Source organism: Cryptomeria japonica, chromosome 7, assembly GCF_030272615.1.
Source record: "Cryptomeria japonica chromosome 7, Sugi_1.0, whole genome shotgun sequence".
In the NCBI taxonomy this organism is placed as follows: Eukaryota; Viridiplantae; Streptophyta; class Pinopsida; order Cupressales; family Cupressaceae; genus Cryptomeria; species Cryptomeria japonica.
In genome coordinates, this window is record NC_081411.1 from 151,493,280 (window position 1) to 151,565,368 (window position 72,089).

Here is a 72,089-nt window from a genome sequence, read left to right on the forward strand (position 1 = left end):
CCTTGGGAGATTTTGCATATGTAAGGATGATATAAATAAAGGATAACTTGTTGAGGAAAAAAAGAAAGGAAGTGTGGGTCATGGAATATGTGTATCAACATATGCAATGAAAGTGTGTGAAAGAGGATTTATCTCCCTGATTGTTTGAGTTGGCCAAAAGTGTTGTTTGAGTTGATAAAAAGTGTTGAGCAGTGTGGAGTTTCATGTGTCAGCTATTGGAAACAGTGAACCAAAGGTATCTATAGATCTTACGTTTGCAGAGGTATATCAATGGTGGATTCTTTCTCTTTTATTCTTCTTCATCTAGGCAGTGAACCCTCCAATAGTGAGCCTTTCTTTCTTTCTTTCAAGTAGTGAGTCTTGTGGTAGTGAACCTATGGAAGTGAGCCTTTCTTTGTAAAAATTACCTTAACTAGTGTCACCCTAACAGGTATTCATATATTGAGAAAAATATTCACTGTGGTTTTTCCCTTAATAAGGTTTTTCACATCAAATCTGGTGTTTCATTGTTTATGATGTGTTTTTCTTTTCCATGTTCTTTCATGCTCATATCTTTCTATGGATTAAGTGATAAAGTTAAGTTTTGTGGATCTGATTTAAATAAAATATTTATAAGTTGTGTGGACAACTCATTCACCCCCCTCTCATTTGTCTTATGCATAAGAACATTCCACAATTGGTATCAAAGATTTATTCCTTGGAGAAGAGCTTAATTGCTTGAGGAGATTTTGATGGCACACAAAGTGACAATCCCTATGTTTGATGGATCTTACTATGCTTTTTGGAAAGTAAAGATGCAAGGTTACTTGATTTATCTTGGTTATGAAGTTTGGAGGTGTGTTACACAAAATTACATCAAATCGTCGATTGGGTTGAACACTTCGGATGAGATCAAGGAATTTGAAGATAATGAAAAGGCAAGGTTTACTATTTTTAGTTCTCTTTCTAAGACTAGATCAACAATTTGTATCTTTGGAATCTACTCATGATGTTTGGAATAAATTAGAAAATACTTATGAAGGAGATATAATAGTCAAAGAAGATAAGTTGCAGAATGCTAAGACTAAGTATGAATGCTTGCGGGTGGTAGAAGAAGACAATATAACTATCTACATACAAAAGATAGAAGATGTTGTAAATGAGATTAGAGGTCTTGGTGGTAACTTTCTAAAAGATAAAGTTGTGAAAAAAGTACTCAAAACTCTTGCTAAACCCTATAGCTCTGCTAATGAACAGATTTTGTCTTTCTTTAAATTGAATTGATTCTAAGCTCTGTTACCCCTTTTAAAGAGAAAAGTTAAACTAAACAATTGGGCAAGTGTGACATACATCACTTCCCTCTGAATTTTAGATAGGTACAACTCCCTCCATTAGTTATTCAGGGAATAATCTAACTAAATAAATTGATATGCTTTTAACCTGAAAGCACGTAAGGCTGCCTACTTCATTCTTAGATGAGAGGCCGGGTAATATGTAAAATAATTCAAAATAACTTTCTACAAGATGCTTTAGTGCGAATATCAGAAGAAATCAAAGCAAAGTTTAATAACACTGATTTCAGCACTTCTTAAAAATAGACAAGAGAAGCAAAGTCTCTCTTCAACTAAAAATCTTTCTAAACAACATGCAAAGAAGCTCCATATTAATATCAACATCCACCATCAGAAAGGTAATCATAGACATTTTGATTAGACTAATATTTTCAAAGAAATACCACTCAATGGATTCAAACCCAAAGATTTTCCACCTCAAAATGCATATGATCTTATATATATGTTTCATGCAACAAAGACATAACAATACACACATAAGTTCATTCCAAGTTCAGATTCTGAAAGACTTGATTACTTCTTTCCAACAAAACCAAAACTTCTAAAATCTAAGTCTACTATTCTAAACCCCTTCTCTATCACTCTTCATCTAATTTATAGTAGCTTTTTAAAGAATAGAGGAGGTCTCCCTGAAAACTCGACCTCCTCTGAGACAGTTATAGAAACCAACACAATATTTAGGGAACAAATGTCCCGAAGTCATTGCAAGATTATGAAAAACATATAAAATGAAAACAAAGCATTAGCATCATGCTATGCCTCTTCTCCATCATCATCCTATCCTCAACTTTTCTGGGCATCGTGGGTGGTTGTAACCTCCTGAATTATAGAGTGACTTGAATTTTTCATGGCATTGATCTTTGCTTTTGCGGCTTCTTTCTCCTGTCTATGTTTCACCATTTTCTCGACATGCTTAGGTAACTAATCATTACCAATGAATGTCATGGACTCAATTCGGGTGATTCATGTTATATCTTCAGGAGTGAAGTTGCCTTTGGCCTTAACTTTCTCCATGTGCAGCCTAAATGCCTTTATTGTGTCCTGCGTGTTCAACACACAAAGTCCTAGTTGCCAATCATGGTCTGGGTTAACCCCTTTATTGTCATTGACCAAACTAAACTAAAGTTCCTAAAGCTCATAAATAGAAGCCCTAGCATTAGAAATCACAAAATTGAATGTAATTACCCGCCATGCTATAGTTTTCTTCAGTACGAAGACCTGGCACTCATCAGTTACCAATTTAATTGAATTTTCTGCTAAAAACCTTGTGGCTCCGTATTCTTCTATCTTGGTGAGCATGGGTAATACATTTTCCCATTTATGCTCTTCTTTTTCCCATGACACAATCTGATTTTGAATCTCCACAGTGAGGTTTTGCATTTCATCGCATAACTTCCTGGAGTTGATGATATATTTTTCACCATCTGTGATCACTCCTTCAATCCATCCCTCTATGGCCCCTGCGATGCTCTTAGCTCGCTAAACTTGATTCATCATTTTCTTGTTCTCTGGTGAAGTGGGGTCAAAATTTTCTGAAGCATGCAATATGGGAAGTGCTCCAAAACAGCCTATGCTATCAATGAACTGAGCTAGAATCTTGATAAGTTGTTTCAATTCTCTTTTCTCCCGTCCATATTTTACTAACCTAGTGAGCATCTTCTTAGCCGATACTTGGAAAAGGTGATTATCAGAATCCCTGCTCATGTTCCCGAGATCCACTTTGGTGACCTCAAAATCCTCTACATTTACTTCCTTATTCTCATCTTTGGGCTTATAGGAAGCAATTTCGGCAACCCACCTCCCAGTCTTTTCATCAGCATCCAATCTAGTAGTTGTTTTGAACTTATTCTATTTGGAACCCTTCTCTGTGTATTTGACCACCATGTCTTGAATTGGGATAGTCATTGGGATGAAGCTCTGTTTCTTTCTTACTGAAGTGGTTAGCCATTTAGGAGTTGCACTTGAACTAGTTGTTCCTCTGGTTGCTTTCGATGGGGGTGTCATGGATACAGTGATTGCATGAGAATCAATGGTGTTGACAATGTCACTATCAAGGTCCTCAACCTCAAAAATCTAAGTATCAAGGATTTTATCTTTTACCTCTATGTCTTTGACCTAGTCCATTTTCCTCTGTGCAACACTCTATGATCTTGTATATCGAGGGGCAAGAAAGTTCAAGACAGGATTAGGCTCACGCTTGGTGTGAGATAACTTCTTATTTTTACCTACATGAACAGGCATAGAAGTGGGGTTAGAAAAACATTTTGGGGAATGTAGAGAAACCACATTATCTCTTGCAAGATCAATCTTGATGCCTAATTTCATTGCTCTTTTCCTATTAACCCAATCTGCCATTCTTTCCATGACTCTCTTTATTCTAAGTTGTATATCATCCTCTTCTTCCACATCCCAATTAATGCAGGACATTTCGGGTTCATCTTGGTCTAGATATCTAGGTTCAAAAATCTCTAGATAATCCTCTTCAATCCCACTTATATCAAGTCTCACCTACAGTGAAACTACCTATTCCAGAACCATTCTCATATTTGCTCTTTTGAACACTTCAAGCTTATCACCGCAATCTTCCCAAAAGTCCTTCAAGTTTGGGATTGGAAGATGCAGCATCAAACCAAGTCTCCATGAGAAACCTTTATTATCAAAACCCTTCCTTTCATGACACTGTGGAAAATTGAAATTCTTCAAGTCACCTCCTATGCTCAACTCATCTGACATTGAACTATAAGATAAAATGCCCAATTGAATAGGAAAATGATCCTCCCATTTATCTCTGGGTTTAGCTTTCTTAATTATGGTAGACAACTTCCTACAGATCTCAGCAAGGACAAAACAATCTGAACAAAAATAAGGAAGTCTGAAAGGCTCTTCTTCAAAACCACCTACCCTTACATAACAAAAATGAGAAAACTAAACAGAGAAACTACCATATCTTTTCACTAATGTCTGGGCATCTTCAAACATCCTCTTATTTTTCATGTTATTTAACTCATAACACAAATCTCCTAGGAAAGCATTATGTACTCTCCTAAAATCTTGCAATGCATTATCTTTTTGCAACATGTCGTAAACAAGCTGCCTAGGAAAGCATTATGTACTCTCCTAAAAGTCATACACAAAAACATCTCCCTCAGCAAGCTACCTAGGTATTCCCACTATTTCTTTAACACGTGCCATGCAATATATCAAATACGAGGACATAAAGAAATTTTTCTTGAAATTCTTCGCCATGCTCAGTTGTCCCCTCATGGAGTCAACAATAAGCTCTGTCCAGTCAAGATACTGCTTTCCTTCCAGCACTAGTTGCACATAACAGTAAATTCAATCATCGAAGTTGTAGGCCTCAGCTGAACCTCTAACTCAGTGTAACAATAACATGACATCATGGATGTGGCAAACCATGAGATTCTTGTTGGGATACTTAGGTAACCTAGAGCCACCCCTTTGAGGAACTTTCAACCAATGCTTCGCTATATTATTCCAGTGTCCAGTTTTATCTACATTAAACTCAGTGATTGATTGGGTAGGAGAAAAATTTGAGATCTTATAATCAGGCAATTTGAAAACAGAGGAAATGACTTCCTTGTTAATCGCGAGGAGGGTTTCACCATTATCTCTCTTGATAGTTTCTGAAATAGGATCATACCTCGCAATGCACTCCCTAACTAATTCTTGGCAAGGGATAGCAGGAGGAAAGGCTGTCGCTTCTATGAGACCACTACTTAGAATTTCTAAACCAAATGAACCATCAATTCCTTTAAACACCCTTTCCTTCAAAACTTCCAAATTTTCTCCTTTCAGGTCTATATCACTGACAATGGGTTATGTGCAAGCAAGACTGAAAATATTTCCGAAAAGGCGCAGAGTGGACTTCATAATTCATAAATAACAACCCTTATTTCCCCCTGCAAATTTAATTACAAGAGAGAAAAACAACTAAAAATCACTTGGAGAAGATAGGAATCAAACTCACCTTCACAGTTGAAACCAATCGAACAATTACTAGCAGACAAAGCTTTTATCAAACACTCCGCAACAATGAAGAACAAGTTTAAGAAATTAATCACTTCATACCTTATAGCAAATAAAGTGATAATAGCCCATTTAGTGCATTAATTTCGGCCATCAACTCAAATGTGTTGAGCATTGGGATTTGACATCACACGCGTGCATTGAATGCACTGCGTCATTTTTTGGAGTAACCGCCAATTTCCAAAAAAGATTACTTGCCTTAAAAAATCGGCCAATTGACGTCACCCGAGGTATGGTTCAATCTCCATCCTACTTAGCAATAAATGCACCATCACATTGTTTAGTCCATGGGACCCACCCAATTTGAACTGACTTCATAAGGGTTCAAGTAGTTCAAAATGTATGTTGTGCCCAGGAAGTTTTATTTTGAAAAGATCAACTTTGTTAACTGTTGCCGGCCTTTTGAACTTTACTGAACTGTTTGAACTAGGTTCAAATGGTTCATGGTCTGGAGAAAGAGGATATAACACATCATACACAACCATGAAATAGAACTGCTGCAAAAACACTTGAGTGAATGTTAGTATGAAATTTTTTTAGACAACTTAGAACCTGCGGTACCTAAATGAACATTATGAACTCTTTTTAAAATGGTTCAAGGGGTTCATGAGGTTCAAACCGGCCATTGAAACTTGTTGCTATGGATTAAGAGACAATTTACCAGGGAATTAAGGATTGAACCAAGGAATTTCTAAAAAGATAAAGACTCAAATAAAATTTTGGTAAGCCGGCTTACTCTTGCTATGAGGGATGAATGACAAGATAACATTGGCTCTCACTTGGGATTGTATTTTGTGAAAAATGCAAAGAACTCTAAATCTCTGGTTTCGCACAACAAAAATAGAAAGGGGACAAAAGAACACATACCCAAAAGAAACGAAACAAACAACTAACCTACTATGTACAAGAACTCTTAATCATATATTTCAAAGTTTATATAGCTTGAGGTCCTGCCCATTATAGGTATAGGGCATAACAGTTCCATCAGAATAATTCAATCTGAATACATTTGGTCCCACTACTTCATGGATCTTGAATGGACCTTTCCATAATGAATCAAATTTTCCATGGGCACCCTTTGGTTCTCTTCTCTTGTCCCACAATAGTACTTCATCTCCTTTAAGGAAACCTCTTGGTCGAGCTCTCATATCAAAGATTTTATTCACCCTATTTTGATGCTGAGTAATTCTATCCACTAACATCTCTCTTTCCTCTTCCAACTTCATCAAATACATGAATCTCTTCTCCAAAGCATTTTGGAAAAAGGAGTCCTCAATTATGGTTTGAAGTCTCGCTACTGCCAATTCTAGAGGTAAAGAAACCTTCATGCCAATCCCATACACCAGTTCATAAGGTGCCATTCCAATTTCTCTTTTAGGAGTAATTCTATCCGCCCATAAGGCTTCATTTACCTTTTTTATGCCAATTTCAGGCATTATCATCAACCAACTTCTTCATGATGGCTACCAAGTTCTTGTTTCTTGATTCTACTAACCCATTACCTTGTGGTAAGTAATCAAAGGAATGTGAAAGAGAAATTTGATGTTCATAACAAAACATAGTCAATTCTTCAGAAGAGAAATATGATGCATTATCCACGACAATCTTCCGAGGGACCCAAAAACGGACTAAAATGCAATCTTTGAGAAAATTACATACTACCTCTGAGTTCGCCTTCTTAGTGGGGACAACCTCCACCCACTTAGTAAAATAGTCCGTTGCTATCAAAATATACATATGACCAGTACTAGAATGAGGATTTATTGGACCAATGAAATCAATACCCCATTGTTTGAAGGGTTCATCCACTATCACGGGCCTTAAAGGTAGAGCAACTAAATGTGGTTTTCTAGAAAAGAGTTGACATTTTTCACATCCCTTAACATAAGTATATGCATCATGAAACATATCAGGCCAATAAGATAAATTTCTTAAAATCTTAAAAGCAGTTACTGAGGATGAGAAATGTCCACCACAGGCTTCATCATGATAAACTTCCAGAAGCTTTTTCTATTGAGGCTTATCTACACACCTCAAATAGGTACCATCTAAGCCTTTTTTGTACAAAATGTCTTGCCAAATAACATACTTAGCTGCTTTCAATTTGAGATTCCTTTGTTCTTTAGTTGACAAATGACTCCGACAACTGCCATAGGTCAACTAATAAGCTACATTAGAAAACCATGCATCTTGCAACCCAATGAACAGAGTTAAAGGTGGCTCTTTTTGTGTCTCCATCTTATTTTCTTCTATTAATTTGCATAAGCCTTGTCCTTTAACGGTCTTTGTAGGATGAATATCCAAATCATATTCCTAAATTTTGGTTACCCATGTCGCTCTTTTATTGAGTCCAACTTCCTACTGAGTCAAAATACTTTTTACTGCAGAATCTGGAACAAACACCACAGAATGGGAATGCAAAATATAATACCTGAATTGTTTAACTGCTTTAACCACGGAAAATGCTTGTTTCTCTAAGAGTGAATACTTAAGTTCATGTTTCTTAAGAGGGACACTCATGAATGCTATAGGTGCTTCAGTCTCAAATTCATCTACCTGTAACAATATTCCTGACATTGTATGTTCTGAGGCATAATAGTATATGACAAAACTATTTTTAAAATTTGGGTTGATGAGGGTTGGCACATTGGCAATTGAGTTCTTGATCTTTTCAAAGGCTTCTTTGGCCTCAATAGTCCATTTAAAAAGATACTTCTCACTCAGCAAACTAATTCGGGTACAAACCTTCTCAAGAAGTCTACCTGACCGAAAAAATGACCTTACTCCAGTCCGGTTTGAAGGCAAGCTGAGGTGTTGGATTGCATTGACTCTTTCTAGATCAATCTTGACACCTTCTTTTGAAATGACGTGCCCCAATAATTTGCCCTCAGTTACACAGAAAACTAACTTTTTTGGATTCAAGGAGATATCATGTTCTCAACAACGTTGTAGAACTACCCTCAAATCTTTGAGATGATTTTTCCTATCTTTAGAAAACACAGTCAATTCATCTAGGTAAACAACAATAATTCTGTCATGGAAATCCCTAAAAGAAGAATCCACAGCCCTTTGAAAAGTCACTTCGGCATTAATCAAACCAAAAGGCATACGATTATATGCAAACATTCCCCATGGATGTTCATTCTCTGCAACACTAATTTGGTTGTAACCAGAAAAACTCTCTAACATTGACATCATTTTTGACCAAGCTACTGTCTGCAAAATATGGTCCATATTGGGTAAAGCATAGTTATCCTTAAGACTTTCCTGGTTCAAATTGGGAAAGTCTACACAAATCTGAATTTCTCCATTTTTCTTCCTCACAGGTACTATGTTGGCCACCCAAGTAGATTGATGAATTGGATATATAATTCTGGCTTTAAGCATTTTATCTACTTCCTTAAAAATTGTGTCTACCATCATGGGATTGAAATTTCTTAGTTTTTGTCTATAAGGAGAAACACCAGGCTTCAATGAAATTTGATGTTGAAACTGTACATTCCTAAATTCCTTCAAATCATCATAAGACCAAGCGAAAACATCAATGTATTGCTGCAGTAACTCATTGAGCATTCGTTTCTCCTTAGGAGAACAACATTTGCCGATTGTTACCATTTTGGGGTTAGATTCATTACCCAAACTGATCTTTTCACAACCCACCTTACTATCATTATCAAGAAATTTCTAGCCAGTGAACACATCATTACAGGTGAAAAACCTCTCTAGAGTCACCAAACCTTTCAGGATTTTGTTTCCCTTAAGCTAATTGAAACTCTTATCAGAATCAATACTAGGGTCTGGGCAAAATTCTTTACATATATCTTCAGAACCCTCAAAATATGATTGGGCAAAGGAACGGGTACACTCCATGAAATCTTTAATCTGAGAATCTGTATCAAATACTTACCAATGATTCACATTGTATGGGACACTAGGCCTATAAACCATTTCAACCCTATAAGAATCATTCTTAAAGTCTGGATGTGGTAACAAGAGAGAAGCAGAAATGGCCAGAATCCACCCTAGTGTTTTCCTCTCTTGGTCTAGCTTCAATTGAGAAAGCATCAAAAAACTCTATCTCATCCCAAACTCTGTTTCTATAATGTTTTAGTCCATCATTTTTAACAGAATAAACATTTCTTACCTATTTAACAATCAACTCCACATCACCTTTAACCCTAAGCAATTTTATGCCCTTATATTTAGCTTCATTCAACCCTAAGAGTAATGCCTCATATTCCACAGTGTTATTTGTATTCTTGAAATCTAATTTAAAGGAAAAAGGGAAAACATTACTGTTAGGGGAAAGCAGAACTACACCTGCTCTTGAACCAGAGTTGGCATAGCTTCCATCAAATTCCATTTGCCACAATTCATCTTGTTTATCAATTGCTTCTTCTAATTCTTCTTTATCAGGTGCAAGAATGAGATAATTCCCAAATTCACAATCTTGGAATAGAATCTGAGCTTTGGGATTATCAGAAGGAAAGCCTGTATATTTTTTTTTTTGGCTCAGGTTCAAGTTTGATCTTCTGCTTTCCTAGAGGAATGATAGCTTCTGACCAATCCATCTTGATTTCACCTCTAAGATCTTTGCAAAAATTCCTACTTGAAAGCATCCCATAACTTGCAGGAATGTCAGCAACCAAGATAGTTAGTTTCACCCTTTTATCAGGACATGTTGTGAGCACTGCTTGAACATCATTTACCTTCTCGATGAGAGGGACCTGCTTTCCATCCATCGAGTAACATCTCCCAAATGTTTTAGTAAGTGATAAACCTAAAGCTCTAGCAACAGATGATGGTGTTATGTTATCTGACGCCCCTGAATCTATAATACAATTTCTAAGCTTCTGACCATTTAGGAGAAGGGAGATATAAAAAGGTTCAGGCTTCAGAACTTCAGTGTCAAGCTTATCTTCAATATTGTGAAAGGCGCAGGGGTTAATCGAATCAGTGGGAGGGCAAGAAGCAGATGTAGATTTTTCAATAGCAAACAAATCATTATCAACCCCACACTTATGCATTGAGGACTCTGAGGTAAGATCTCCTTTTACATATTTGACCAACTTGTCTAATTCCCTTGGGTTCAGTTTCAAATATTCGGCAGTGGAAAGTTGAACAATTGAAGCTTTGCAAAATTCAATTATGTCAAAGGAGGGAGAAAGAGGAGACTTATTTTTATTTTCAATATTCCTTTGTAAAATCTTAACTTTAGGAGTCTTTGCATGAAAGGAAGAATCATTACTTGCGGGATCCTTACCCCTGAAATTGGTTCCAGTAGAGTTTGCAAAAGGAGCAGGCTGGGGGGTTCATTGATCCCTTGTAAGGATTGCACATGCAGGGTCTTCAAGAGTTACCAACATATTTCCACCTCTTTCTGAATCTGATTCATATTCAAGGTAAAAGGATCCAAAGTCGCTAGGTACTTCTTGAATCTTCTCTGCTCTAATGAATTCTCTAAGTCCATCCTTGGTGTTTCCCATTTGGACATGCCTTATCATATCAGGACAAGAATTCCCATCATGATCTGAGGTGAGGTGAAAAGAGCACATAGCACCTTTATCAGGAGGAGCCTCTATTTGAAATCTTTGCGGGGCAGCGGGAAGTTGCAAAGTTCACCCATAATTATACTGGTTTGATTGTTTTCTACTTATATCTTGATATGGTTGTGGGTAAGAACCTCCAGTTTTTGGGATTTGCCTTTTCAAGGCAATCATATCATTGACTAGTCTTTGAACAACTAGATTAGTCGAAGACGTGGAAGCTTGAGATTGACCTTGAGGGATTTGCACATATTTTCTCCACTTCCCAGTTGTTATTAGATCATCTTCAACCTCTATAGCCTAGTTTTGTGTAGTATCAAGATCAGCTAGTCTATTCCTTCTGAGATGGAAACCAACATCAAGAGGCATAGAGTTGATAAAGAAACATTGTTGGTTATCAGCAGTTAGTCTTTTAGCCTGGGGAATTTTATGAATAATCTTATTATACCTAGCCACATAATCTCTCATTGGCTCATGAATCTCCTTCTTCATTTGTGTGAGCTGAGCTAAAAGTGAGTGTTCATCATCAACACTCTTAAACCGTTTCTCAAAAGTAGTTTTCATTGTTAGCCAATTAGTTACTGATCCTGTCTATAGATGACTGAACCAATCTGCTGCTCCCTCAGTAAGAGTTTGAGCGAAAAGCCTAACAACCACATCCTCATGCTACACTTCTAGTATCCCAATAGCTACATTAAAGGAATTCAAATGTTCTTCAACCGAGATTTTCCCATCTCCATTGAGCTTAGGTAAAACATCCCTAGCCCCTTTTGGAAGAGAATTATGAGCACCGAGAGAAAGAGGCTCGACTGCAGCACGCCATGGTTGGGCCATGATGAAAATAGGGTAAATAGTTACAAGAGGAGGAGCTTGAATTCCAGAAAGCATTAATTCTTGCCAGTAGCTAGAGGAGAGAGGTACTTTGGGAGTAGTTTTAGTAGGGGAAGAAGGTCTGCTTTTAGTGCTCCTCTTGGGAGTGAAATTTGTGGAAAAAGATAACCCCTGCAATTATTCAAAACAATTATCAACAACTCCCTCTCTCCTTTTTGATTTGGTATAAGGACGAGAATCCAGTGCTATTCCTGGTAGGGTCTCTAAACGACTCTTTCAACCACAGCAATGTTCTTGGGTTATGTGAATTTCTCTCAACCGTTCACCTTTTTTTACAAAGAACTCTTGTTGATACCGTTGGTTATGAGTTTCAGTTCTAACACACATGTAACATACTGATCTATTGAATGTTGATGTTTCCACAGTAGAGTCACCAAAAATCTATTAGTGAACAAATTTTATCTTTCTTTAAATTGAATTGATTCTAAGCTCTGTTACTCCTTTGAAAGACAAAAGTTCAACTAAACAATTGGGCAAGTGTGACATACATCACTTCCCTCTGAATTTTAGATAGGTACAACTCCCTCCATTAGTTATTTAGGGAATAATCTAACTAAATAAACTGATATGCTTTTAACCTGAAAGCACGTAAGGCTGCCTACTTCATTCTTAGATGAGAGGTTAGGTAATATGTAAAATAATTCAGAATAACTTTCTACAAGATGCTTTACCCTGAATATCAAAAGAAATCAAAGCAAAGTTTAATAACACTGATTTTAACACTTCTTAAAAATAGACAAGAGAAGCAAAGTCTCTCTTCAATTAAAAATCTTTCTAAACAACACGGAAAGAAGCTCCATATTAATATCAACATCCACCATCAAAAAGGTAATCACAAACATTTTGATTAGACTAATATTTGCAAAGAAATACTACTCCATAGATTCAAACCCAAAGATTTTCCACCTCAAAATGCATATGATCTTATATATATATTTCATGCAACAAAGACATATTAATACACACATAAGTTCTTTCTAAGTTCAGATTCTAAAAGACTTGATCACTTCTTTCCAACAAAACCAAAAGTTATAAAATCTATGTCTACTGTTCTAAACCCCTTCTATATCACTCTTCATCTAATTTATAGTAGCTTTTTAAAGAATAGAGGAGGTCTCCCTGAAAACTCGACCTCCTCTGAGACAGTTATAAAAACCAATAGAGTATTTAGGGAACAAATGTTTCGAAGTTATTGCAAGATTATGAAAAACATATAAAATAAAAACAAAGCATTAGCATCATGCTATGCCTCTTCTCCATCGTCATCCTCTCCTCCACTTTTTTGGTCATCGTGGGCGGTTGTAAGCTCCTGAATTATAGAGTGACTCGGATTTTTCATGGCATTAATCTTTGCTTTTGCGGCTTCTTTCTCCCATCTATGTTTCACCATTGTATCAGCATGCTTAGGTAACCGATCGTTACCAATGAACGTCATGGACTCAATCCGGGTGATTCACGTTATATCTTCGGGAGTGAAGTTGCCTTTGGCCTTAACTTTCTCCATGTGTAGCCTAAATGCCTTTATCACATCCTGCATGTTCAGCCCACAAAGTCCCAGTTGCCAATCATGGTCTGGGTTAACCACTTTATTGTCATTGACCAAACTACACTGAAGTTCCTGAAGCTCGTAAACAAAAGCCCTAGCATCAAAAATCATAGACTTGAATGTAATTACCTATCATGCTATAGTTTTCTTCAGTACAAAGAGTTGTAACTCATCAGTTACCAATTTAATTGAATTTTTTGCTAAAAACCTTGTGGCTCCATATTTTTCTATCTTGGTGAACATGGGTAATACATTTTCCCATTTATGCTCTTCTTTTTCCCATGGCACAATTTGATTTTGAATCTCCGCAGTGAGTTTTTGCATTTCATCACATAACTTCCTAGAATTGATGATATATTTTTGTGCCATATGTGATCACTCCTTCAATCCATCTCTCTATGGCCCCTGCGAAGCTCTTAGCTCGTTGAACTTTATTCATCAGTTTCTTGTTCTTTGGTGAAGTGGGGTCAAAATTTTCTTAAGCATGCGATATGGGAAGTGCTCAAAAATAGCCTACACTATCAATGAACTGAGCTAGAATCCTGATATGTCATTTCAGTTCTCTTTTCTCCTATCCATCTTTTTCTGACCTGGTGAGCATCTTCTTAGCCGATACTTGGAAAAGGTGATTATTAGAATCCCTACTCATGTTCACGAGATCCACTTTGGTGAACTCAAAATCCTTTGCATTTACATCCTTATTCTCATCTTTGGGCTTATAAGAAGCAATTTTGGCAACCCACCTCCCAGTCTTTTCATCAGCATCCAATCTGGCAGTTGTTTTGGACTTCTTCTATTTGGGACCCTTCTTTGTGTATTTGACCACCATGTCTTGAATTGGGATAGTCACTGGGATGAAGCTCTGTTTCTTTCTTGCTGAAGTGGTTAGCCATTTAGGAGTTGCACTTGAACTAGCTATTCCTCTTATTGCCTTCGAAGGGGGTGTCATGGTTGCAGTGATTGCATGAGAAATGATGGTGTTGATAATGTCCATATCAAGGTCCTCAACCTTAAAAATCTAAGTATCAAGGATTTTATCTTTTACCTCTGTGTCTTTGACCTAGTCCATTTTCCTCTGTGCAACACTCTGTGATCTTGTATATCGAGGGGAAAGAAAGTTCAAGGTAGGATTAGGCTCATGCTTGGTGTGAGATGACTTCTTATTATTACCTGCATAACTAGGCATAGAAGTGGGGTTAGAAAAACGTTTTGGGGAACGTAGAGAAACCACATTATCTCTTGTAGGATTAATCTTGACGCTTAAATTCCTTTCTCTTTTCCTATTAACCCAATCTGCGGTTCTTTCCATGACTCTCTTTGTTCTAAGTTGTATATCATCCTCTTCTTCCACATCCCAATTAATGCAAGACGTTTCAGGTTCAGCTTGGTCTAGATATCCAAGTTCAAAAAGATCTAGATAATCCTCTTTGATCCCACTTATATCAAGTCTCACCTGCAGTGAAACTACCTATTCCAGAACCATTCTCATATTTGCTCTTTTGAAGACTTCAATCTCATCACCGCAATCTTCCCAAAATTCCTCCAAGTATGGGATTGGAAGATGTGGTATCAAACCAAGACTCTGTGAGAAACCTTTATTATCAAAACCCTTCGTTTCATGATAGAGTGGAAAATTGAAATTTTTCAAGTCAGCTCCTATGCTCAATGCATCAGACATTGAACTCAAAGATAAAATGCCCAATTGAATAGGAAAATGATCCTCCCATTTATCTCTGGGTTGAGCTTTCTTAATTACGATAGACAACTTCCTACAGATCTCAGTAAGGACAAAACAATCTTAACAAAAATGAGGAAGTCTGAAAGGCTCTTCTTCAAAACCACCTACCCTTATATAACAAAAATGAGAAAACTGAACAAAGAAACTACCATATCTTTTCACTAATGCTTGGGCATCTTCAGACATCCTCTTAGTTTTCATGTTCTTTAACTCATAACACAAATCTCCCAGGAAAGCATTATGTACTCTTCTAAAATCTTGCAATGCATTATCTTTATGCAACATGGGGTAAAAGGCATACACAAAAACATCTCCCTCAGCAAGCTACCTAGGTATTCCCACTATTTCTTTAACACATGCCAAGCAATATATCAAATATGAGGACATAAAGAAATTTTTCTTGAACTTCTTCGCCATGCTCAGCTGTTCCCTCACGGAGTCGGCAATAAGCTCTACCCAATCAAGATACTGCTTTCCTTCCAACACTAGTTGCACATAATAGTAAATCCAATCATCGAAGTTGTAGGCCTCAGCTAAACCTCTAACTCAGTGTAACAGTAACATAACATCATGGATGTGGGGAAGCATGTGATTCTTGTTGGGATACTTAGGTAATCTGGAGCCCCCCCCTTTGAGGAACTTTCAACCAATGCTTCGCTATATTATTCCAGTGTCCAGTTTTATCTACATTGAACTTAGTGATTGATTAGGCGGGAAAAAAATTTGAGAACTTATAATCAGGCAATTTGAAAATAGAGGAAATGACTTCCCTGTTAATCATGAGGAGGGTTTCACCATTATCTCTCTTGATAGTTTCCGAAATAGGATCATACCTCGCAATGCACTCCCTAACTAATTTTGGGCAAGGGATAGTAAGAGGAAAGCATGTTGCTTCTACGAGACCACTACTTAGAATTTCTAAACCAAATGAACCATCAATTCCTTTAAACACCCTTTCCTTCAAAAATTCCAAATTTTCTCCTTTCAGGTCTGTATCATCGACAATGGGTTCTGTGCAAGCAAGACTGAAAATATTTTCGAAAAGGTGCAGAGTGGACTTCATAATTCATAAATAACAACCCTTATTTCCCCCAACAAATTTAATTACGAGAGAGAAAAATAGCTAAAAATCACTTGGAGAAGATAGGAATCAAACTCACCTTCACAGTTGAAACCAATCGAACAATTACTAGCAGACAAACCTTCTATCAAACACTCCGTAGCAATGAAGAACAAGTTTCAGAAATTAATCACTTCATACCTTATAGCAAATAAAGTGATAAAAGCCCATTTAGTGCATTAATTTCGGCCGTCAACTCAAATGTGCCTAGCATTGGGATTTGAAATCAAATGTGTGCATTGATTGCATGGCGGCATTTTTTGGAGTAACCGCCAATTCCCAAAAATGATTACTTGCCTTAAAAAATCGGCTAGTTGACGTCACCCAAGATATGGTTCAATCTTCATCCTACTTAGCAATAAATGCACCATCATGTCATTTAGTCTATGGGACCCACCCGATTTGAACATACATAAACAATTTGAACTAACTTCATCACGGTTGAAGTAGTTCAAAATGTATGCTATGCCCAGGAAGTTTTATTTTGAAAAGATCAACTTTGTTAACTGCTATCGGCCTTTTGGACTTTATTGAACTGTTTGAACTAGGTTCAAATGTTTCACGGTCTGGAGAAAAAGGATATAACACATCATACGTGACCATGAAATAGAATTGTTGCAAAAACACTTGACTGAATGTTAGCATGAAAACTTTTTAGACAACTTAGAACCTGCAGTACCTAAATGAACATTATGAACTCTTTTCAAAATGGTTCAAGGGGTTCATGAGGTTCAAACCGACCATTGAAACTTGACACTACGGATTAAGAGACAATTTACCAATGAATTAAGGATTGAACCAAGGAATTTTCAAAGAGATAAAGACTTAAATAAAATTTTGGTGAGGCGGCTTACTCTTGCTATGAGGGATGAATGACAGGATAACAAGCTCTAAGTTTCAGCAAATAGAAGAATCACATAATCAGAATAAGTATACTAGAGAATACTTATATGGCTCACTACTTGCTTTTAGGATGAGAGAATTTGGTGCTACCAGTGCAAGAACAAAAAGTGCATTTAAGGTTACTAAATCAGAAAAAAAGATGAGGAATCTGATGAAGAAAATGTAAGTTTCCCTTTAAATATTTCAGTTGTTAAAAATAGGCCATTATTCTTCTAGATGTCCTAATTGAATTCCAAATCAAAAGAATAAGGAAATGAAAGGAAAATTCAATAGGAAGGCTTATTATGTTAAAGAAGATGCTAGTATTTCTGATGATGAATCTGATTATGAAGAAGACAATAAATTTGTGTTCTTGGCGGTAAAGGAAGAATCTTGTTCTACTAACCTTGGCAAAATCGTGAAGGAAAAATCTCTGGAAGATGCTACTAAAACAAAAGGTATTGTTGTATCTACTTTTCATGTTAGAAGAGATAAATATGAATGGATTGTTGACAGTGGATGTTCAAATCATATGAATCAAGACAAAAGTAAGTTTGTAAAGATTGAATAATATGATGGAGGTGTTGTAATATTTGGAGATGATTAGACGACTAGGATAGTTGGAATTCATTCTATAAGTTTTGATGGCAAACATAATACTAACAATGTTTTCTATGTTAAAGTCTTACATCATAATCTTTTAAGTGTTGGTCAAATGTGTAAAAATAGATATAATCTTGTTTTTCAAGATGATGGGTGTGAGATCAGAAAAAGGTCCAAAACTGTGATTGTGGCAAGAAAGAGGACAAATGAAAATTTTAATCAATTGAGAACAGCTGGTGGATATTGCCTGGTAGCATAGATTAGTGAGAGTTATTTATGGCACTAGAGGGTGTGTCACATTAATTTTAACAATTTGGTGAGGATTAGTTCAATTCAAGCCATGAGAGATTTGTCAGAGATTACAAAGCCTGCTAATGCTATCTGCAAAGAATGTCAAGTTCGAAAACAAATAGGGAGAACTTTTAAAGTTAAGAAAAAATCTTCTACTGGACTATTGGAATTAGTACACACTAATCTTTGTGATCTGACCAAAATAGGAAGTCAACAAGGTGATAGGTATTTCATGCTCTTAATTGAGATTACTCTATAATGACTTGAGTTACTTTTTTAAAAGAAAAATTTGAAGCTATAGAAAAGTTCAAGAAATTCAAGGATATGGTTGAAAACGAGATAGATGGAAGAATCAAATGTTTGAGTTCCAACAGAGGTGGAGAGTTTACTTCTGATGAGTTAAATACTTTTTGTGAGAATCATGGGATAAGAAAGCATTTGTCTACTCCTAGGACGCCACAATAGAATGGTGTGGTTAAGAGGATCAATAGTACAATTCAAGAGGCTATTAGAATAATGATGAATGAGGCAAGTCTACTAGAAATCTACTAGAAAGAAGCAATACATATTATGGTATACACACTTAATAGAGTACAGATTAGAAGAAACTATGGAAAGACATCTTATAAAATTTGGTATGGAAGGACTCTGTCTATGAAATATTTCAAAGTATTTGGAAGTAAATGTTATATCAAAAGAGATGAAGAGAATTTGGGAAAGTTTGACATAAGATCTGATAAAGGTATATTCCTTGGCTATTCTACTAAAAGAAAAGCTTACAGATGTTATAACAAAAGATTGAGAAGAATTTCTGAAAGAACAAATGTGAAAGTTGATGAAGACGTTTCGAAGAATACAGATGTAGAAATTGGATATGAATTAGATGAGTCTACCGATAAACAACAAGAAGAAATGACTAAAGAAACAAAAGTACAAAATGATAAGGAAGATGCTCCAAAAATTGCTCCTAAGACTTTGAGGTATGTGCAGAAGAACCATTTAGAGAAACAGATTATTGGGGGAAAAAACATAGGTGTTATCACAAAAAGTAAAGTTGTTGAAGAACAAGTGAACTTATGCTTAATTTCAGAAACAGAGCCAAAGACAGTAAAAGAAGCTTGCAATGATCAACATTAAATGAAAGCTATGAAAGAAGAATTGGAACAAATTAAGAAAAATAAGACTTGGGAACTTGTCACAAGACTAGTTGACAAGAATGTGATAGGAACTAAATGGGTATTCCATAAAAAATTGGATGAAGTTGGACACATAGTAAGAATAAGGAAAGACTTGTATGTAAAGGCTACTAATAGTTAGAAGGAATATATTTTGAGGAAATTCATGCTCTTGTGGCAAGAATGGAATCTATCAGAATGTTTTTGGCTTTTGTGGCACATTAGGACTTCAACTTGTTTTATCAGATGGATGTGATTTCTACATTCTTGAATGGAGAACTGAAAGAAGAAGTGTATATAGAACAACTAAAAGGATTCAAGATATCAAACACTCCAAATATGATCTACAAATTAAAAAGGCGTTGTATGGATTGAACCAAGCTCCTAGAGCTTGGTATGCAAGGCATGATAGGTATTTGTTGAAACAAGGATTTCAAAAAGATATTGTTGACAGTAATCTCTATTTTAAGGTTGAAGAAAATAAAATCTTGATTGTAGTTGTTTATGTGGATGATATAATCTTTGGAGAAAATGATGGTATGTGCAAAAAGTTTGTAGATGATATGTAGGAAGAGTTTGAAATGTCTATGATTGGGGAAATGAATTTATTTCTTGGTTCACAAGTTAGTCAAGAGGATGATGGCATCTTTATTTCACAATCAAAGTATGTTAAAAAAATGTTGAAGAAGTTTGGAATGGAAAATGCTAAACCAATATGTACTCCTATTGCTACAGGTTCTAAGTTGAGAAAAGATGTCGAATCTTAGAAGATTGATGAGAGAAAATATAGATCATTTGGGGATTATTGTACTTGAATTCTATTAGACTAGATATCATGCATGTTGTTTATCTTGTAGCTAGATTCCAACAATATCTTAGAGAGACACATGTTGTTGCTATGAAAAGAATTTTTAGATACTTAAAAGGAATAGAAGGCTATGGACTATGGTATACCATAAGTTCTAACTTCACTCTTACTGCTTATACTAATGTAGATTGGGATGGTAGTGTGTATGACAAGAAAAGTACAAGTGGGGGTACATTTTTCCTTGGACCCCAGTTGGTTGCTTGGTCAACTAAGAAATAAGATTTAGTATCTTTTTCTACTATTGAAGCTAAATATATTGCTACTACATCTTGTTATACTCAGGTATTATGGATGAAATAAACTTTGAAAGATATTGGAATATTATTTGATGAGGCAATTTCTATCTTTTGTGACAATTCTAGTGCAATAAATATTTCTAAGAATCTAGTATTGCATTAAAGGATGAAACACATTTCAATCTGGTATCACTTCTTGAGGGAGAAAGTTTTGGAGAACAAGGTGAAGATTGATTATGTACTTACCAAAGATTGTTGATAGCTTTATTAAAGTACTTTCTAAGGATACTCTTGAATATCTCTAGAAGAGATTGGGGATTATTTCCCATCCTTTTCTAAACTAGATGCATATAGAGGTGCATTATTCCAATGAACTTCATGAGTATTATTATTCTGGACTAATGATTGGGGCTTTCTCTTAGGGGGAGATAAGTGCAGTTGAAAGTTTTTGAGAAGCTGAGAAGAATGAGCTAACAATTTTTGAGTTTAACCCTTTGTCATTGATGGAAAACAGGGAGAGAATGAGAAGTTTGGAGAAAGGGAAAGTAAATGTGAGTAACAAAGGAGGAGAGTTTTGGACAAAGGGAGAATGTTAGAGTGTAGTTGGCAAAGGGGGAGAATGGTGTATTGGAAAGCATTAAAAAATTGGTATGAGAGTTGTTGATATTGTTTTTCTTGTTGATGTGTTTCCATCAGTGACAAAGGGGGAGATTGTGGCAAGTTTGGGAAGAATGAGTTGTTGATGTGTTTTCATTGATTTAAACATGCTTTGGTTGTCATTAGTGACTGGTTTGTATAGTTGATGTTGAGTTTCCTTGTAGTTGTGCTGGGAGATTTTCTCTACATTTCTTCTATATTGTACACCTATTCATGTTGTTTGGATATGTTGTTAAACAATATTTAGAGATGTTAGATTTGAGATTTGGTGCTCTGAATTGTAGTGAAAAGAAAGTTGTGTTGACTAGTGTATGATTGTGTTTGAAAATGTTTTCATGTGAAATGCATGCTCCACATATCTCCGCATAATGGTTTTTGGTGTTGCAGTTTGGGAGATAAGTTGGTAATGTCCTTAGCTTCATTCTATCTAGTTGGCACAAGTTCTTGGGCTTTAGAAGTATGATTTCAAAATTTGATGGTGTTTACTCCAGGTTTGGCCCACCTCAAGTGTTTACACTTCACATTGTTACTTCAATGATTATGGATCGATGTGTAACATGTATGATGTTTATTTTGGTGTTACTTAAGATGTGTTGTGGTCCACTTTACATTATTTTTCACTATGGGAATGTTTAGTTCTAACCTAATTTGAATTGTGTTCGGTTAAGATGTGTATCCAACCTTCTGAGATTTTGCATATGTAAGGATGATATAAATAAAGCATAGTTTGTTGAGGATAAAAAGAAAGGAAGTGTGAGTCATGACATATGTGTATCGGTGTATGTGATCAAGGTGTATGAAATAGGATCTATCTCCCTGATTGTTTGAGTTGGCAAAAAGTGTTGTTTGAGCTGGTAAAAAGTGTTGAGCAATGTGGACTTTCATGTGTTAGCTACCAGAAGCACCGAGACAAAGGTATCTATTAGATCATATGGTTGTAGATGTGTATTAGTGGTGGATTGTTTCTCTTTTATTCTTCTTCATATGGGCAGTGAGCCCTCCGACAGTGAGCCTTTTTTTGTAAAAATTACTCTAATTGGTGTCACCCTTCTAGGTGTTCATGTATTGAGAATAATATTGTTTGTGGTTTTTCCCTTAACAAGGTTTTCCATGTAAAATCTGGTGTTTCATTGTGTATGATGTGTTTTTCTTTTCATGTTCATTCATGCTCATGTCATTTTGTAGATTAAGTGATAAAGTTAAGTTCTATGGATCTGATTTAAAGAAAAGATTTATAAGTTGTGCGGACAACTGATTCACCCCCTCATTTAGTTGTCTTCTACATAATAACATTCAACAATATTTACTAGCCTATACATTTTGTAAAAGAATATTATAAAACACCTTTATAAGGAATACAAAGTATAAACACTTATAATGGATGATCTAGAAAAGAACAAGTCTACACCATCTCTTATAACATTGTGAAAGAAACTTCGTTAAGAATATTCTTCAGATATACATAATCTTACAATAATCATATACAGTGTGCTTTTCTTACACCAACCACTTTTAATGATAAGATTATTTACATGCATGTGAAGTGTGTGAGTTTGCTGGAGACTTCTAAAGTATTTGACATCATGAAGGAATGAGAAACCTCATAGAGTACATGGGGTTACTCATGAGACAATCACATTACTTCATAAATGATAGGTCATATAATTTAAACAACTATGTTAAATATTTTTAACTTAATTTAGCATTTTCTATGTTTAAAAAGGTTCAATTCCCAAATATTGGGTCACTAAATTGTTTTATAAGATACATGAGATGATTCTCTAATATCCTTATAGAGATAATAATATCCCTCTTCTTGGGAAAATAATAATCAACCTTATTCAAATTTTGATCAGATTAAATATTTAAACTACTATGTATCATGTTCCATACATTTATAAGATTTACATTCTAAAAACAAAAAATGCTCCTAACAAGGCTTGGCTAATAAACTATTTCAATGTATATTTGTCAATAAATTTATACTCTTTATGCTTTGTCATGTTCATTGCACTAGTGATTTCCATGAGAAATGAGATTTGAGATTAAAGAACCTTGAAATTCTATAAACAATATTCTCATGAAAATTTGCAAGATTGACCAACTTGTAATTTGGTTAGAAAGTGGTGGGTCTTAAATCCCTTATGTTTCTATGCATAAACAATGCATCAATAATAGGCTCTCATTGATAAAATGTACAATAGTAAGTTTCATGAGCATTATTTTACATATGTGTATGTGTCTTCAACCCTAAAAAATGGATGCTTATTAAATACCATTAAAATTTTATTGATTCTTAAAGTGCTCAATGGAGACATTATGGATCATTAAGGAGGTTATAAAGATGGAGCTCACTAATCTATATCCCTATTTTAAAAAATGGGCCTATCAATATTATCTATTATTTCAAGCAATCAATGTTGTGATCTTAGAGAGATTATATGACCTTCCAAAACTTAAAAGGTGAGCCCGTAATATGTTAACGAAGTAAATTAAAAACAATGAGAAAAAATTCTTTTATAATTCTTTTAACTTTTCTAAAAGTTTATCTATGATCTATTAAAATAGAAATATGACTTTGAATGTTTATTTGTATTTTTCTTTTATCCTTGTTATTAGCACCAAACTCATAGATGCATTTCCTACTGATAAGATAGTAAAAATTGTGGAAACTAAAAAATGGCTTATTATGAAAAAAAATATATATATCAAATAAACCTTAAAAATTATAGTTTCATTTATTTCAAAGGAATTTCTACCTTAAGTTTATCCCTTTTTAAAAGAAAATGTAAATGGTTGCCTTGAAATATTAATCAAGGAAATAAACACATCAATGTAAAAGTAATTTCATGAAACATACTTACTTGAACGTGGCAACTTGATTTTCCATATTCAACATTTCCAAAATTGATAGAGGAAAGTAATAATTTATTCTTCTCATGGAAAAAAATATGAAATATTTACCTTAAGATTTGTGGCATGGATTGTAGGTAGTGGCATACAAAGTTTTTCCATTAGGGTCTATATATCTTCTAATATAACTTATAAAAATAATTAGTACTAGCCTAACCTACTCTATACCATGTTAGAAATTATGATCTTTGGATACTAATCATTATAAACAAAATATTAAACAAATGAAATGAGAATTGTACTTGTATAAATATACACATTACACAAGATATGCATCGCAAAACCCTTTTAGGTAAAAAACCCCATAAAGCATCATTTTATCAAAACACTTACAAATATAGTCTATAAAAGAATATACTTGAACCTAGGGATACTCCTCCATTCGCTTCCATATGGCCAATAATACCTCTTGTGTATAGTGAGACAACTCATTATAAATCTCCAAATTCACACATCTCTCAAATGAGAGGGAACCTCCTTAACTATAAGAGGAAGGGTGACTTCATTGGTCACACATTTTCAATAACCCCCATTCATAAATAATTAATAATCTAATAATTGCTAGATTATAATTATTTCAAATGGGATATGATTATAAACCATGTAATATATAAGGTTTTATAACCTTATATTAGAGCATTACATATAATAGTTATAAGGGTATGACCCCTAATGACATTAAGTTCTAACTATACAACATACACACTTCTTTGGACTTGTTGGGCTAAATTTTGAGCATCCTTTGTTCTTCCTTCTATCTCTTTGACCTCATTTGATCCCTCGTTCTCTCTATCCTCCTTTATATCTACTAGCTTGTCTCTTGCTACTCCTCCTTTCTATCCTCTCCTCTTTTCTTTCTGATATCTTCTCTTTCTTTTCCCTATCATTTTCTTCCTTTCAAAATCCTTCAAAATTTGGAAACTTATGTAGCAAACCCTGCCTAAATTGTTGTAACGATAAAGAATCCCTCATTAATTGTCAACTACTACTTCCTTGGGTTAAAAATTCCTTCTTAAAACTTTATCCTATCAAATGAGCTTCTTCGTGGGATATAAATGAGTTTGTACATGGGTAGTTGCTACCCCAAACAGTCAAAATTTTAAAAAATTTAAACTTGAAAAACATTTCCCTTTGCACATGACACTGGTTAAATGAAGTTTTAAATAAATAAATAGAAGCATTTAATTTAGGATTCCCTTGCATCAAAAACCAAATAGGTGACTAATATGTTAAGAACTATTGATTGGAAAACATGATACAAACATCAATTCAGAGATATAAGGATGTAACCTAGAAACAAGATTTCAAAAAGTATAGTTTATAATATAGAATGGGCTTAAGGGATACTATCTAAGGGGTGCATTCCTATCTAGAGATATAAGTATAGATAAGAGATCTATTCACCAGAATAAAGGAATGATAGAAAAGAGTTAGAACCTATAATAGAGAAAGGCATAAGATAAAGGAGATATAAGGTATGTATTGGATATGTTGATATATATGAATACAAATACATCCAATTACTGGGCCCTATATATGTGTGTAATGTTTCTTTCTATTTAAGTACTTAGAATAGGTCTGGAATAGATTTGTTTGACAACTCAACGGGATGGAGTTTGACTTAATTAAACTACAACTACATAAATCCTTTGGGAATAGAACTCTGGTTTGTCTCCTTCAAACTTCTTTCTAGTAGGAACTATGAATTTAAGATCATGTACTAGAAAAGGAAGGTAAATTTATTCACTAGTGTTACCTAGGAAGGATGGGAAGGTTAAGGCCTTATTGCATCATTGTTTCAATTTTACAATCATATTGAATTGAAAAATCAAACATAGAATGGATAAATATCTTTCTATAACTTGTAATCTCATTCAATAGTTGTAAAATTATTTGACCAATTTAGATGAATTTTATTGGAAGGGAGAATCATTATGGTGTAAAGAGTGACTCCACATATGCAAGAATTCCACCCTCAAACACAAGATTCTTTAAGAGCTCCATAGTTTTTCAATTGGAAATCACCTAGGATTTTACAAGATATGTTATTGAATCAAGAGGAATTACTTTTTAAAAGGGCTTAAAGGTGATTTACAAAAATGTATGGTTGAATATTTTGTATGTTAACAAAAATAAATTTGGGATAGCTAAGACATCCAATATTTTGTCACCCTTGATTATTTCTAGCTAATGGTGAGAAGAGTTATCCATGAATTTTATCACAAACCTTCTTTGATTTGAAGGTAAGATTATAATCATGGTAGTAGTGGATTACCTCATTAAATATACATATTTAATTGTATTATCCCATCCTTTTGCAACAAGAATGATCAAAACATTTACGAATAATATACAAAAGTTACATGGTAAGTCCCAATGGTTATCATGATCACCTATTGGAATCTTATGTTTTAGTAATTTTTAGATGGTTGACCGTCTTAATTGGGTGCTTAGTTGGATCACAACTATTCATACCAAATCAAGTTGATCAATGAGTTCTTGGAGATATATCTTTATCATTTCACATTAAATAAATATTCGCAATGGATAGCCTGGCTACCACTAGCAAATGGCAATACACTTCCGTGATTCTTCAAATATGTTTCATTTATGACATTATATGGACTCAATGAGAATCAAACCCTAAAAATAATTAAGGGAAACAAGAATCTCACCAACATTGCAATTAATGGAGTTTTGAACTAGGTAATTAGGTTTTCTTGAAATTGCAACATTATAAATGAATGTCAATGTCCCTAATGAAACAAATAAAGAATAACAAGTTGTCATCAAAATATTATGGTCCATACCATATTCTACAAAATATCGGTAGTGTAGTCTACATGCTTAAGTTACCTCCAACTACATAGATTCATCTAGTTTCTCATGTCTCATATTTAACAAACATGATTGGTCAATGATGCTTGCACAAAAATTATTACCAAATCCAGATGAAGAAGGAAGAATCATCTTGGATCTAAGTTAATTCTCTAGACATGCATTAACAAGTTGAACACTTGGACAATGACATAGTACCTCATTCAATGGAAGAATTTACAGAACATTATTTCGATAGAGCTGTAAGCTTGATGGGAAAATAACAGAACATAGGCGGAGCATAAGTTGCCAGTTAGATTTCAACAAAATTTGAACCCTTCCATTATATTCATATGATTTTACAACTTGATAATCACTAATGCACCTGGCAAAGTGATTCTTCAAAGTAAAAAACTAACCTCCATGCGAAGCTCTTCCAACCTTAGAGTATTGTAAACTATCAAGTAATAATCAGTACAGAAAAATTGCAAGTTTACAAGGCCCAATCCAGGGCTACGTAACTGAGGGACATACTTCATTAGAAGAATGAAACGATTGACCAGGGAAACTGTTAGGTTTAAACTTTAACCATTCAACCTTTAATTGTAGAGACCAGCCTGGTTATTACCATGGACATTCATTTATCCATTGAGCTTACGAGCTTGTAGAAGAGAACTGCAGACTGCCACACCCTCACCTACTGTAAGAAACAGCCAATTTGGTCCCAGAAATTCAGTGAACTTTGCCTTTTCAAGCTTCTCCATCAGATCTGACCCAGGGTTGCTCAATGCAAGCTAAAGATCATGTATACTCCAAGTTAGTATAATCCAATCGTTTATGATACAAAGTAGGTTTAGTATTTTGTTATGCCATTAATATAGTTAGACTCATTTAAAACTTCTACGGTAGCATTTGGAATTTTTTCCATTTATATGTAGCCTCCCTCAGTAATGAATCAGTATGTAAGTTATAAGTTTAGTAATAACAAGTGAACGAAGACCTTCAATGGCTAGTTGTCGGGACGTTGATCAGGAGTGCTGATACAGTGGGCATGTTATCTATAAAGTAATATTTAGAATAAGACAAGTTTAAATAGTATATTTTAAGGTGACATGTTTAGGTGTTTCATCTGAAATAATACTAGTTATTTTTAGTAGGATCTATTTATTAGTGTAATTTGAGATAAGCCATTTAAACAAGTTATAAGTTAAAATTTGTTGTTTGTTATAAGTTTAGTAATAACAAGTGGACGAAGACCCTCAATGGCTAGTTGTCAGCACATTGACCACGAGGTGCTGATACCGTGGGCATGTTATTCACAAAATATTATTTAGAGTAGGACAAATTTAAACGGTACAATCTAATAAGATTTGACATGTTTAGGTGTTTTATCTGAAATAAGACTAGTTATTTTTAGTAAGACCCATTTATTAGCCTAACTTCAGATAAACCATCTAAAAAAATCACAGTTTAGAATGTGTTGTTTAAACTAAAATTATAAGAGACACAATGAGCATGATACCTACAAAGTATTATTTAGTGCTATACAAATTTAAGGAACACAATCTAAGCTTTAACTTGTTTAAGTGATTTATCTGAAATAATACTAGTTTCTTAAAAAAGATCCACTCATTTATATGATTGATCACATAAACAAATCAATCTTAAAATATGTTATTTAAACCAAAATTTTAATTCCTGACCAAAAAAAGTTATGTTACCTGAAGGCCTGTAAGTTCAACTGTTTTCTTGAGCTCTTCCAACATTCTGATTCCACTGGTATCAACGGTGGTTACAGCTGCATTAACGAAGAATAAGAATGAAAAGCACATCACTACAGCGCAATTCAAATCAAACCTGCAGGAGTTTTCCCATATACAGCTTTATATCTGAATCCCAGGATAAAGGAATGAAGCTGTATATGGCAAAGTTAGGGCGCATTTATAATTTCATTGTATTCTTCTCCATAGTTATTAATGAAAAAGGGATTACAAAGAAAGGGATTTTTTATAAAAAGGAAAAGAAATGAAATGATTCATCAAATATATAGATTTTCAGCACTTACGGGCCATATCTATAATAACATACTGCAAAGTGTCTTCCTTCATCTTGGCAAGACGCTCCTCTTCATCCATTATCCATCTCATTATCCTGTGTACATTGCAAACTTTATTAAGGTCCCAATAAACAAGCCATGTAATGCAGACTGTGGATTAGAGATCTGTCAAAGCAGTCAAGCTCAAGAGAGAAGGGTTATTATGAATGGGTGCTCATGAAAAGATTATGGGAGATAGATTCTGAAAAATATTTTTCTATAAAATAAAGAGAACCTAAAAAGTCAGCACATTGCTATTGCTTGGAGTACCAAAAAACCTCAAGTAGCAAACAGCATATAAACTGCTTACTCTTGGGTATTAGAAATGACTACTCATCAAAAGGTTGGTCATGAATAAGTAAATCTTTATGACTGGATCCAAGAAGTTAACCCTCACATAGGCTATTCATAATGTCTCCTGAAAAATCATTAAAAAAAAAAGAAAATAAAGGCAAATCACCTTTCTCTTAAGTAGCTTGCATTGGAAAAATAGATTGGAGCATCAATACGAAGAATGAGAATTCCTGGAACTCTTGCAGCATCTGGGTACTGCTCAGCGTTTCTGTAAACTGTAGTATTTGGAATGTTCCCCAGGACTGCAGTATGAGGCCTTGAGACGTGCAAGATCAATCTCAGCAAGGAAATGGTCACCTGAAATTGAAGATTTTAATTTTAAAGTCAGTAATTTCAACACCCACTAAATTTGCAATTATTTCCCACCTACTTTTTTTCAGAACATTTATTGAAACATCTGTATTCAATCTAGTTTATTGTGCTGACCTATCTGGCCTGATTTCTAGACCCATCTTCATGGATAATTTGGATTATAAAAAGGTCTGGAAAAATTGAATTGAACAAAGTTGTTTATTTCTATTTTTATAAAACTGAATTCAGAACACCCCATTAAAAGTCAATAAATATTTAGCAACCTATCATACCGCTATGATAAGACCAATTTCAATGTTGCCAAACACCACTCCAACATAAGCTCCCATGCAGACAAGGAAGTCAACTTTGTCCACCTTCCAGAGGTGATAGGCTGCTGGGATATCAATTAGACCCAGCATGGCCGAAATTATGATGGAGGACAGTACTACTAAGGGAGTGTAATGAAAGAGAGGAGTCAAGAACAGAAGAGTTATCATCACTGCAATTGCCATCACAATATTTGATACTGCTGTCTTGCAGCCAGCATTGAAGTTCACAGCTGACCTTGAAAAGGCACCTGCACCAAACTCATGGCCCACGATAAAAAACCTGAATCTTGATTACTAAAACAAAAGTTAAAAATGCCATAATAACTTAGAATCAATACCAAATACATGTTTTGACTGCCATAAAAACTTAGAATCAATACTAGATTCCATGTTTTGAATGCCATAAGAACTTAAAAAAAAAATACTATTTGGTAGCTCAACAAAATAGGAGTGCTGGAGTAATTACCAGTTGTGATGTAGCAAGATGTACATGAACCTACAATGTTCATCATGCCAATGGCAATCATCTCCTTATTGCCATCAATATTGTAGTTCTTGAACAGTGCAAAAGTTCTGCCAACTGCTATTCCTTCCTGTACATGAATCATTCAAATCAGTCAGAGGTAATACATTATTAGCTAATGATACAGAATTCAAGGGACTAGTTCTTACAGTGAGTGTGATGATGCCAATTATCAGTCCTGTCTTCACAAGGGTCTTTAAATATTTTCCCTCGAACATAAAGGATTCAACTGTCAGTGGGTTTAAGCCACTTTTTAAGTGACCAACCTGTTTCAAGCCGGCCACACCACATCAGGAAAATACATATATATATAAGCACCTGCATTTAGATATATAGTGGCAAGAAAATTCTACCATGTCCATCTTGTTCTAACCTCGCTATATAACTAGTGGATTTTGGCTAATGGGACTAAACAATAAACATATTCTGAAATTTCAGAGTTCCCAGTCCATCCCTTAGTGCCCAAGTAAGATTTCCAAGTGACAATCTATTTAATCCATCAAAACTTGAATTTTCAATACTCATTAAGATGACAACATAATTAATTTATTATGATTATCAAATGTTTACAATCTATGAGTCTATTGTGTGATTCTTCAGCATCAAAATTTTGGATCACATTTCATTATCAATCATCAAGATATTGTAGAAGATAAAAATGAAAAAATGTGATCCAAAATATTAATGCTAAAAAAATAAACTAAATGTTACATCCAGGCTCATAGAAATTGTTCAATCTTCCTAGTTGTGTCTTATAGATCATAATAATATGTCATCTCATAAGTGATTCATTCTAGCATATTTAGACGTGAGTGAATTGATTACATTGAGCAGAAACCCCGTTGGAGATAGAAACACGTACAATTTCAACCCCGTGTTTTTCAGCATGTGTAGCGTACACCAGCACGCTGCTAAGAATTACAGTTGTCAGAGGAGCAGCTGCCGATATCCAGAAGAGCCTAGGCCTTTTCTTACTCTATTACATCAGCCCCCCAAAAGAAGAAACAGATCAATACCATATCAGACATCAGTCAATAGTGCCGCTCTTTCTTGTCTAGCTACGATAGCTAGGTATAATATGGATAGAAAATGAAAAAGAATCAAGAAGTTATCTTATAATACTGACAATGTAACGAGTGATGAGTAGAAAGGAGAGAAAAGATATTCCAAGCACTATGGTTTCCCACCTCCACTGCATATGAATACAATCACAAGAAGACAACAATAATAAGTTGGCAATATATTTTGTTCAACAACGATTACTTTACTCTGAATGCATTCAAATTATAAGCTTGCTGATTCATTGCATATAAACATACCTTGTGAGTTTGTCCCCATACTGATCTCATGGCAGACACTATGTCTGTCTCTGTAGTAAAATGTTGAAGCCCAAGAATGCCTTTTAGTTGCTGGAGAGACACAACAGTGGCTGCTCCAGCCATGAATCCCACGATAGTTGCATGTGACAGGAAGTCTATAACGAATCCCAATCTGCAGTAGAATCATAAATCATGTGATACATACTTTTAGTGGAGAAAACCAGCTGTTTGATTCCATTAACAACTTCTATTGTTGTCCAAGAACATTAATATAGCTATTATATAAATCAATACAACTTTCCTATGCCTGCCCAATCAAGCAGAACAACATCACTAAAAATAGAAATATGGGACCTGTTCAGACCACTGAATTATACATGAGTTTTACTGCAAGCCTCCCACTCAATTATGTACACTCACATGCATGTTCTCTATACATGAAAGAATCCAATCAAGGACAGAGATTGAGAGAGCATCAGCAGAGTGGCGTTATTGCATTATTAGACAAGTATATCAACCTGAAAATTCCCATGCTTGCTTGGAAAATCCCAGCAAAGAATGTTGCAGTCAGTGCCAAATGCAAAGCCAATTGAGGATTTTGTGCTGGGGAGATCTCCTTGGCAATTAATGATCCTATAAGAAGTGAGACAACAGCCACAGTTCCCACTGCAAGATCCCTTGAGCTCCCAAGCATTGCATATATCAGAGGTGGAACAAAGCTAGAATCTGCAGTTCATGAATGCACCATCAGAAATTACATAATTAAAACCTTCACAAATAAAAAGAAAATTAACCCACATGGGATACTATACAAGAGGTGGCTTTTTAGTCATTTAACATATAATCGGTATTAGATTTTCATTGTTCATCTTGAAATAAAGATTACTTTTGTATTCGTTGTATATTTTTTTTTCACATCAACATTCTGAATCAAGTGTGATGATCCATCATGAAAAAGAGGATAGTGGTGAAACTGTGAAAAGCTTGGGTGGACCAAGTTTCTGGGAATCTTTGTACCACTCTATTCACCTCAAAATAAAAATAAAAACTACTTAACTAAAGTACCCAGAGCATTCATGCAGATAAAGAAAGGAAAAAAGTTTGTCAGTACGGCCCATCTGTCATTAATCATCTCTTCTCTCAATCAGAATTTTAGTACCAACCAATATAAATAGCATTCCAACGTTCACAACAATTACACATCCAAACTATTTAATTGTCACCAGCCAAAACAACCAAACTCCCAACGGCATTGATAGTCATGGATTATATATATCAGAGCACAGCATTGATAGTCATGGATTATATATTTCAGAGCACAGTATTGATAGTCATGGATTATAAATATCAAAGCTTTAATGTACTTCAAAAGCAGTACACCATCCAGATACTCACAAAGTCCAAGAATAGGAGGAAGATTGGCCAGCTTGGCATAGCTAATACCCTGCAAAAACACAGTAAATTATCAGACCTTCAATTAATTCCATCATTGTTTTTAACAAACTCAAAAAGTGGTTAACGCTCCAAGCAATGAAAAAAGCAGGCTTGAAGCATTCTAATGCAAAATGGACTGAAGTTTCCTTGCCTGTGGTATGGCAAGGCTGGCTATAGTTATACCAGAGATAAGATCCGACTTGAAAATTTTCAAGGAATATTTTGGAGCCCATTCAAGGATGGGAAAGAGATACTGAACTCCCAAGAAACACTTTCTTTTTGCTGGCTGGTTCTTAAACTGCCTGAAGGGATCATCAGGAAACAAGGTCTCCTTCACAGCCCCTTCAATACAGTGGAGCATGCTTTCTGGAGGCCTAACACTAACTTTATGAACACTTGCCATCTCTAAATCATTCTCAATCATGTTAGAACATCCACTAGAACTGACTCTTCCCTCACCAGCCTTCATTTTCACACTCACCCAATTCTTTTATTCTTCCTTTCTCTTCTCTAAAACTGAACCAAAGCTGAACAGACCTTGATGCAGATCATTGTAAGGAAAGTCACTAGTGCAGAACTTGTAGACTCTTCCTGATTGATGAAGCAATAAGAAGTGGGTATTTGTAATAGGAGGGAGAATGCAACTTACACTATAATAGGCCTTCCATAGTGGGATGGGGGACCCAACAGTCTACTGCTTATTTATCTTAGAAATATTTTAAGTTAGTCTTCCATATGCACCATATTACTTTTGCTCAACTCCACTATGCGTTAAAACTCGCTACTTGGTGCACAAGGAAGGCACAGTCAAAATCCATCTACCACATTTGAAAAATGGAAGAAGCTTTTTTTCTCCCATCAAAATCACACCTTTGACAGACATTTCCATTCCTCCCTCGTCCACACAAGGCAAGCCAATAGGGGATACCTTTAGTCCTAGGCTGCCCATTGGATGTACCTTTATTCATCTTTCTGGGCACTGAAATTTTCTAGCTACATTCATGAAATTGCAGAAACTTTTATGGTCATTAAGAACTGTATTTTGTTGGTTACTAGGCCTCGATTGGTGAGGTGAATTCCAATTAATCATTATTATTATTTGAGTTAAGGACTATTTAGTAAAATAAATATTGTAACTTTGAGGGACCTCATTTCTATTCTTGTAAGTACTTAACACAGTACTATAAGTACCGACTTACAAAATAAAAATGCTTTTATTATTGAAAAGTAGCTTTGTCTTCATTGAAAGTTTTGTATATTTTATTTTTTTTAAATAGATTTCATTTTATATAATTTTATTCTAGAAGTTTCATAATAATTTCAGTTTACTTTTTATTGAATATTGGATTTTCTTTTGTTATAAGTATAATAATTTCAGTTCATTTGTATGTATGAATAATAAATATTTTTCAATTTGGAATTAAAGAGTGAGGGTATTCACTCCAATAATTTATAGAAACATAATCTCAGCCTCATTCTTGAATTATTAAACCTCTAAAAAATTTAATCTTGATAGGTCAATTGATTAAGAAGCATGTCATCACTCTTACCAACTGTACTCAATCAATTAAACTACAACCTTCCATTATTTTATACTTATTCAAACTTTTAATTCAATTTAATAGAACAACATTGATTCCCAAATATTTTGCTTTTTGAGCTTTTAAACCTTAATAAATCTAGTTCCCAATAATTATTAATATCAAAATTTTTGTTTATATTATCTTTTATCTTATTATGGTTACTTATATTTTGTGCTATGTTAAAATAGGAGAAACATCTACTAGAATATAAATGACAATAAAATATAAGTATTTTATAGATTAGATATCTTTGAAATTTTGAATAGTTTCATATATTAAAAATAATTATCATACTAGAAAACATAATTTATTACGAATTATTTTATTTAAGTATATATTAATATTTAAATCTTTAATTACATATAATTATTATATCTATAAAAATAAACTGAAAAATATGCAATAAAAATATATCAATATAAATTCACATTTATACTATTGATAAATTATTATGAGAAGTAAAGATATCCGATTTTCACAGTCTATCATATTGAACGTGATTCACCTATGTAAAGTTTATTTTGCATCAATATTTTATATCACACTTTACTCCTCCATCATTAAGATAATAAAGAGTGAAAGAAAGAAAATAATTAGTTACAGATAAAAACAAGTTAAAAAGAGAAAGAAAAAAAGAAACATTAAAAAAAAATTAAATGAAGAAACACATAAGAATCGATATGTAATATATAAAAGTTTCATAAGATAAAACAAATTTAATTAAGAACATGATATAAATAGATTATAAAAAAAAAATGTCAGTTTAAATGCACTGTTCACTGAAAAAAAATGTACATGCACCGGCAGCTCTATGATATACACTTTAATCTCTCTTGATTGAATAAATCAAATTCATGCTTATAGCTATGATAAACTATTATAAAAACATTCCATATTTCAAATACACTGGTCACTAAAGTTGGTACAAATTTATTCAATCCAGAGATTGGAAGGCATTCCATATTATAAATGCACTATTCACTAAAGTTGGTACAAATTTATTCAATCCACAAATATTGGAAGGCATTCTACATTATAAATACACTATTCACTAAAGTTGGGACAAATTTATTCAATACAGAGATATTAGAGTGTCTTCCATATCATGTACAACGTACTGTGCAATGTTTCTGACAGAAAATTTGAACACTCACTCATTCTCCACCATATGAATGAGTCAACGATAAATTAATAAAACATAATGGAAATTTATCTCCTGAACACATTTATGTTGTGTCTGAACTTTGCCATAAAATGTTATTTGGTCTGAACACATTTATCTAACAGCAGTAAGATAGAGTTAACAGAAGAGTCTGTGTTGAGTGATGTTTGGAATACTGAGCATTAAGTTGAATAACTATTCTTTACTCTTGAAAAGGAATCCATTATGTTGTCTATAGATATTTTGTGGATAAGCTTTTACAACTGTTCATAAGATGACAGCTAACCAAAACATGTCAAGCAGATCATTAAAATATGATATCTAGAGAAAAGAATGCCATTATTGATGGCAATCCTTATCTAGGACATGATCGATGCAGCTTTGTAAATAATGATTTCCATTTAACTTTTTTAATTGCAGCCAAGATTTTGGATGGGTATAAGTATCAAGTATGAAATGTATTCATTAAGTTTAAAAATCCTTGTCTCGAGGTTGAAAGATTTGAAATCAAGATTTAAGTAATCATGATAAAAAATGATACTAATTGTTATTTTTCAAAGTTCAAGTAGTGCATGGTGTTACTTATTTATTTTTATTATGAAGTATAGAATAAGTGGCTTTTATAAGAATGCTTTAATAATTATAGCAGTCAATGTGCTCAGCCAACTCTTTTTATATAGTCTTTAGCATTAAAAAATATCTTAGAGGTTTTATATTTTTGGCTTGAATTGATGAGTTTGCGTTACAAGTGTCTTGTAGAAGGTTTGACAAGGTGGCCATTTAGAAAGTAGTGTTAGAGTTTAAAGTTCTTGCATTGTAACTCTCAAGAGAGAATGTAAGTTTAAAAGTTGTAATATGGCATTCTTTTATACATTACTAATTTGTCCAATTGATCTAAAAAAAGCATTCACAATAACATTTAATATTAAGATTAGAGGACTAGGTATTATTTAATGCTTCACAAAATCCCAAGTCTAGAAGTAATTATTAATATTTAATATTTTTAAATATAGTGTGTCTGACACCTCACTTGGTTAAGATTATATTATTGACACTCTTTGTCATTTGCCAATGATCTTATAAAAGTTGTAACATTGAATATTTGATTAATAAGTAGACCATTAGTAGCATCTTTTACTAGCTATTTATAATCACATGTAAGAGTTGTGTACAAGTATAATTATTGTATCATGTTGAAATGCATGTTAGTTACTCTTGGACCCCTTAGTCATTAAACTCAAATCAATCAACTAAAAGTCATAGTCTAATTATGAAGGGTCTCTTAGAGGAGGAGTGCATGGTTTAGAATTGGACCACCTTGACTTATTTTTGGCTCGTGATTTCGAGCCCGTGGTTGTGATAAATACCTTCATATTATATTGCAAATATTATAATTGTTGACATTAAGTACAATGTTTTACTTGAGCTAGATTAATTTAAAAATAGTTTTGTAGGGTCCATCTAATGTCACATTATATTGTAGTTGTTGTATAGTCTTTTATTTCTTTTCTTCAATTCTTGTTCTTATTATGCGTGTTGTTACCATGTTGAAATTTTAATAAAATTTAGTTACTAAACAACTTGTAATATGATTCTTGTTGGGTTAAGTAGGATTGAATGCATGGGTGGAAACATCAAAGTGTGTCACACTTTTTAACCTAAGTAGGATACTCAAATTAATATTCCAACTAAATTTCTATTAGGGAAGGTGTCTCTACCTTTCATACTAATGTTGATAACAAACATTTATAATTTTTGAGCTAATAGAACACAAAAAAAAATATGTTCTATGGGATCTAGAGGTTAATTTTGGTCTCAAAAAATGTGAGAAATTATCCTCATTAGAGAAAATAACTTACAATTATATGGATCTCTTTTGAGACCTTCAATTTTTAAAATAGAACTTAACTTACAATTATAAGGATCTCTTTGAGACCTTCAATTTTTAAAATAGAACTCAATCATCTATTCATATAAAAAACTATGGATTATAGAAATTAGAGCTCCTACATTAAAGATGTAAAAGCATCAATGATGCATAATAGAGATATAAGAGGGAGTTATACTTATTGAGAAACTTATAATGCATGCTATGCCATGCCATTACTTATTAAGAAACTTATAGGGCATGCTATGGCATGCCATGAGGCATATTTTGTGGGGGATATTGGATCTAAAATATAGTATACAAGTTGGTGAGAAGATATAACAAGCTTATGATAGGTGTAAAGAATATGCTATTTTTAGTTTTATGGACTCATCTTAAGATTTGAACATTAGATTTTGAATAGGGATTTGGACACTATATTTTCGGTATTTTTTTTATCATGGTTATCTTATTAAAATTTAATTATTTTATGATTTCCTTATTCTATTTGCTGGGTACTTGAGTTGGAGGTTTAATAGACAACTTTGCAAGTAGCATTATGTTAAAAAATTCTCTAAACCTCATATAGGTGAAAATGTTTAAACTCTCCAAGTGTATTGTGTCCTTTGATTATTATATAATAGATCAAATTTCTTTAGAGTGTGGAGTCTTCTCCTAAAAGGATTTCCCCACAAGTTATTATGTTATAATATATAACTTAGTTTTATTTCATTATACATGTGTGATCATTTTAATTTTTGTAGATACCTCGTCTCATAGATTGGCGTAAGAAGTGCATTAAATATAACTTTTCTTCTTTTCATTTTCTATCAAAACTTTATCACCTTGATTCATTGGTGTTAGGAAAAAGGATTAATTTTAATTTTGTCTTAAGTGGAAGGTTGCAAAGAAGGTGCTATATTTTGATGGATATGGAAAGCACATTACTAATAAATATGGAGAAATTAACCAACACTAACTTTAGGTTGTAGAAGTCAATATCATGGACGTGCTTGTAGACAAAGATCAATGGGCTATTGTATTTGAATGAAAACAACCTAAAAGGGCATAGTTTGACTAAGATTAATTATGCATAAAGGCTAAGGCATTTACTAGCCTTACGTGGAAGATTTAGTTTTGCTGATATACATGAAGAGCCCACTTCATAACCTCATTGGAAGAAACTGGGAGATTTATACCAAGCTATATCCTTAGATAAGGCACATTTAAAAAAGGGGGTCTATTGATGTAGATCCCCAAGGAACAAAGGCCTCTCACACAAACTCAATTCACTAGAGCCTCAACTAAGGTCTCAAAATTCACATGGATTCTTGGACAATCCTGACAGCAACATGAAAGGACTCCTCTACACTCCTGTTTTCTCAATGGGACCCCACTATATCCATGAACAACTCATGGAGATACAACTTCTCACATCAGGTCTATTCTTGACACCAACTCTCTTGTCACCACCTATGGCTAGCTTGGATTACAACACATCCACCATTGCAACACAGGAATGGACCCTATATAACCTTTTGTATGACCCTAAAGACATTAATTACAACCAAAAAGATATCCTTTTTTTTGTACAGATGCAATCAAGATGATTGCCCTCTACAAGGCACCTACTCCTAATAGCCTTGTTTTAAACTTTTAAGGAAGAACTTGAAAATCCTCCTAGTGATACCATAGACTCTTGATACTTTTTGATGTCTCCTTTGATGAAACTAAACAATTCCAAAACTTAGACCCCAACTCTTGCATTTGTTGGGTCAAATATTGTTGCTACAGGAGGGCTAAAAGGGCTTTTAGGCCACTTTTACAAAGCAACCACACACCAATGGCCTAATCCAATGACACCAAAGGATGGAATAGGTCTGCACACATTCCAAAACATAAAATCCATAGTCATATAGGGTCCATCATGCTATTTTTTACCCCTACACCACTTTTAGCAGTCAAAACAGGCTAGTCACATGAGGATGCCTAGCCTAGGGCATGATCCCAAACTCCACCAGTTCAATGGCCCACTCAGAAAATTCAAGAATATTAAATTAAATTTTATCCCCTACCATTCCTTATAATTTGAACCGATTTGGCTAGAGGAATGAGGAATTAAGAAAACATTTCCTTAGAAACCTTGGTTTTGGAGGGTTTCATACCACCTGTTACAAAAATGCAGATATATTCCTTGTTACATAGTATTTTCCTACCAAATAAAATATAAATGAACATTAACACATATAACTATTCAAATAAATGAATTAGGCTACACATTGAATCTGTATAATGTCCATACAAGGCAATGCTACAACTATTTTTTGCAAATTTCTGAGTGTTTATTGAATCTGATCACTATCTTACATCCAAACTTCATCATTATCACTTTCCTCGACCTCCAAGGATTTAAACAAGTTTTATCAAACCTCCTCAACCGAATCCAACTGAAATTTGAATTAGGTAGCCATTGGAGGGAGATTAGTTACAATTTGACAACAAATTGACAACAAAAGTTGTCATCCAATTTGACAACTTTGCATAAATTTCATGTAACCTACAAATTTTGCCTATGTAACCTATTAAAACACATCATAAACCTTACAAATAGGTGACATAGAATCTGAAATACATTTCTTTCCTCATTCAGGCATGTTGGATGTCATTTGACCAGGGTTGACCAAATAGGTCCTATGGAGTTCACACTACAAAATGGCGTCAAAGCCTTACATGGATAATAAAAACAACTCAAATGGTCTTGAAAGGCCTTATTAAAACTCAAAAACATTCAAAGAACCTAAAAACACTTCTATGAGCCTTCATTTCTCAAATGGTCTTCAAATCCTGTAAAGTGGTCCTGCACCATCTATATACCTTGACAATGGGTGATGCTAATTCTATGTATATGCATTGATTGTGACCTAATTATACTTTTTTTAAATAAATATAGAGAAGAAGGATCATTGTATGACACTTGTATGTTCATTTTCTAGGTTTATTGATCACTTAGTGATGGGAATTGGTAGTACTAACTTAAATTTTTAGATGGATGATGTTGTGAATGATTTAGTCTTAGATGAGATGTGAATTTTTTTAAAATAGTCTAATAAAATCTTATAATTTCATGGTGATTAAAATAAGAAATTCAAGGACAAGATGAAAGAAAATAAGGGTAAGTTTTTTAAATGCAACAAGACTAGGAAATCTAGATGAGATTGCAAGAAGGAAAACATGAAGAATATGAATGAATTTGATGATTATTCTAATAGTTCTTCATTAGAGTATGGTGTGGATTCCTTTGTCACAACCTTGAAAACACATGCATTCAAAATTTTCCGGTCGATAAAATCTAGATCTTCCTTCCATATGACCTACCATTAAGGGTGGTTTTCAAAGTATGAAGAGTATTGTGGAGGAGAAATAATGATATTATCTGAATATTATTGGTTTCTATACATATTTTTTTATCATACTCCTTAATGGTTGAGTAAAAGCATTTTTTAGCAAGAAAGAGAAAATATTATAATATGTTATATTAATGAATTCTATATTTAGGAGGGATACTCTTCTAGCTTAAGTTCACTTAGTTGAGAGAATTTTAGTTTCCTAATTTTAGATTAGGCTTCTCTTGATTCCTATAAAGCAAATCTTTAACCATTATTTTATTTATTCTATAATCTTTTCTTTTGAGCGATATAGCGATTCATTTCTTGCTACTCTCATTTGTGGAAGGTGTAATATTTGTTCTTTAATCTTAGAGAATTTTGTTGCCCAAGATGGTATCAAAGTGTTAATTCAACAAACCCTTTCTCAATCTGTGAGGTTTTATTTCTCAAGAGCATTACAGGATCACCAGAGAATAGCTCTTTCAATTTTATTAAGATCTAGAAGTGAGTATTTTTTTTAAGCATCTACAAATTAATTCATTTTGGAGATAAAACTATTGGTTTTGTTCATGGACACAAAAAAACATTTAATTCATTCTTAGTTTGTTAATATTCATTAAAATTTGTGAATTTCTTTGTAGATAAAAAACTAAAAATATGATGCAGCCATAACCGGTAAAACCCTCAAAGAGAATTAACCGGCTTATTCAGGAAGAGTAACATAATGAAAGAAATAAGAAAGCATATAAATATTACAAAAAAAAACCATATTATTGCCTTAGAAATTCTGGCAACCAATCGGTTATCATCATACAATCATCTTAGAACATCTGATAGTTAACCGGTTACATGCAAGCTATCAACTACATACAATCCAACTGGGACTCTCAGAATCAACCGGATCACTAATTACCAATCTCAATCCTTATTTAAATTTCTACTTTTTTGTGTCCTACAAATGATTACATAGTTCCATATATATACCCTCTGGAACATATCTGGGTCAGCCTCAAAAGATTACATTTACCAATGCAAGAAAATAAAATGTGCAACTAGGTCGACCCTAAGAATGAAAGAAATCTTTCCAGAAAATAACAACCAAGAAGATAAAATTAGTAGGAAGGTCAGCCACATTCCCAATAACATTGTACAAGACCCCAAATAGATCCACAAGCCATGAACCACTCTGGTAATGAAGGAAAGTTAACCGGTAAGCACAAGAACTATCCCGGAACCCAAAATCAGTCAACCGTGAGTGATAACTAGCCAGAAAAAAATCCAAATGGACTGAAAAATATGGAATTAAGCACATGAACTAGATTGGAAACTAAAAATAGGATCTACAATGAAAAGCAAGCAACTATCGGTACCTACTGGTAAGAACACAGAAAGCTGCACACTGAATTAAACTGAAAAGAAATATTTTTGGTTGATGAAAGATTGCTCATAGATCGAGAATGCTCCTGCTTCAAACACCCTAGGTAGAAAAATATGTTCTATATGAGAGGCAACTCATGAACATCTAAAAGGATTTGAGATAAAGACCCCATGCTCATTTCTGATCCAAACATCTTCCTTATCTGCCAACCTCTTCTTTAGCTCCTTCGGACCTCAATCGGCTTCTCTAACCCCTGACTCTATTTGTTTCTCTTCCTTTGCTTCAGATCTACACATTGTCTTTGTTTACTACTCTCTTTCTTCTGCAACTCTAATTTTTTTCTACTTCAAGACTTCATCTGGTTTGTCTCCATAAGATTTTTGTCATCCAGTTCTATTTGTCCATTAGACTTATTTCTTAGATCTTTCTACAAACTCATGTCACCTCTGCAACCAGTTTCTCAGCACTACAACTTCTCTCAAGACTCAGATTCTCCACCTCCTTCTCTTTCTCCTTCAAATAAGTCAATGTGAACTTCTACCCATCTTTCTCAATAGTGACTAGCTTTCTTATATATTCATTAATAGTTGTTCTATCAAACTGCTAAGTTCTTCCCAACAAGACATGACAAGCACTCATAGATACAACATCACACAAAACCTCATCTCTAAAAGGCCCAATATTGAAATTCACCAAACACTATTCCTTTATTTCTATCTTTTGATCATCTTGTAACCAACTTACCTTTTAAGGACAAGGATGCTTTAGCCTTTTCAATCCAAGCTTCACTACCATCTCTTTAGATACCAAATTATCAGTTTTCCACTATACATAATAACCTTGCAACACTTACCACATGATTTGCACACAATCCAAAAAATACTCTTTCTTTGAGTAGATCCGGTATCCTCACTACTTTGCTCCATCATGACTCTTCTAAAAATAAGGGATTCTCCTTGCTCCGATGTATAGTTAGTTCCAGTAACTTCACCTTCTGGTTCCTCATTAGCCACACAATTTCTTTCCATTCCTCGCTTAAATTCATAAAATCTGTGTCTGGTTTCTCCACACTTGAAACATTTGTTGATAAATTCTCTATCGATACTGCTAGTACCCTTCCTTTACATTTTCTATTTTGGTTCTTTACTCCACTTAGGTTTTGATTCTTCCTCAACATTTTTCTTCTATGTACTCATCTATCCCTTGAATCTCTCCTTCCCTCTAGGGTTATTTAGCTACCTTCTTCTCATATTCTCCTCAGCCTTCAAAGCATACTGGTAAGCTTGTGGAAACCCTCAACATACTCATCTCAACCTGAATGTTAAATGCAAGTCCATTTATGTATCTCACCAACTTTTCTCTATCCATCTCTCTATGTCTAGATCTAATCATCACCTTGTAGAATTCCTCAGTGTACTCTTTCACAGTCATGGTTCTCTATTTTGGGTTCTGCAACTTCTTGAACAATTCCAACTCATAGTCTCTCGGTATGAACTTGGCCTTCAATCTTGCAACCATCTGTCTCTACCGGGTGATCTTCATTTCACCATTCTCCACTCTATCTTTCTGCAATTCTTTGCACCATAAGGCAGCATGCCCCTTTAACTTAGTTTGTGCCAACCGAACTCTTTGTAGGTCCTTGACATCCTTAAACTCAAAGTAATCCTCCAGTTCTCCGGTCCAATCAATTAGATCCTTTGGGTTTGGCATTTTCAAAAAGTTTGAAACTTCCACTTTATGAACTTTACTCACTTGCACCACTTCTCTCAAGAATATTTCCTCTCTTCCATCTTCTGGTCCTTCAACCTCTTCTGCTTCAAGCTCTTGACCAGCTTCTTCATACTCATCCTCAGATTTAGGGTTTCTCCACAAACTAGCCAAAGCGTTCTGGATTCTGTTCCTGCAACAATTCAATAAATAGGAGTACCAGAAGAATACCTTCTGAGATTGTTACCAGAGTACATCCTAGAGGTATATCAGAATTAAGGGATATTAGTAGTGAAGACCGGAGAAGTTCAGAAGTGGAAGAATTTGTAGATCATGTGAAGGACTTACATATTCAAGTTAAGCAACATTTGGAGGACATGAATACAAAGTATAAGGAGAAGGAAGATGAGAAGAGGAGACATAAGGAATTTGAAGTTGGAAATGAAGTGATGGTGTATTTGATAAAAGAGAGATTCCCAGTTGGAACTTATAATAAATTGCAAATGAAAAAGTTTGGACCTTGCAGGATTTTGAGGAAGTTTAGTTCTAGAAATACATATCTTGGAGTTACCAGATAGTCTGAGTATCTCACTTGTGTTTAACATTGCAGATCTTCATGATTATCGTGAACCAGAATTCAGTGAGGATAGCATTGTAAAGTTGGAGAAACAGTTTCCCCGGAAGGAACCAGATCAGATTGAAGAAATTTTGGATAGTAGGATTGGGCGTAGTACCCGGAGCAGTTAGTATAAGGAGTATCTTGTGAAGTGGAAGGACAGACCAGTTGAAGATTCATCTTGGATTTCTCAGGTAGAGGTAGACTGCCTTGGTTTTCCTCTGACCCCGACAAAGTGAGAGACTCACTATTTCAATAACCTCGGATGTCTAATGCAGGAGCATCCTCAGTTCATAGCAATCTTGCATCAACCAAAAAATTATTTTCCTTTCTGTTTTTGCTTTCTGTTTGCAGTTTCAACATTTCTTTCTGTGTGTCCTAGATTTGGCTCGTCGAATCCCGTCGAGTTGGATTTTGCTTGAAGACTTTATCATCTTCCTTATTCCCAAACCATGGAGCATTTGGATCATTTTCTGGGAAGTTATCGCTACTGGTTTCCTTGACAGTTTCCTATTACCAGTTGCTTGGACATATTTGCATTTGTGATTTACCAATCCCTTCTGTAGCTTGCAGAGCCCTGAGTGTTGATTCTGATGTTTCTTGGCATGTGGCCGACCTTTTCCCATGATCTACACTTCATCCTTCAGATTTTCTAGAAGAATCTTTTGGCAGAGACCGACCTTGTTGGTTTTGCACTTTAGGTCTTGTTCTTTGGGTTTTGATCCCTTTTTGGGCCAAATGCATCCCCTTGGATCATATAAATAATTGTAATAGAACATTAGAATGTAACAACGAAGAAGTTAGACTCAGAATAGTAGATAGATCTTAATATTTGAGGTCCCAGTTGTGACCTATTCTGTACTTCGAGTATAATTTAGCAGGCCTATGAGCCGGTTTCTGTAACCCGATTACTACCGGTTGGTTGTAATCAATTTTCATGTTATAATTCATTTTTTTCTGCATCGCCTCCATCATGTCTTTTTTTTTTTGTTGTGTTTACTCTTGTTGACCAATCTAGATTGATCTCCTTGAGGTCCCTCCTAATCAACGACTGCTTCAAAATAGCAATAAATTTATAAAGAAAACAAGATTCTGCCATAATTTTTTCTCTATAAACTTTTGACAAAAATGATTTCTAGGTTTTGCTTGTAGCCTCGAAAAACAATTTAGGTTAGATTTTACATGCAATTAGTAAAGTTTTCAAAAAAATTATTTGATAGAAAATGTCGATTGGTTATTGAATGGCTAAATTTAACCCTTTTTCATTTTGTCATAAATTTTGCATATGGTGTTTGTTTTCTATAAATGAGTTATCATCAAAAAGTGTATTCCAGGCCCAACATAATGGTGTTGTTATTTATTTAATATTTTATTATTAGTAACATATTATTACCTATTGAAATCAAATATGGTATTTTCACACTTGAGCTAGTATATATTTACTATTTCTTCTTTTTTTTTTTGTAATTATCGTGGTGTTGGAAAGGACTCTCAGAGATCTTCACATCTATCCATGCATATTTTTTCAATATTCCTTTGGTAAGTTTTATTCAATTTTATGTGTTTTCACATTCTAGATAATTACTTAGTCTTTTCGACTCCTGAAATTTTTTTGTTTTCATGGGATGACTTCACTCAAGTTGTTCTATGTGTATTTCCATCACTTTGGCCTATTTGGACATGTTAAGCATTTTTTGTATGCACTTATTTGTTTATAGATGGCACATTGAGATAAAGTGCCAGTCTTGTGTATGTTTTTGGGGATTTTACATATTTTGTTGTTCCTTATTTTGTATATGCACTATATTAAAGTGTCATAAAGGATTTTGTAGTTCCTTTTTTTTCCATCACACCTTATTCTAGTGAGCATCCCTGCACAATAACCTCAAATCCTAGTGGTTCTTTTCCCTTGCATGCGTGCATTTGTTTGCATACCCTTTTTAGTTGTAGGTAAATTTTTGTGCATGTTTAGATTTTTTTGCCCTTTATGTACTACATGGTGACACACAATTTTAGTGGAGCTCTCATGCCTCTCCCTTGACAATATTATGGCAGGTTTCTACTATTGGTGCTAATGCTTCTTTAGTTTTACTTTGGAGTGAGCTACATATATAGTATTTTTTCCTATGAACTAGCTAGATATAGCTATTATATTTCAATGAGATGGAAAAATTACCATATAGAAACTCTTTTATTCTAATTATATGGAGCCAACTTATCATTGGTTGATTAGTTGTTCAGACTATTGGCACTTTATTTTTTACTAGTAGTTTACTCTTGCATGGTTCAGTAGTGACATTGGAGCGACTTGTGCATATTCATATGCCATATGTATCTTTGAAAGATAGATGTTCTTCTTTTTTTGCCTTTTGTTCATTGTTTAAGTAGTAGTGTCATTGGGGGAACTCATATAGATTCTTGTCCTCTTGATCTTGATCATCATCCTAGTTTCAAACGAGGTTCTTCATAATAGCACTATTGCAATCCTTTTTTTACAGTTCTCTACAACTTGTTTAAGGATATTCTTTATGTTCTTAATTCATTCTATAGTAGCCAAAAGAGTACCATTGTTGATGGTATTCCATAGACTGTAGGGTACAATTGATAGGCAAGTACCCTCCTGCATGGGTGGGTCTATAGATCCTATCAACAGGGGTTAAAAAAATTATTTAAAAAATGGATAATAGAAAAAAATTCCTCTCCATAGGAAAATTAAATATATAATTTATTTTTCTCTTTGTAACTTGTATGACTATGGTGTAGGAGCACCTGATGGACTTTATGCCTCCATGAGGCAATTTTGTAAATTTGGCTTTAGCATTGTGTTTTGATAATGTAACAAGGTCTTTTAGACCATTTTGGACTTATTTGTATTGAGTTTGAGTCTTAGGAGGTCATTTGCGGGTTATATGGAAAATATTGTAAAAAGTTGTCATGCTGTCAAATGTTGTCATGCAATTTTGCATTTTTGGTTGTATGTGGAAGGTGAAGAGTTAAGTCGTTTAAAAGTCAGTTGTAATTGATCATTGTTGGTTGGAAAATGTATAAATATGGCCTCCAACACAAATTCCATGAGTTTTTGAAGGTTTTCGAAGGTTGGAGAAGGATGGAACAAAGAATGAATTTATTTTTGTAGCATCCTCACATTGTTTTTTTTAAGTTTTCAGAATTTGCAGTCTGAAACATGCTATTATACGGCCCTTTAATGGTCTCATATTGAGTACTATAATAAATGGATGCAAAGATATTTGTTTGTAGTTTCCAAATATTTTTTCATTAAATTTTATTGATTTTTGTGTAAGATATGGTGATTTTGGTGAAGTCTGTCCAGTTTGATAGCTTTTGGTGAAGATAATAGTCTACAAAATTTGTGGTATGGAAATTGTTGGTACAATAAAATACCTCAAACAAATTGGAAAATTTTAACAAATGATTCTAGTTTAATCTAATTTTTTTTTGGTTCAATTTCATTGTCTTTTAAAAGTTATAAGCAATTTGGTGCAGGTTGCTTGAAACCCTACCTAGCGTTAACAGTTTTGGGAAAAGTATCATAATGTTTGTTTTAACTATTGGATTTGGCTATAACTTGGAGGAAATATTTGAATTTAGGATTTATTAAATCTAATTGAAGAGATTGGCTTAATTATGTCTCTAGTGAAAGTTATTAAGGATTGTTCTCAAGTGGTAGATTATATCCTAGTATGTTGATATGGTTAAAGGGTTAAAAAAATCAATCTATTGTGTTGATGTGAATCCTCCCTCTTGCATTAGACTATATGACAATATGAAGCAATTTGGGGTTAAATATTTTACAATTTTTTCAACTTTTCCCTAATAGATCAAATTTTATGTCAATCTAAACATCTCTCAGGGCTCTTAGATCCAATGGTGAGACCTATTGTGGGCGAAAGGGTCATTTGTGAATTTTTCCCTCCAAAACCCTCATCATGAGGAACCATAAAAAAAGAAAAAGAAAAAACTTCATTTTTCCAAACAAGATTCATTAACCCAAATCTGCAAAAAATGAGTACAAATTTGTAAAAAGAAACTTGCACAAAACCCTCATACTTGACCTTTTATTCATTCTTTCCTACAAGCCCTAGATTCAACTTGAAACTATTTTTACTCTACTAAGGGTTATAAAACCATAACAATGATGAGATGATACTAAATATTTAAAAATATTCCATCTATACAAGATAAATCTTCACACAACCCAAATATAGAAATCTACATGCAAAGAAGTATCTAGAATCCATATCCAAAATAATAGACAACATACCATTAAATATGGTGTGCAATATATACCCTAGGAAAAACCCAACCTCCAAAATTATCCATCACTTGTCTATTATTTAGTTCATTACAATACATCTTCAAATTCTTCCATGAACACTTATAATTTTACACAAGTTCTCTACAAGCACTCCATGTGAACAAGAATGTAGCTACACATCCCATTCCATGCTTCAAACTCTCATAAATTTTTATAAGAGATGCTCTCAACCCTTAGCCAAAATGGCCAGCTATCCAGCCTTAGACAACTACTCATGTGCTTTCTTTTACTAAACCACCTAGTGGTATTACATAAAACCACGTGACTTATTACCATAAGATTTCAAAACTATTAATTCCTTATTTAATACTGGGTACTAAGTTTCACTTTATTTAATATATTTCCATGATACTAAATTAAATATTTTTCCCATGTGAAACCCCACAATAAATATCTACTAATATTACAAATAAAAACAACAAAGTGGCCCCAAGAATATTAACCCCATGTAATTCATATATCCTTAGGTCCCCTAAGTATGCCACAAATAATAATAAATCAAACATTATAAATATTATGCAAGATCCTAATTGAGCTTGCTAAAAGTGAAACACCTTCAAAGATAAAGGGTAAAGGTAAAGGTAAGAATGCTAAAGAAGTTCAAAGGCTACCCAAGACTTGAACTATAGTATATAAAGGAAAGATGAGAAATCAAAAGAGTGGTGAAGAATAAGGTTTAAAAGATATAAAAGAGTTGGTGCAATTTAGATTAAAAAACATTCCACTATTATTTTTTCTCCACTTGTACTTGTTCTCATGCACTTTCCACTTCTATTCCCCATAGGATAATATTTTAGCTACCTTCCTTAGAGTTGGAAATTATGTTGAACAAAATAGAGAGACATAAGAAAAGAAAAGAGGTAAAATATGCTCACCTATCAAAAGATACCTCTAGTTCTAGTGTGATACACCTTTCCATGCCATAATCTCTTAAAGAAAACAAGGATTTTAATATTACTACTTATATAATAGGTGCTACATTAAGAAGGCGAGAAATTTAGGAATTATAGGGGTTAGTAGATACAATTGTGGAAATGATGAATAAAGATGTGGCTACAAAGCTTAATTAAAAGTAAATTAAATGATTTCATGTTTATAAGCATGAATAGATATCATAATTTATCATGGAGAACAACTAATTGGTGAAGCAATCCAAGTGCAAAAGAATTTTTTAAATTTAAAGGAAAAGGTGAATGAATTGCTAGAGAATTGTGCAATTAATTTGAAAAGGGTTTTAAATCTATTCTCCTTGATGAATATTGAGTGTTTGTTTTGTGTTCTTCAAGAAGGTCCATATTTGTGTGGTAAGGTCTTTGCTTCCTTAAAAACTTGGGTTATTGATTTTGATTCTACTAAGATAATCATGCTTCCTATTTGGGTCTACCTCATAGAGCACCCTTTGGAATTATAAAATGATTGTATTATTCAAGGTATATCTGATGATATTGGTTAGTTCATTATCATTAACAATGTCACTAAGTCTAAAACTAATTTTATTATGCTATATTTCCTATCTTGACTTAAATCAGTTTATAGTTGTCAAATAGGGTTAAAATCTTCTCCAAGTTAGGGGTGTGGGAGTAGGAGCTCCATTATGAGACCTCTCAAGAGAGAAAATGTGCACTCTAATGAGATCATGTTTGATGTGCAATAACATTCAATTCATGAAAATAGTGAGTTGCAAGAAACAAACTTGGTTATGATTGCCTTGCATGGCATATTCATAAGGACATGATTGCAAATCAATATTGAGGGAAAGGTTCCCTTTGTAAAGTCAAGAGGAAAATCACAAATGTCTTAAAATGTGCTTCATTTAAGTTTCCTCCAAAAATTGAAAAGACTTTTCATCTATACCCTCCTTATATATGTATATGGAGGTCTGTGTGTCCGTGTCTGTGTCTGTGTCTGTGTGCATGTGCACATGTGTGAAAGTGAAAAGTAGAAGATGGGATTCAAATTCTTTTAAGGGTATCTGTTGTTCCTTACAATTCCTTCCATCTTTTGAATTCTTTCGATTCCTTGCTCCTATCAAAAACATCTTCTCTTAATTTTAGTTGGTCTTTGTTTCACCTCTTGTGAGACATCTTTTCTGCACCATTTAGAGTTTTTTTAAATTTTAATTCCAAATGCTCTTTGTATATGAATTTGAATCCTTCTCACTTTATCTAATCAAAATTTTAATTCTCTTAAAATTATATATATATAACTTAATATTTATATAGATTATATATATTTATGTAAAACATATTTATATTATATGTAATTTTAAATATATTATATTATAGTTCTACATACCATCATTTATTCTGAAATATACAGATTGTATGTATATGTATATATCTATGAAGGTATAAATATAGTTTTAGATTTAGATATATATGTATATATTCTCATTACCATTCTTAGTATTTTGCTTGTATTAAATATATTATATTATAGTTCTACATACCATCATGTATTCTGAAATATACAGATTGTATGTATATGTATATATCTATGAAGGTATAAATATAGTTTTAGATTTAGATATATATGTGTATATTCTCATTACCATTCATAGTATTTTGCTTGTATTATTCTCTCATCTTTAGTCTAACAAGCTGCTACAGAAGGCAGCCATCAACCTCAGGGAATGTACCTTACAGCAGCAAAGGAAAACATCCATACAAATTAAGACTCTTGTATTCAAATAGAAAAATAGCAGAAAATAATTTCCTTCCCAAAAGTCTTACTGGCAGTGAATGATTTCCTTCCCAAAATTCTTACTGGCAGTGAATGATTTCCTTCCCAAGAGTCTCTTTTGGACAAGGAAACAAACTTCAAAAAAGGCATCCCCCTCTCAACAAAACCAAATCTCTTATACCAAATGTTGTGAAATAGGGCAAACTATTATAAATTGAATCTTATGAATAGTATATGCAAATATAAAATACCAATTATGCCATTATTTAATTAGCAAAAAAAAATTGTGGAAGCATAAATTATCAATTAAGATATCAAGAAACCATAAGATTCAAACAAATGACACCAATTGTACACGGATAAACATTTTCAAGAAGAAACCATTCATCAAACAGAGAGCACACCTATATTTATCTCTGTAGAAAGAGTACATCCCTTCTATCTAGTATCATTATGGTAGTATATGTGTACCTATAACTTGATCATGGAACCTATATATTGTACATAATATATATATATATATAGAAAGAGAGAGAGAAGCTAAGAGGAAATCGCATGTGGACTCCCAAAATTAAGGCCACCTAAAACCATTGTATGATAAAAACCAAATTAATTCATATTGCAAATTGATAAATTTACTAATATAAAACATAACTCCACATTTCTTTGACCACTCCAATTCACAAGGACACTCCCTCAAAAATGGTAATCTAGTTTTAGGCCACCATACATGTGGGGAATCATCCAATATTGAATGGGATGCTCCACTCTCTCCTTAGTGCTTAGGAATAGAAAAATAGTGTTAAAGGGCTCAAACAAAATTATAAAAAATTATTGGAATACTCCAATTTCCTACTTGAATGGAATAAAAATGATTATTCTATATCAACTAGGAGAATGATAAAATTATAACAAATTTTGACTACATCAATGTCTATGTACCCAATCTAATGAAGTTAGAGGTATACCATTATACAATATAATTATAATTAAATATATACCATTTTGAAATTAATATTTATCTAGATAAACCATGAATCTATGGTCTATTATTCTAAAAAATAATATGATCTAATGGTCTATTATTCTATAAAATAATATGATCTAAAATTAAAATAAAATCAATGAGAAATAAACCCTTCAGTTCAAGGGAGATAAAGGATGGTTGTATCAAATCTAAGATCAATTCCATTCAACTATTTTCTTAAAAATATCTTTGGGCATGAAACCTAAATTAAAATTTTAAAATAAAAATAGATCTTAAATAAAATAATAATTATATATCCATGAGTAAATGTAGTAAGCAAAATAGCCTGAAATAGCACATTTGGTATATTCATAATGAAACACCCATTGCTTAATTAATTTACCACATAAATTTAGGCTTTGGGTAGGGCTCTAAGAATCTCTTCACATGATTATGGTGAATTAATTAAGTCACATCCACTACTATGAAGAAATTCATTTCTCATCCCAATAGAAACTACATTATAGATGCTTTCAAAAATTTAATGTGGCGACTTACATCTCAAGCCTCGTTGGCTTAGGAATCACTCCTACAAATCTAGGATCTACTTTTCTCATCAATCTCAAAGGTTTTTTAACCCTATCACTTAAGACAATGTGGTTTTCATGAGATCAATAGATCATTATGAATCTTTTACTCATATCTAGAATCTATAAAATTTATGATACACAATTGCCTTGATATATATAAAAGTTGGCCAACTATGATGATTGGGCATATAACTAGCCTAAAAATATTTCATATATTTAGGTTCTTGCAACAAAATTCTCTCTTGTAAACCTACATGGTGCAAAAGGCCAAGGCTTAACATACCTTGTTCCTCCCAAAAAAGGATTAAAGTCATCACCCTCTATTAGTAGATCTAAAGAATCAAAAGTAGAACACCAACTATCTATAAATCAATCTTGTATGAAAAATTATAATTCTATATGAAAAATCTCTCTCCATCATCAATTAAACATGATACTTGAGTAAAAAAAGACTCTCAATTTTCTCCATGGGAATTCAACCAGTCCTTCTCCATTTCTAGGGTGGGGGACCCTCTATATCCTCCATTAGATTGTTGATAACCTTTAGAGGATCCATGTAAAAAAAATTTAGTAAAATCGATGATGGTTTAATGAGATAGCTTACTCCAAAATAGAAAACAAATTGGACAAAGTGATCTCAAGGTTTCATGACTAGAAAGTTTAAAATCACGTGTATTTTATTAAAAAATATTTAAATTGTAGTTTTTAAGACCACATTGTCATATTTAAATCATTGAGTGTCACATATGATAGTCATTTTGTTTCCTTTCCATTTATCTTCTCTTAGCTCCATTGTGATTCCTGCATGAATCATACAAATAAGAAGACAATAGTTTAGAGGATCTAAATGAAAAAGGGAACCTACCAAATTTCGTAACATCATAATCTTATCATTACTTTTTATCAATAATTCATGATCTTGTATTCTACCCTATTCAAGTGATTAAAACTACACAAGTGGAAACCTTATGTGCTTAATCAATGTCATTTATGTAATGTATTTTAATAAATAATTTATATACTTTGTTCGTTGTAATATCTTGATTAAAAATAATTTTAAAATTACACAAAGTAAATATTGTGTAGATCTAATATGAAATATTTTCTAAAGTATGATTAAAATATTTTAGAAGAAATTGAGAAAAATCCATTAAATTTATCACCTAATTACCATAACTTTACACCAAAACATTATGATCATCACCAATTGATATAAATTAATTTTATAATTCTTACTACCCTTAGGAAATTCTAGTTTATATACCACTTCTCATTCTTTCCTTAAAATATTCCAGGACCCATAAAATTTTGGTTTTATCTTTAATACCATTATTAGTTCCTGCCATGCATGGAACTATTGGGGAGGCTTTCATCTTAACTGGTGATTAATCTAAATTGATGCAACCAATCAAATATTCAGATTTGTTTGTCTAAATTTCTTTTACGGTATCTATTATGAACAACTTGCTCAACTTTTAATCAATTACAATTAAAAATGTATGGTGTCTAAGCTGGATTGGTTTGTTAGTTTTTGCAGCGAGCTCAGAGATGTATCATAGTTCTCTATGGGAGAGAACACACGACTACCAAGCTCAAAATGCCTGTTCACCATCTCGTCCACCTCTCAAGTGCATTTGTTTGTGGGAATTAACATGTAGGTATGCAGGAGATTGCAAGAAACAAACAGAGGAGGCAACACACAACTATAACGTGTCAATAAAATGTACTTCTCAAGCCCACATGTCATTTCAATGCTTTTCCATTTTGGTCATTTTTATTTTGTCCTTTGTTGGGTTTCAAATCAATATTGTTTATAGCATAAGACTAGCATTGCCATGTGAATCCCCTTCAAACAACTAATTTGTGACTATTGTGTCCCAATGTTCTTCTGAAGGCATGAACTATCGTAAAGATGAAGAAGTTCTCTTTCAATATGGTAGACAATTTCTTCTATTTTGTCAGTGAAATATTTGTATTTATTTGTTTTTGGATTTTCTCATGTCATTCGGCTATGTTTCTATGATTATTTTCGTTGTTTGATGAGAGTATCTCATTGTATTCTTTGCCTAGGATATCTACCTTTCAGAGTTCAGTTTGATCTTAAAAATTCTTGTTTTTTGTGTAGTTTTCCAATTGAGTAGAGTTAGACAAAGGATATATTCGATGTATGTGTTTTGATTAAAAAAAAATTCCTGTGACTGCAATATGTGGGAGTTTTTTAAATAAACACTAAAAATTTTCTTTTTTTTTTTCAACTCTCTAAAAGGTTGCAATTCATATAATGAGGGTTAAATGAGTCACTAAACCGTGTATGAGAATCTTTTTGAAATTAAGATATATTTTCAAAAATCAGTATGGAGAGTGTTGTTTTGTGTGTTTATTATAGAATACACATGTTTATAGACATAGCGATAAGTTACATACCTCTAATTTAGTATATGTGTGCATGCACAACTACTAAGAGGATGTCAATTTAGTTTATCAAACTCTCTTGTCAAAGCGTAGAATAAGATTATTTTTCAACTTACCTTATACATTGTTCAATGAAGCTAAATGTACACTCTGTGTTGTCTGGTGGTGCCCTCCATAGAGAATGGCACGGGTTCAAATCCATTTACTTTTACATCTATGTAGTTTGTATGCATCTATATCTTTTCTATGTTTTTGGTTTGGAATTTTTTTTATGATTCTAAATTTACTTGCAAATTTTCAAACATATATTTAATTATACTTTTTTCATTGCTTCTGCTTTAAATTTGCAATGATAAGTAGATTTTTCTTGAACTTTTAAAGGTTTCCACAATTTATGGTTATGTTTGTTTGGATTTGCTTTTGTTATTCTTTATATGAAATTACTTCAAATGGATGGTAGGTTTAATTATAATTCAACAGTAAATATAAGTTCGTGCTTAAACAAACTTTCTTGAAACCATAGCATAGTGATGGCTTTCCAACCTGCTTCTTCTTGACCTTCATGCCTTCCTAAACTTTCATATGATTGAGGAAAGAATTTAAGAATTCCAAGAACACAACATTTTTAGAGTTTAGTGGTTGTAAAGGTTGCAAAAACATGCTATGCAATTTCAAAAATCTTATAGATCTATTAGTCAAAAGGACAAATTTGTGAGTTTATATACAAAATTCATGAATTCCCAATTTCTAATCTTGAGCCTTGGGAAGTTGTCAAAGGCACATTACATTTAGAAGCTGAGATTTCCAAAAAGTGTAATATTGTAAAATTTAATTTGCAAGTTGTGTAAGTATGAAACTCATACTTCTTTGATTCTATTAACTGTCTCATTCAATATATAATTGAGAAAATAATAAACACCCTTCATCATATCCAAAAAGAAAATAAAGACACATAAAAAGAATGATGCCGACAGATGCCAAATGCTTCTGAGGAGACTAGGCCTATTATAGCATAAAACATCAAAGATCTCCTCACTTGCCATGTCTTGATTTTATAGTAGGCAATATATAAGGCCCTTAAAATATGATTATTTGCATTTTGAACACACCAAATTGGCTTGGACAGTTCCATATCCCATCATCCTGCCAAAGGAAAACATTAGCACTTATTTAGGTCATATTCTTTGTTGTGTAGCAAAGGTTTTAATTCAGGTATATTGATATTAGTACATAGCATGATAAACAATAATTTCTAACTTCCCATTCTCACATGACTGCAATTGAAACTTATATTCCTAAACCAATAGTGGAAACATCTACCCTGTAGAACTTAATTGTATCAAAGATGACCACACCACTATATGAACTACCTATGTATTTCATCCGTGGACATTTTTTATATAAAACTCTTTTTTGTATAAACTATTACATCTCCCAGCTCTTCTAGCTCTTTGTTGTACGAAGGCCTCAAATATAAATGTAGCACAACTAAGCTCATTATAAAATTGTTGCTTTGAGAAGCCACTTTCAAGATGAAATAAAAAATATTATACAATTATTTTGTATGTCTAGGATTTATGTAGAATAGTGTTACAAGTTCTTCCAACCATCTATTTCTTGTTGTTACATGTCTTGTTTTTTCATAACATTTTGTATAGATACTTTGGCCATGTTTGTGCCTCTAGTCACCATTTCCCATACCATTTGCTTTCCTAATCCCCTTTCTAATTATATAGTTTGTGCATATGTCCTCCAATGGTCAATGAGATGTGTGTGAGAATTTATAGATACAGTGCATAGCAAGTTATTAAATTGGTAGGTCGTGTATCTAATTGTGCATTTGGTTGGATTTGAACTGGACAATTTTTAAACTTCAAAGAATCTAGCTATTGTTGTTAAATATCAATAAAGGGGACAAGTACAAGGGACTAATACACATTAGGATCCATTAAAGAAGGTTAATGGTCCAACAAGTATCTATTTGAGCACGAAGTTAAAGTACTAATTCAGAAATAAGGGAAATATATTTTGAGGTATTGATTCAGAAATAGGGGAATATGTTTCGAGGATAGAGTTTGAAGTAAAAATTGACTTTCCTATTTACACCTGTCAAACTTTGCATTCATTTAGTTTTAGAGGCCACTAATGATAGTAGAGCTAGAGTCCCCTGAATCTTTTTGAATCCAAACCTCACACAAATACTAGACAAAGCACTGAATAAGTGATATTTGCTATGCCAACACCATATAAAATAAAAATATAAACATACACATTATCAAACCCCCTCACTTTGTATAAGATTTTTTAAAATGGAAACCTGTAGACAATCTCTAATGGGCATTATATACCAACTTTATATTGTTATACAATCTACATCCTCTAATTATGGAGTCCCACACACAAAAGTTGTTTTATTTTGCATCCAAGAGTATTTTCTTCCTATCAAATGCTAAATGTTCTATTGAGTGTAGAAGGACATCACTAGAAACTACCTGCTTAGGGTAAAGTAGTCCCTTCTCTTTCCCTTAAAGAGAGTAACACCTATAAAATATACTCAATTTTAATATTCCTGATCTTGTACAAGATTGGGTATGCCATTAAATAGATCACGATATATGTGCCATGATTCTAATGTGCCAAGGATTGTCTGAAGTTGTGTGCTCATTGTATGTGTTTGGTAGCTAGAGCGTAGAGAATATGTAATGAGCTCTGCAAAATTTCAGACATCCAAAACTTTGAAGCATTTCCATAATGGTAAAAACTCCGCACTCTTATCATAGGAGATGTAATTTGTTGGGATTTAATGGATAAAAATGTGCAATTTCACTAACATTGCTAGAAGCATATATATACTACGAAGCAAGCCTTAACAATCTAAGATGTCTAATGTGAGGCTGTTGAGGCCCACGACAGGAAACACATGCCACATATATTGACCATCCATGTTCAATCAACTAAGATATGCATTGATTTAATACATTCCCTTCATATTAAAGTAGGTGAATATGCACTGATTCTAAACAAGTGATCTCAGCAAATGGAGGGTTATGTGAATTGGCGATAAAGATCACCCAACCCTACTCAAAGTGACTGCACAATAGTCTCACCTCAACATCCTTCACAAGAGTGTTTGACCTACCCAATTGAGTCTTTGGTAAAAAATGATACAAGCTTATAGGGCAAGTGCAAGGTAATGAGTCACAAATTCACAGAAGTCCGTGCATTGGAAAATGTGCTCTTATAAACGGGGGCCCGTTTTAAAAAAACGGGGGCCCGTTTGTGCTTCGGGCTCCCGAGTCGAAAGGTAACGGGGGCCCGTTTTGTTTAAAAACGGGCCCCCATTTTGTTATAAAACGGGGGCCTGCTTTTAAACAAAACGGGGGCCCGTTTTTTAGAAACGGGGGCTCGTTTCTAAAAACGGGCCCCCATTTTGTTTAAAAGCGGGCCCTCGTTTCTAAATGGCATTTTTCCTTTTTTTCCACAATCCGCCCTTGTTTGAAAACGGGGGCTCGTTTTGTGGAAGTTGATTCCACAACCCGCCACTTGGCTCGGGATTAGGCCCGGGATAGGCCTGGGATGGCCACACCTGAGACATGGACCTGCAAATTCAAATCTCCATGAATGAAAGCACAAATATGAACTTCAGAAATAGTTTACGCGCCTCTAATTAGAGAATTTTTATACGAAATTAAAACCCATTTCAGATTATACTGTCTAGATTCTAAATATGTAAATTTATTTAAAAATTGATTATTTTAACTATTTTTCATTTAATTTATACTAAATCGGGTCCATAAATTTGAAATATTAACTAATTTTGTTAATTTAATAACTTTTTTATTTTAAAGAATTTTGGAAAAAAAATTATATGTCATCAATCTACACAAAATTATTTTGTATTTAAAAAAAAAAAAAATCAAAAAATGTTAAGTTTACATCAAATTATGTGGGTCGTACACGTCAAATTTTTAAAAAGATAATTACGACCATTAAAAAATTAATTAAAAAAAAAATATTAGAAAAAAAAATACAAAAAAATATGCTCATCAATCTTCAGTGTGTTACAAACCATTTCCCAAAACGGTTTGAGAAAATAATTTTAATTGTGTCAAAAAGTGTGGGTCGTACACATGCATGGTATGGTCCTGAAACAGACATTTTTAAAACATAGTTTTCAAAACTCCATTTAAAAAGTTATTTTTTATTATGTGGGTATTAAAATAAATTATATATTTGGAAACTACACTCAGAGGGCTATCTTTTATATTACTGACTTTTTCCAAGATTCAATCTCTAAGTGTTTCAAAATTTAAGCTCAAATGAGACAAAATCTGAAAATCAGGGAAAACACTTCCACTTTTTGGCCAAAAAGTGGACTCATCTTCTTGCACTGACCCTATAACAAACATTGGCATTGGACAAATGCATTTCAAAATGATAAGCATTGAGTTTAACTTCATCCACTAACTGGTTATGAATGCCACGATACTCTGCATCATCCTCTAAACAAACAAACAACCGTTACAACTCTATCGTCAACAAAACAAACAAAACAAAGACAATTGTTCTTGCACTCCTTGGCAAGAACTTTGTTGCTCTACAACCCTTGTTATTGATGGAAGATTGATGGCTACAACCTTAAGTAAACCATGTCATCCTCCTCAAAAAGAATTCTTTGTGCAATTCTTGTCTATAATTTTTTTTTCTTGATTTTGTGCTTATTGCAAATGATCCTCATGTAATCTTAATATATATTGGTCGTGTCCTATCAAAACACCTACTACGGGTACTTTACTATATAACCTTAACAAATAAAATAAAAAAGTGCACCATATCCATATAATTTTTTTAAGGGTGACATACCAATGGACATATGGTATGAAGTTTTGTAACAATATTCTCTAAAATGCAACTACTTAATCCATGTAGATTGTTAATTTGAAACATAATTATTTAAGTACCTCTTAATCGATTTGTTCACAATCTTTGTTTGGCCATTAGTTTGTTGATTATAGATAATACTTGGTGTGAGATACGTATCTATAAAATAAAAAATATATTTCCATAAAGAACTAAAAAAGAGTGTCCTTATTATTAAGAATTTTCTTAGGTAACCCATGTGATCTAAATACTTCTGAAAAAAATATTTTCTATTTGAGGTGCCTTGAAATATGAAGTGATGAAAATAAAATAAAATATGTTTTCAACCTATCAACCACAATATAAATGAAATATATACCTTTTGCCTTAGGAATATCTCTAATGAAGTCTATGAATATGTTCTCCCATTTTTGTTCAAGAATTTATAGTGGATAAAATAGCCTTGCTAGAAAATCCCCTTTATTCTATTGCAAAATCATATATTAATTAATATGATTGTACACATCTTCTTTCAAGGATTTCCTTGAAAATATTTCACCAACTTTATTGAGAGTTTTGGAGTACTCTTGATGTCCTACTAGTGGAGTATCATGAAAACCTTTCAAAATCTTCTCCTTAATTTTGAACTCAGGTGCACCAAAAGGATTCTATTTGTTAGAGTATCCCCTCCATTACTATATATCTATCATATTTTATCATGTTATCAAGAATACCAATAAAAATTCTTACATACTCAACGATAATGGATATTTTTTTATCAATAAAAGAAGAGGAAAATGAACATAAAGTACAAGCCTCATAGAAAGTGCATCAACAACAACTTCATATAATATATATAGCAATATCCTATGCTTGCAACTTTCTTACCTATTTTTATTGGTGGCCATTCAATATATTTTGTTTCAAAAACAATTTAAGACTATTATGATCAATCTTCACAATATATCTTTCACAAACCAAATATTGCCTAAACTTCTCCAATGAATGTGTAATTACCAATATTTCTTTCTCATAAATGGAATAAAAAAATCTAATTTATTTAACTTTTTACTCTCAAATTCAATTGGATTTTATTTATGAGATAGGATAACCCCAACACTTTCTACAAATGCATCACATTCTACAACAAAATGCAAGAAAAAAACAAGAATAGCAAGCACAAGGAACAAGCTCATTATCTCCTGAAACATGTCAAAAGTTCTTTGAATATTTTTACAACATGCAAAAGATCCTTTCCTTATCAAAACTATTAAAGTTGCAACCAACTAAGAGAATCCTTCCACAAATATCTTGTAATAACAACTTAATACAAGGAATCATTTCAACTCTGTTAGATTTATGGGAGGAGGCCAATATACAATTTCTTGAACCTTTTGTTGATCCCCTTATAGCCTTTGCACTTATGAAATGCCCCAAGAATAAAATATTTGTTAATACAAACTCACATTTGGACATCTTTGCAAAGAGAGGATTCTATTCCAAAATTCTCAGCACTATATCTAGGTGTCTTAAATGTTCTTCCCCTTTTTTATTATAAAAAATGTCACTAGATAAAACTAATATATTTTTCCTCAATTTATCACCAAATATACATCCAAAGCGCATATGCCAATAAAATCAAAGTGTTCATAATGACACTTGAAAGCTATCTTTTGTGCATCTTTATCTCTCATACAAATATGGTGATATCCTAATATCAAATCAATTTTTAAAAAATAAACAAAACCATGCAAATAATTTATTTAATTATCCACTATAAGAATAAGATGCTTCTTCTTTATGGGACTTATTCAAATCTTTGTATTTAATGCATATCCACATAATATCATCCTTTTTTTTAACAAGAGCAACTAAATATGTGAATAGATTGAAGGTATTTATTATGTAACCCATATCAAGAAGTTCCTTTTATGGCCTTCTCAATATCCTCTTTATACCCTTTGAGATTTGATGATATAGAGTGGTTTTGATAGGCTTTTCACTTGGTTCCATTCAATGATACATTCAAAACCCCTACCTAGTGGTAATCCTAGAGGTAAATCGCTAAAAATTACACTATCCTTATCTAAAATTATTTGAATATTTATATGATGGAATTGTTTCATACCTATGGATGAATTTTTATGAGAATTACCATGCAATTTTTTATCCAAGTAACTTGGCCTCTTTGGAAAATATTCTACATTATTTTTTCTATTACCACTAGTGAAGTTCCATTAGATATTCTCATTAGTACCAAATATATCCCATCTAATTTAAATCTTAACTTCATAGTTGATAGTTTTGTGTAAAATCATCTAAAGAATGCAGCCATTGTACACTCAATATCAAATCAATTTCTCCAATCCCAATAACATAAAAGTAATCACATATCTTTATAATATCCTGACATTATACTAAGTTGCTTAATCACCTTTGTACAAGGCATGAAGAATACATGAACTACTACAAAATTGAAGCCTTAAAATTCTTTTGTCTTCAATCCTCTCTTTGCTGCCAAACCTTCATTAATAAAATTGTGGATAGCCATACTATATATCAACACACCACTCTATTTTATATACATGGTACTCCATTTATGTAGGAGCATCCCTGGTTCATGGCAATCTTGCATCAACCAAAAACATTTTCTTTTCAGTTTGTTCCTATTTTGCAGTTTTAGTATTTCTTTCTGCGTTTCTTTGCATTTGCTCACCAGATCTTGCAGAGCTATATTTTGATTATGGACATGTTCATCTTCCTTATCCTATGTCTATGAGACATTTGGATCTTCTTTAGGCAAGTTATCGCTTCTGGAATCTGAGACAGTTTTCTGGCTTAGACCATCAAAACTGCTTGGACCTATTTGGCTATTGACAAATCTTACAAATCACTTTCACAGCTTGCAGAGCTTTATTTCATTGTTTACAATGTTCCTTGGTGTGTGGCCGACCTTCCCTTGGGTCTGCACTTCATTCTATGAATTTTTCGGAGGGATCTCTTTGGCGGAGACCGACTCAATTGTTTTACACATTTTATCTTGTTCATCGGTATTTGTTTCATCTTGGGTCGATGCCGATCATTCTTGATCATATAAATCAATGTAATAATGCATGTATTAATCGATCATTAGGACATAGAAGAATAATCTTAAGGCTAGGAGGTCCGAAGTTGTCTCACATTCTTTCTTGAGCCCGAATGTTGCATAGCTTGCATGCTTTGTACTCAGACCAATGAGGGGAATTTTGTGAGACCGCATGTTGCTGATTGTTTGTAATTGATTTTTGTGATATAATATAGATTGTTTCTGCATTGCCTCCATCAAATTGAGAGTTGTTTCTACTATATAACTTTTGTTGCATGATCTGGATTGTTCTCTTTGAGGACTCTCCCCACCATGACTGCACCATCCACAAACTCTAAAAGGTTGATATCTTAAATATATTAATATCAAGATACCCATCTATCATATATAACTATTTCAATATAGATGGCCTATGAATATTATCTCTCCACGTTTTTAAAAAAAAATGAAAATTTCAAACTTGTTAAATATTATTATTATTTAGCTATTGTTTTTCTTTATACCAAAAAAATAAATTAAAAAATTAATATGAATATCTTAAAAAAATATTTAAAATATTAATAAATAGAAATTGTTTTTATAAACAAATTATGTATAAATTCAAAAGAAGTATAATATGAGGCTTCCTAAAAAATTAGAATGTAATGCCTCAAGATAGACCTTAAGATCACTTCCAACATAATCTCGGAAAGCCTTATAAAATTGGCAAGGGAATCCATCACATCCAAGGGCTTTATCATGTACCATAGAGTTGGTTGTGTCCTTAAGATTCTTTAGTGAGAGCTAAAGGCATTTAGTTTCAGAGAACGACTCGTGGTGCTCGTAGTGGCCGCTTGCCGTTTCTTCAAAATGGTTTCCTCACCCAATTTTGACAATTTATTTGATTTGCATTAAAGACAAAGATAAAGATGAAGAAAAAGATAAGGGTCTGGATGTTCCTATGTCACTCTAGACTACACTAATGTATGGGTCAAGCCGAGTGATTGAGACCATCTGCCTCTAGCTATTGTAGCTTTGACTGCTTAACAGCTTTATTTTATGTTTATCTGCTTTGTTTTAGGTTTGGCTCTGCTTAGAAACTATCAATTGAAAATTTAATTTAATTTTAAAAACTAAATTATAATTCACATTAACAAAAGATTGTTGGCAAATTTAAACTGAAAAGGAACACCAAGTATAAAAATTAAATTGTAATTCACATTATTAGGAATTTTAAACTGACAAGGTATACCAAGTATGTGTGTGTGGATATATAGAGAGATAGAGATTTATAAAGCAGGGAATATACCAAAAACAAAGTTAGCAAAAAAATGAAACAAGCAGACAGCCATGAACCTGAGGGAATGTACAAATTAAGAAAAATATTCATACAAATTAGAACTGTTTTATTCAAGCAGAAAAACAGCATTAAATGATTTCCTTCCCAGAAATCTTTATTGGGAGTGAATGATTTCCTTCCAAGAGTCTATATAGCTGCGTACAACAATATATTTGCTTACAGGAAAATTCTCAGCAGAACAAAACAGCAATAAAAGACAAATCACAGACAACAGATAGCAAATTTCCAATGGTGGTTAAGATAAACAACAATAATAAAATGTATGAAATCATTTAATTTGGATATGAGAACAAACATGGATGTACCTTTCAATTCAGATCCTCCTTCACATGCTTGTACGTGTGCGCTGTAAAATCTCCATGATATATAAATATTTTACTCACAACTAAACCATTGATTGTGTGCAATATTGGACTACTTCAGCTCAATAATCCATGCCACCTAATGCAAGATGCTCAACCAGCAAGTGGCTTCAGTGGGTTCACGGGCTTCAATCACACCAATATTGTATGCTACTATAAGAAATTTAAATATGATACTATATGCTTGTATTGGAAACATAAAAAAGAAAATTGTATTCTAATATAAAATTTAAATGCAATAGTGCACGCTACTATTAGAGACAAAAATATATTCTCTTCAGTTTGCTTTCCATAAGATTGAAAAGGATAGCAAGGCAGATTGAATATGGATAGGCATCACTTAAAAAAAGAAAGCTTTTAAACATCAAAATCCAAGTAGTAAGAGTAGAGTATATCAATTGATTTACTTAGATATTGACATTGACAGAGAATCAGTGAGTGTTAAGACTACTTCAGCCGGAGCTTCTTCTGATCAGGAGAGATTCATTTTGAGAATGGTAATGCACTTAATGTGGATGATGTCAGAGATCTGTCAGCTACTGGGCGGGAGAATTTTGATGGGTATGATTCTGACTTAATATTGGTGTTGTCTTTGTAATATAATTTTATGTATAATTTTGGTCGGCAAGATATTGGTGTTGTTCTTGTAGTGATGTCAATGGACATAACTCTACAATGGTATCAATGTTCTAATCTATAAAAAAGAAACAAAATGGTGTTTTCTTTCTTATCCAATCAGAAATGGCAACTTTCCTTTCACTGTAGACTGCCGTTTAAATGGTCTCGACTTAATACTCGTGTTGTTCTTGCAATTTAATTTTATGTATAACTTCTACCGGCAAGATTCTTGCAGTAATGCTGGTGTTGTCTTTGTAATTTAATTCTAATTTATAGTTTTGATGGGCAAGATAGATGACCTAATACTGATGTTGTCCTTGTAATTTAATTTTATTTATACTTTTGATGGACAAGATCACTGACATAATATTGATGTTGTCTTTGTAGATTAATTTTATGTATAGATTTAATGAAAAAGATAGCTGACTTAACATTGATGTTGTCCTTGTAATTTAATTTTGTGCTAATGTTGACTGCTATTTCTTTGATGAAATTGTACATTTAATTTATGACTATTTTTCTTTTAAAACTTTTTTCTTTTTCTATTACTTCTAAACTTTCCTAACCTTCTTTAGAATAAGATCTCATATCATCTATTTTTATAAAATTGAATTCTACACAAGTATAATGATATTTTAAATAAATAATTTCCATATAAGAATTGAATTCAATTGAAAAATAACAGTGATAGCTCTGTGTAACAAGGGAGGGAATCCATAAGAGAGATTTCTTGAGTGTTCGAGAAGTATAGAATAATTAATACTTTCTGATTAATGATACTCTCAGCCCGTGACACAACCCTGACTAGTTATCCAAGGTTTGCATCATATTCGATTTGTCTCAAATGACACATTCAATACCTCATTTGGAAAGAGATGGTATCTGTCCACCTAAACCAGTTAAATGCTCCAATCTTCTTTTCAATGTTCACATTATCCCAACAAACAAGTGGGATTTTGACAGACCTCTACATAAACATTCTACTTTTATAAGTTTTTGTGTTGGACGTATTGGTTTTATTAAGAAATGAGTGATAGGGAAGGAGGACCAATGCATTGAAGGAATTATTTTTTAAGTGAATAAGTGCTAAGTTGCAACAACAATTCAAGAGTCCAAGTTTAAATTATTAAGTGTTGAGTTCAAGTTTTAGTAAATGAATATAACTGAAAAACAAATAAATTACAAGGTCAATAAATTGATATATAATAATTTATAGAGTGAATGTAATAAATTTAACTTTTCAATTATAAAAGTAATATAAAAAAATGAAAAAGAAGTATTTTATAGAAGATATTAGAAGATTTAGTTTTTAATTATCAAGTGGATAATAAAATTCATAATGATACTTATTATTATTTTATTATTACTATTGTAGTTGTAAAATGTGCATAAGTATGCTTTTTCCTTTCTAGTTTTGTATTTGTTTTAAGGAGAGTGTTGTGATATGTTTGCCTTTGATAATTGTTTGAAGTATTATTAGTACTATGTCACTTATATATATTTTCTATATCCATCGCCTATTGTATCAATCAATGCAAATATTCTATATATGTGTTATGTATATAAATTAATTATTTTTATAAAAGGACATACTTCTGTGTACATGTTATCGCCTCTATTTGCCCCCTTTTATGTCCTAGATGAATTCTATGGTCGTGGGGTTGACCCTATGGTATTGGGCTTTGACCCTTTTAAATGCAAATTTTAAAATTAAAAATTCATTGATACTTACCAATTATTTTATCTCCAAGGGTTAACTAAGCACATATTTGCATGATTTGTTGCTATTTCTTTGTAGTTAAAGGAATTCAATGCATTAATTTTAGAGATCCAAGTGCCACATCACATCTCAAAATTACATGTAAATTGCATCAAAACACTTCAATTGGTGAAATAAAGGGAATATAGATCTACACAATCACATTAGGAGAAGATGCATGACTAAATGGTTTTTTCTTTAATTATTTATTCTTTTTTTTTTGGAGGGGGATACGGTGGGAAAATTTGATTAAGGAGAATATGTCTCTTTTTTGCAACAACAACAATAACAACCTTTTCAAAATGTATTATTAAATTTGTTGAATCATGAGAGTAGAAGAGCAAAACTAGGTCTACATCAAGTAGAATAAATTTTTTGATGTAGAGGATAAATACTTAGTTTCTCATATTAGGCCTATGAATCCAACCCAGGGCTGAACATAGAGTAGACATAAAACTTGAGGAGATAGAGAAATGTCATCACCTAATTAGATATGAACTAAACTAAAAAAATATTTAATTAAGAAATGATAGCACATAAGTGAAACTCACTTTTAGACCAAAATGGAAAACACCAAAATAAATCACACCTAATATCACATAGGGTTATAAATTTATATGTTAGATCAAACCTAATCAACTCAAATATTGTACCAAATGGTGTACTGTGATAGAATAGGTTTGAATTGAATCCCTATATGGGGTTTCCTCTAAAAGAAAGGTTTGACCCACTATTTTGGTAATTCTATCAACAAATCAAATCATACATCTTCTTTGAGTGGAAGTGTGACCTTTTAAACTTGGAGGTAGAAGTAAAACATTATACATTTCCTCCATACTTGGTTGCTTATGCTATATGTTCACGATATATTGTGTTTTAATTTCATTACACACATTGAACATGTTAGAGATTTGATTTAACACTCTTTAAATAAAAAATGGTTCAAGTAAAGGTGCTTTTATTAAATATTCTTATGTGACAACAATTTACTCTCCTATATTGATGTTTTTCTTTTCTTTTCAAAATAGTCTCCTTGATGCCATGTATACGAGGATCTAATTAAGTCACCTAAATATAATATTTTATGAGTGCATAGCTCTAGTAGGTGCAAGAAGTTGAGTCCACTTTTTTGCCACAAAGTGGAAGTGTTTTTCTTGATTTTTAAAATTTATCAAAATTGATTTATACATTTGAAGTACATAAAGATTGAATCTTAAAAAAGCTCAATAATATGAAATGTAATGTACTTTGAGTCTAGTTGTTAAATTTAAAATTTATTTTAATGCCTAGATGATATAAATTGATTTGTAATAAACATGTCTAAAAACTATTATTTAAAAGTCACTTTTTCAAGACCATACCATGCACATGTACAACCACCATATTTTGACCTATATAAAAGTATTTTTTGAATCCTTTAGTGAAGTAATTTGTAAGACACTAAAGATTGATGAGGATATTGTAGACACCCAAAATTAATTAAAATAATATCTAATTAATTTTTCCCTTCTTGCATAATTAATTCCATTAATTATGTTAGCCTTTATTCTTCTCAAAATTAGTTAAATTATATTTAATTAATTTTATCTCTCAGACATATAATCAATTTATCGATTGATTATATAAATACCCATTCTTCTAAAATTATTCAAATTCTCAACCTTATCCAGTATTTCCTCTAAATCCTAATTAGTTAATTAATTAATTAACTAAAATTAATTAACTAATCCCTTAGTTCCTACAAATCACCCTCCTAATCCATATCATTTAGCCTAATCATGATTAACATTTCCCCCAATTTTATATTTCTCCACTCATTATCCCTCTTCATGTCCCATCCTCCTAACCTTCTAACTTGCACTCCTAATCCCTCATTATCCCACCCAAGTAGTCCCCCTAATCATTTTCACATCCCTAATCACCTTTATTAGGGATGATTCAATTTCTTTCCATAAATGGTCTTTCTCATCTCACCTTCGAAACCTTAAATGCACCAACTTTGGTCTATTCAAGGAATGTCAAATCCTTGCACATCCCCATGCCTCCTCTTCCTAAGAAATTTTTAATTCCTTTCTCCATTTATTCTCCCCACATAATCCATTATCTTGGAATTTTAAATTCTTCTTGTCCTCTCCCAAGGAATTTTATATTCCTTGTTCTCTTCCCAAGGTACTTAGAGAACTCTTCCTCATTTACTTGAGAAGTGTGGAGATGAGAAATGCCTTTATGGCAAATACCTTGAATATCCCCCTTTGTCCTCACAATATCCCCCAACCTTCTTTCAATCACATCCCTTCATTTATCTTCAATCCTAACCCTCCATTTTGGGCCCCTCCAATCTATAAATTGGAGTCTCTAGTCCTCACAAATCATCCATCTTTAGAGTAATTTCATGTTGTCCATTTGAGTCTCAAAATCATCCATAGCACCCTCAAAATGCCAAAATTCTTCCGCATGTAAGACATATACATCATCATTAAAATCCAATCCAAATTAATCTTATTGTGTCATGGAGAGCAATTCACAATCCACTCTCATAGGAGCTGGTGCAAGAGCACCTGAGGTTTCTTAGTGAACTTTCAATTTTTGGTGTGACTGATCCTCATTGGGTCAATGGTTGAATAAACCTAACTATTTAAGAGTCCAAGAGTGTGCTTTGAGTTTTTTTTGTAGTTTTATTTGTCATTAAACGTATCTTATTTTACTCTGTTTTGGGCCTATGTGCCTTTGTAAGCCTTAAATGGCATCACATAGCAAATTTTGTAAAATTCCTTGTAAGCCCTCGTTAGGATTTTGAGGATGTTTATTTTATGTTAGGAAATCATCCTAGGGGGTCAAGAGTGTGAATATTTGCAATATTTGTCAAAATGCATTGAAGAGTAAAAGTTATCATGGTGACTTGACAACATTTTGTCAAAATGTGAGCAATTTGGGAAAAATGCTCAAATCAGTAGTTAGAGGTGTGAGAGGTGGTTGGATTTTATTGATTAGGAATATATAAGGTCACTCAAAACATTGTAGAGGAGTTAGAACCTCTAAGATTGGATTTTCAAATAGCAACTTGAAGCAATTTCCTAGTTTTCATTGAAATTTGTCAAATTGTTTATTGCAGTCCGTACCAGATAGATTATTTTTTTTATTGTACCTTTATGGATTCTTAGTACATGTTGTTGTGGTGATTAAAAATTATTTGTGTCCTTTCATTGTATAGGTTTAGTAGGTGTACTTGAAATCTTTCTTGTTTTCACTATTCTTGATCTGAGCAAAGGGGTTAAGGCCATAAAAATGGCTCCATCTTGAATTCCCATTGTAGTTTCTCAACAAACCTTGGGATTAAAGTAATGGAGTTTGTGTAAAATATAAATACTCAATTTTGTGTCCTGGAAGGTTCTTTTGATCATTGTAAAATCATGCCCTAGGTGAGCTCTGCTATAGCCCGACTAGGGAACATGACTGCTCTTTTCCTTATTTCTTGCAGGGGTGACCAAATCTATTAGTGCCAAGTGTTTGGTATTTATCTTGGATGTTATTTAGAGCCTCAGAGTGAGTTTAGAAGCTTGAAAAGCTGTGGAGACCTACAAAACCCATTGATGAAAGCACACAGGACTAAAACCCTTGAAAAGAGCCATTTTGGGGACCATACCTGTACGAACATAATAGACCATATAACCTTGAAAATATTGAAGGGTTTCCAAATGGGTATCTATATTAGTAAAGCTTCTGAGGGGTTCTTTGGACGTTTTTAGATCCAAAGGGAAAAAACTGTAAAAGGAGGGCTAAAAGGGGCTCATAGGGCTACAAGGCCTTAAACATAGGAATCATGAAAATGATAGGAAGATGAAAGGGAGAAAACACCTATATAGCATGGATGGAGTTGGTAAACCATGTTAGAACCTTCCTAGTCCCCTGCAAGTGAGCACCATTATATTAGGCGTGTTGGAGGTTGAACTTACTCATGTGAGTTCTAATCTTGGACTTGAGTAACTGGAGCAATATAATTGGTAGAGAGTTCTCCAAAGGAGTTTAGGTGTTGGGATTAACTCACAAGGAAATTAGGGCATAAAAAAACAAGGAAGCCCATGATAACACATTTTCCGAACCTACAAAACAAATTGCACTCCTTTGAGAGAGTCTGGACCTATCAAAGTGGTACTAGAGCCCAATAAAACTTGGGAAGGAACTAGTTTATGTAAGAGATTGAATCAGTGGGTGAAAATATTTTTAGTATGGTGACTAATGCAAAGTTGGCCAAAAGGGTAGAAGACCAAGAGGAAGATAATAGACTCCTCAGGGAAAAGTTGGAATGATTAGAGATTAAACTAGGTGAATTAGAAGAAAAAACTGAGAAGGTGACTATCAAACTCAATGAAG

General features: G+C 33.1%; 1 protein-coding gene across 2 annotated transcripts; it reads right to left on the minus strand.

The window, feature by feature from the left end:
* Nucleotides 1–26,979: 26,979 nt before the first annotated feature.
* On the minus strand, nucleotides 26,980–33,612 carry LOC131078272 (sulfate transporter 3.1). Of its 2 annotated transcripts, XM_058015937.2 has the most exons (13): nucleotides 33,161–33,612; nucleotides 32,971–33,019; nucleotides 32,094–32,301; nucleotides 31,576–31,747; nucleotides 31,383–31,448; nucleotides 31,119–31,232; nucleotides 30,406–30,522; nucleotides 30,200–30,326; nucleotides 29,695–29,981; nucleotides 29,217–29,407; nucleotides 28,727–28,812; nucleotides 28,383–28,459; nucleotides 26,980–27,455 (listed from the first exon to the last, which is right to left on the minus strand). In XM_058015937.2, the coding sequence occupies exons 1-13, from the start codon at nucleotides 33,476–33,478 to the stop codon at nucleotides 27,303–27,305; spliced, it is 1,965 nt and encodes a 654-aa protein (XP_057871920.2). In that variant the 5' UTR covers nucleotides 33,479–33,612; the 3' UTR covers nucleotides 26,980–27,302. The 2 variants fall into 2 exon arrangements, with proteins under 2 accessions (XP_057871920.2, XP_057871921.2); XM_058015938.2 differs by lacking the exons at nucleotides 31,119–31,232; nucleotides 31,383–31,448.
* Between the last annotated feature and the right edge of the window lie 38,477 nt (nucleotides 33,613–72,089).

Excerpts from the sequence above, each read along its gene's own strand:
- LOC131078272 (XM_058015937.2), bottom strand. The coding sequence starts at position 33,478 with ATGAAGGCTGGTGAGGGAAGAGTCAGTTCTAGTGGATGTTCTAACATG. Across the intron at positions 33,020-33,160 it reads CCAGCCTTGCCATACCACAG|GGTATTAGCTATGCCAAGCT; the intron begins GCAAGGAAACTT and ends GTGTTTTTGCAG. Across the intron at positions 27,456-28,382 it reads TTGAACTTACAGGCCTTCAG|CTTGCATTGAGCAACCCTGG; the intron begins GTAACATAACTT and ends CATGATCTTTAG.